A 60,948-nucleotide genomic window follows, 5' to 3' on the forward strand; every position below is an offset into this window, starting at 1 on the left:
AATTGTAACCTGCCAGGAGTTATTTTCATTACAGTGACAAGAAGAATTGTTAAATCTCTGTAGTTGTGTGGCATGACATAAAAAAAATTTAAAAAAATAAATTTTTAAAAAAGTTATTTCTTTTCTTTCCCTTCTGTGGTTAGATATGTCCAGCCTGCAACCCTCACTGTCTGGCAGTGTGTGTCTGTATTGAACTGCAGCCAGTGAGGCTTAAAGAGGGTTCACTGGTGTGGATGCGTCCTAAGCCGACAGGGTTGGATGTATACAAAAAAAAAGCTGTGCGGCTTCCGGGGTCTGCGAGGACAAAAGGAAATTTCCGCTTCACTTGCTTCATTTTTATCTTTCAGCTGTTGGTAAAGAGTGGCTCGTATTGTTGGTCCTCAGAAAAACAGCAAAGCATGCTTCATTCAGTATGGTTTGAATGAATTTTACAATACCTAACCTATAGATATAAACACAAAAATGATTGATTTAAAAAATTTCTCTACATCTCTAAGAAGAAGAAAGCATGCTGAGGGGATAATTCTGTCAAGTGTTTCAGGGTTTTCAGGTGACAATTAAAGGAACTACATTGACTTAGATTGTTTTTACAAAGAGAAGTGCATTATATAGTCAATTAATCAACTACTCAGATTGCTCTGACAGATCTGGGCTATTTTAGGGTGAAACATCCTGCAGTTTTCTATTGTCTTCATTTTTAGTGTTGACACTGCCTTTAGCCATTAACTTTCAACTCAGCCAAAGACTTTAGCCATTTATCCACTAGTTATATGTGTATCTATTACTTTTAACCAATTAGACATTATAGATAGTAGTTTAACCTATATTTTTGGATCAAATGATGCAGAAGATTTGCGTAACCGATCCTTGCTAACAACAGAGGTAAACCACTGTATGGCTGTGAATCGATCGTAGTTTATAGCCTACACTCATGAGATGTTTAGCAAACAGATAAAAACAGCCCTGCCTTGCTCTTCACAGGCAACCATTTAAAACAGGCACATGAACCAAAACAAAATATCTCACATCACCATAAGAGCTGGGTCAACAGTCAGCTGACAGCTCTGCTCTGAACACAGAAACTATACTTGTATTGGGGAAAAAAGGGTAGAGATGAAGGAAAAACCTCAGAGGGAATATTACAGTGTTTAGCGGTGAGATTTCACTGGTACATCGTGAATAACACTGTGGACACATGCCAAACTAATCACCCTAATAATGCCAAAGTTACATAAGAGTACGCTTCATTTCTCAGTCCAAGATGACATGACTTGCAAAGCACATACGAACTTAAACACAAGCTATGACAGTCCTCTGTCATGGTCTCACAGTGGGACAACTGGAAAGAATATTTTAGAGGACATAAACACCTCCTCCTCCCTGAGCAGGAATGCCTGTAGCTGTCATATAAAGACAGCTCCAAATGCCAGGCCAGGCTGGGTGCTGGGAGGAGAGAATGATGGGAAGCGTTAGATACTCGAGTGCCAGGGCGGAATCAGCTGTGATAAGATTGTAATAAAGCTGATGAATTATACATCAAATATTAGCTATAACAAACCGAATGCTTATGTTTCTGTCATCATGATGAAAAACCTCAGTGATAATCTCCTCTGGGTTTTTTTCCCAACAAGAGACATTATTTACAACCTGCTGCAGCATCTTTAGTGTTCAGCTCCCTGGGTAGCTAACTGTTGCTGACGAACAGGTGTCTCAAAGCCTTTGACAAATACTGAACCATAAGATGTTTGCCTCACACTGTGAGAGTTCACTTACAATATTTTAATTTAAAAATGTATCATTTTAATGTGTGAATGCAAAAACTGACATTATGGCAGCTATGTTAAGACTGGATTGTGGATTGTGGATCAAAGATGGTAGAAGGGACTCTCAGCTTGCCTAAAAATGACTATTGATGATGATTAACGGAAAAACAACATAAGAGTCCAGTGGAAGAGACTTGATTTCATCCCAGGATTGTTGCTCTGTAAACTTTATACGCAGCTCCAGTCAAAAACATATTTGAAAATGAAGTGCTGTTGAGCATGCGTGAGGCATGTCAAAGGAAATTTTTCTCCCTCTTTTGGTCTCCATGAACTGATGAGGACAATATCCAGCAGCTAACTGCACTCAATAGATGAAGGAACTAAACCAAACAGTATGTAATCTTTGGAAACCAATGGGACCACCAAGAGTCTGATCTCGTCAGATGACGGATAGTCCTGAAAGCAAGCTCCTAAAAGGAACTGGTGGTTGACCATTGACTTTTTTCACTGACATTTTTTAAGCTTCTGTTAATAGATTTAGCTGTTCTGACAAAGTTAAGTCTGAAGTCACAAAAAAACTTCAACTGAAGTTAATTGCAGTGATAAAGTTTGCTATTTCATGTTACACAAAGACAAAATCATTTTTAAAGTTGTACCTTCAAAATTATACATGCGGCATAATTTTACTTCATTTTAATTGTGATAACACTGCACTGCACATATTCGTCACTTATAAATTTATGGCCCTGGTTGTATTTGAATATGTAGAAAACATAAAGAACTGCTCTGGCACACACAATCCATTCAATTAATTTGTTTCTGCACGCATGTGGTCTATCAACCATCACTACTACCCCTCTACATCTGTCAGCGCCCTTTGCTGGTTTGTTTAATTGCCGTCATAGATTACCATGCCCCAAGGACTCTGCTTTCCCCTTTTCTCAAAAACAAAAACAGGTGAGCAGCACAGAAGGATCTTATTTAACAAGCAGCTGTTTCTAAGAAGTTATTTTGTATGTGACTGTGTAGGTGTGTATAAGGAACATTGGTATCATAAAGCCTTGTGTGGTTTGAAAAATTATTATTGCTTGATGACGATAAATAAATCACATTGGGTCGGTTATATTAACCCATGCCCTCTGTATGATTGCATGAGCAGACATGCCAGCAAAAATCCCAAATTCCTGATGGTGATGAACACATTTCCACAAATGTTCTTTCATATAAATACTAGTCAGGTAGGTTTACTATGAAAGTAAGGCGAGGACGATACCAAGAAATGCTTACCATGATCGCAGAAGTCTTTGAAATAACAGCATACACATATAATAATCAACTATTTAAGAATCTCTGTAATGAACAAATGCTTAAAATTCAAGAGATGAAGACAGCATATTATTTGCACGTTTGAATGATCCAGTATGCTGGTTGTAAATATGTACATTTCCAGATATGTGTGTTGTGCACCCAAACATGGGAGGACCCATACAGTGCCTGTCTTATCAAAACACACAGGGCGGATTTTACTTTCCTGTGTAACGCTTTTTATTATACCATAGAGGAGACTAAATTAAGAAAGGCAAAAATATGGACAAAATAGACCTGAGTTATAGACAATGTTTGAGTCACAAGAAATACTCCTATCAGTGTAAAATAGTGTACAAAAGAGTTTCAGGTAAAATAACATTTCCTGGAAATCCACAAGCAACAAAGGAACAATATATTTCCCATGAAGACTTTTGGTCAGATAATATGCCCAAACAATTTATTAGTTTTATTTATTGCATTTGCTAGTTTATCAAAATATGGTTCATTTTTAAAATAAGCATATTACGTTAAAACACTGAAATATATGCTGACACCTTTAATTTTTATAATAGATTTAGAAAGTTGCACTTAGAAATGTTTGGGTTGGATAACTATGGTGGCCCCGAGGTTCACAACCCAATAATCCTAAGCAAAAACCTAAATTTTCCCCTCTTTGCTTTGTTCTGTATTCCTACACTGTGAAAGCCAACAGAAACTGTTTTAATGTGTTAAAACGTATTGCATGTCACTAAAGAAAGTCTTCAAGAGACAACAACAGCCTGTCTGTCTTCTTGCGTTTATTCTCAAAAACAGGTGAGCAGCACAGAAGGATCTTATTTAACAAGCAGCTGTTTCTAAGAAGTTATTTTGTATGTGACTGTGTAGGTGTGTATAAGGAACATTGGTATCATAAAGCCTTGTGTGGTTTGAAAAATTATTATTGCTTGATGACGATAAATAAATCACATTGGGTCGGTTATATTAACCCATGCCCTCTGTATGATTGCATGAGCAGACATGCCAGCAAAAATCCCAAATTCCTGATGGTGATGAACACATTTCCACAAATGTTCTTTCATATAAATACTAGTCAGGTAGGTTTACTATGAAAGTAAGGCGAGGACGATACCAAGAAATGCTTACCATGATCGTAGAAGTCTTTGAAATAACAGCATACACATATAATAATCAACTATTTAAGAATCTCTGTAATGAACAAATGCTTAAAATTCAAGAGATGAAGACAGCATATTATTTGCACGTTTGAATGATCCAGTATGCTGGTTGTAAATATGTACATTTCCAGATATGTGTGTTGTACACCCAAACATGGGAGGACCCATACAGTGCCTGTCTTATCAAAACACACAGGGCAGATTTTACTATCCTGTGTAACGCTTTTTATTATACCATAGAGGAGACTAAATTAAGAAAGGCAAAAATATGGACAAAATAGACCTGAGTTATAGACAATGTTTGAGTCACAAGAAATACTCCTATCAGTGTAAAATAGTGTACAAAAGAGTTTCAGGTAAAATAACATTTCCTGGAAATCCACAAGCAACAAAGGAACAATATATTTCCCATGAAGACTTTTGGTCAGATAATATGCCCAAACAATTTATTAGTTTTATTTATTGCATTTGCTAGTTTATCAAAATATGGTTCATTTTTAAAATAAGCATATTACGTTAAAACACTGAAATATATGCTGACACCTTTAATTTTTATAATAGATTTAGAAAGTTGCACTTAGAAATGTTTGGGTTGGATAACTACCCAATAATCCTAAGCAAAAACCTAAATTTTCCCCTCTTTGCTTTGTTCTGTATTCCTACACTGTGAAAGCCAACAGAAACTGTTTTAATGTGTTAAAACGTATTGCATGTCACTAAAGAAAGTCTTCAAGAGACAACAACAGCCTGTCTGTCTTCTTGCGTTTATTATTTATACGCGAAAGGCCCCTTTAAATACTCCTCGGCATTGAGCTGCGCGCTCAAGGCCGGCGGGATGCAGCAGAAAATGGTAAATGGTCACTGCTTGGTCATGGATGCTGACGCTGGAGAACTTTTATATGACGTGTCGCAACATATAATGGACGCATTTATAAATAAATTTATGTCTGATATTTTTATCCCTACTCTCACTACACTCGTCGTTAAACCCATGCGAGGCAGAGCGCCTCGCCCCCTCCGTTTGCAGCTTTCAGCAAACTAGTTAGCAGCTAACCGGAAGTGTTGCAAGTGTCCTTTCAGAATAAAATTGCTACCCTACAATAAGAGAGATTTTAAGCAGCAATCTGGGCTGACCGTTATTATTCTGAAAGTCCTAATCGGTGTGAGTTTGTTCCTAAGTCACAGTCACTTAACAACAACGCTTTTTCTCCTTTCTCTACGTACTCTTCAAACTAGCCTAAACTGGATGGCCCAAAGGCGTATAAGCAACAGTGGCAATAGCGCAAACACGAACCAAAACAGTGGCATTGAGAGTAACGCAAACAAAATACAGCTAAAACCAAAAGGCGATAACATGAATCAAAGTCAAAGTGTATTGTTAAGGAAAATTGTGTGTTTTATTCATGACCACCCCCAGAGTTATTTGAATGACTGGGTCTACTTATATGTGGCATGACTAGGCCACAAAGTCACAACACCACCGCTACATGTTAAACACAACGTTACACACCAAGGTTTCCTACCTCTTCTTCGCGTTCATTCTTGAAGCACAGACACGCAGCTCTTTTCTTAAAACCCTCTCCATCGTATGTCCTCGTCTGGTTCGGTTTCAGTTTCATTGTGGATTTAATTTATTCTGCCTCCTACTAGATGAAACCGCCAAAAACAGTTTTATATCCCCCTCAGTGAGTTAATAGCAGAGCCTCCGCATCGTCGCTGGTCTCCACGTCCAAGGTCCGAGACGGTCTGTCATCCGCAGAGGGATGGGGGTCGCTGAAGCTGGAGAGACCTCGCAAGACGATGCCGATGCTCGTTAAACCACTGCGTCTAGAAGATACCTGAAGGGCTCCAGATGTTCCTCAGATCTCCTGTCGGCGTTGAGTCTGTGCAGTCCCGCAGAGGGGGAGATCTTATGAAGACAACACCTCACAGCCCTCCTCTGAATACATTGCGCATGGCCGCTGACTCAATGAACACGCAGGCTGGAGTTTTACATGTACAGCGCTGAAGCAGCGATGCGCTCATTGGCTGAGCCTGTCCGAGTGGGCGTGGCCACGCTCATGCTCAAAACAGTGATCATGAACATTTTCCAGCAGTGCACCAGGAGCTTTTTACAGGGTGACCTGTGCTAGTTCAGAATGTGTAGTCCCTGATGAGGATGAAATGTTCCAAACATGCTATTTAGCTGTTTTCAGAACATTTGTTTAAGTGATATTTTACTTATTCATTCTACTCTAAGGACTATCATTCAGCCTGCTCTCTTTTCTTATCTGAAATTTATAACATTGAAAATAAACTTCCTCTCCCTGAGCCGTCACCTTATCGTGGTGGAGGGGTTTGTGCGTCCCGAAGATCCTAGCAGCTATGTTGTCGGGGGCTTTATGCCCCTGGTAGGGTCACCCATGGCAAACAGGTGTCTAGGGGAGGGACCAGACCAAGCACGGCTCATAGACCCCTATGACGATGACAAACCTGGGCATAAATGTTCCCTTGCCCGGACGCGGGTTACCGGGACCCCCCTCTGGAGCCAGGCCTGGAGGCGGGGTATGAGAGCGAGCGTCTGGTGGCCGGGCCTTCGCCCATGGGGCCCGGTCGGGCTCAGCCCGAAAGGGTTACATGGGCCCCACCTCCCGTGGGCTCACCATCTGCGGGAGGAGCCGTAGGGGTCGGGTGCAATGTGAGCTGGGCGGCAGCAAGGGGCGGGGACCCTGGCGGTCCGATCCCCGGCTGCAGAAGCTGGCTCTAGGGACGTGGAACGTCACCTCTCTGGTGGGGAAGGAGCCTGAGCTTGTGCGCGAGGTTGAGCGGTTCCGACTAGATATAGTTGGACTCACCTCGACGCATGGCTTGGGCTCTGGAACCAGTACCCTCGAGAGGGGCTGGACCTTCTTCCACTCTGGAGTTGTTCATGGTGAGAGGCGCCGAGCAGGTGTGGGCATTCTCATCAGCCCCCAGCTTGGTGCCTGCACGTTGGGGTTTACCCCGGTGGATGAAAGGGTAGTTTCCCTCCGCCTCCGGGTGGGGGGACGGGTCCTGACTGTTGTCTGTGCTTATGCGCCGAACGGCAGTTCAGAGTACCCACCCTTTCTGGGGTCCTTGGAGGGAGTGCTGGAGGGTGCTCCTTCTGGGGACTCCATTGTTCTGCTGGGGGACTTCAATGCTCACGTGGGCAATGACAGTGAGACCTGGAGGGGAGTGATTGGGAGGCATGGTCCCCCCCCTCTGAACCCAAATGGTGTTTTGTTATTGGACTTCTGTGCTTGTCATGGATTGTCTATAACGAACACCATGTTCCAGCATAAGAGTGTCCATATGTACACCTGGCATCAGGATTCCCTGGGCCGCAGTTCAATGATCGACTTTGTAGTCGTATCGTCGGACCTGCGGCCACATGCCTTGGACACTCGGGTGAAGAGGGGGGCGGAGCTGTCAACTGATCACCACCTGGTGGTGAGTTGGCTCAGATGGTGGGGGAGGAAGCCGGTCAGAGCTGGCAGGCCCAAACGTGTTGTGAGGGTCTGCTGGGAACGTCTGGCTGAGTCCCCTGTCAGAGCGAGCTTCAACTCCCACCTTCAGCAGAGCTTCGAACATGTCCCGGGTGAGGCGGGGGACATTGAGTCCGAATGGGCTGTGTTCCGTGCCTCTATTGCTGAGGCGGCCAGCCGGAGCTGTGGCCGCAAGGTCGTTGGTGCCTGTCGTGGCGGTAATCCCAGGACTCGTTGGTGGACACCAGCAGTGAGGGATGCTGTCAAGCTGAAGAAGGAGTCCTATCGGGCCTTCTTGGCCTGTGACCTGTACCGACGGGCTAAGCGGCATGCGGCTTCGGCCGTTGCCGAGGCAAAAACTCGGGCATGGGAGGAGTTCGGCGAGGCCATGGAGAAAGACTTCCGGACGGCTTCGAGGAGATTCTGGTCCACCATCCGGTGGCTCAGGAGGGGGAAGCAGTGCTCCGTCAATACTGTGTACAGTGGAGATGGGGAGCTGCTGACCTCAACTCGGGACGTTGTGGGTCGGTGGAGGGAATACTTCGAAGACCTCCTCAATCCTACCAACACGGCTTCCCATGAGGGAGCAGAGCTGGTGGACTCAGGGGTGGACTCTCCTATCTCTGGGGCTAAAGTCGCTGAGGTGGTCAAAAAGCTCCTTGGCGGCAAGGCCCCGGGGGTGGATGAGATCCGCCCGGAGTTCCTTAAGGCTCTGGATGCTGTGGGGCTGTCCTGGCTGACACGCCTCTGCAGCATCGCATGGACATCGGGGGCAGTACCGCTGGATTGGCAGACTGGGGTGGTGGTCCCCCTTTTTAAGAAGGGGGACCGGAGGGTGTGTTCCAATTACAGGGGAATCACACTCCTCAGCCTCCCTGGTAAGGTCTATTCAGGGGTCCTGGAGAGGAGGGTCCGCCGGATAGTCGAATCCCGGATTGAGGAGGAGCAGTGTGGTTTTCGTCCTGGTCGCGGAACAGTGGACCAGGTCTATACCCTCTCTGGGGTCCTGGAGGGGGCATGGGAATTTGCCCAACCAGTCTACATGTGCTTTGTGGACCTGGAGAAGGCATTCGACCGTGTCCCCCGGGGGCTCCTGTGGGGGGTACTCCGGGAGTATGGGGTACCGGACCCCCTTGTACGAGCTGTCCGGTCCCTGTACGACAGGTGTCAGAGCTTGGTCCGCATTGCCGATAGTAAGTCGGATTCGTTTCCGGTGAGGGTTGGACTCCGCCAAGGCTGCCCTTTATCACCGATTCTGTTCATAACTTATATGGACAGAATTTCTAGGCGCAGCCGAGGGGTTGAGGGGATCTGACTTGGTGGCCTCAGGATTGGGTCCCTGCTTTTTGCGGATGACGTGGTCCTGTTGGCTTCGTCTGGTCGTGATCTCCAGCTCTCGCTTGAGCGATTCGCGGCCGAGTGTGAAGCGGCTGGGATGAGAATCAGCACCTCAAAATCTGAGACCATGGCCCTCAGCCGGAATAGGGTGGATTGCCCTCTCCGGGTCGGGAGTCAGGTCCTGCCTCAAGTGGAGGAGTTTAAATATCTCGGGGTCTTGTTCATGAGTGAGGGAAGGATGGAGCGTGAGATCGACAGACGGATCGGTGCGGCGTCTGCAGTAATGCGGGCTCTGCGCCGGTCTGTCGTGGTGAAGAAGGAGCTGAGCCAGAAGGCGAAGCTCTCGATTTATCAGTCGATCTACGTTCCTACCCTCACCTATGGTCATGAGCTGTGGGTCGTGACCGAAAGAACGAGATCTCGTATACAGGCGGCTGAAATGAGTTTCCTCCGCAGGGTGGCCGGGCTCTCCCTTAGAGATAGGGTGAGGAGCTCGGTCATCCGGGAGGGGCTCAGAGTAGAGCCGCTGCTCCTTCGCATCGAGAGGAACCAGTTGAGGTGGCTCGGGCATCTGGTCAGGATGCCTCCTGGACGCCTCCCTGGTGAGGTGTTCCAGGCACGTCCCTCGGGGAGGAGACCCCGGGGAAGACCCAGGACACGCTGGAGGGATTACATCTCTCGGCTGGCCTGGGAACGCCTCGGGATCCCCCCCGCAGAGTTGGCAAATGTGGCTGGGGAGAGGGAAGTCTGGGCTTCCCTGCTTAGGCTGCTGCCCCCGCGACCCGACCCCGGATAAGCGGCAGAAGATGGATGGATGGATGGATGGATGAAAATAAACTTACTATAATAAGCATATATGCTACACAGACTCAACTACCATTTACTTCAACATCTAAAATTGCACATAAATGCACCAGATGATCACTGTGTCCTCCAGTCTTGATGTTTTCATGCTGCATGTCTATTAAAACTAAAGTTTAATCAATATTCAGTTTGCCATGAGAGCTTTACAATCCAAGCAAACTGTATTGTACTGCAGGAAAACATTGCTAGGCATTGTAGACTTTATAGAGGTAAAGGAGACAGGAATAAAACCTAATGGTCTTGACCGGTTCAGTAATTGTGCATGCTGGCTCAATGCCACAAGTTGCAAACATAAGGATTACTGTTAAAAGTTAGGTTTAAAGCACATTGTTGTTACTGGAACAGATCAGCTCTGATGCCCCACCCAGCTTATACATACCCCAAGCACTGATAACAGCAAAGCATTCCTCCCACTTCCATCCTCTCCATCTGATCCACAATAGCAACGGCAAAAAGACCATCTCTGTATTAAACACAGCAAATCTGAAATCAAATCTTTTTAAAATCCTCAAAATATGTGTTAATCACATTGTTAATAACCAACCAAGCCTGGGGCCCTTCCTTTACTCAAACTATTAGGGTCAGGATTAGCAGTAATGCCAATAAAATCCAACAAATACAAGCCACCCTTACTCATTAATCACAATACAGTCATCATGACTGCTTTATTGCACTTTTATGGGAGTTTTTTGTCTGGAAGTTCCACTTTCCAAGTTCCACCTTTTGTTCATAAAACACAAAGTCACATTTTGTCTCATTTTATTTGCTTAGGAGGATAATTAACATGTTACATAATGTTCTTCTGTATGTTCAAAGTGACTGCTCTGACTGCTTATTTGTTGGTTGTAATTTGGTTGAATATTTTGATGGAAACTGTGCACATTATCACGTATCACATGTTGTCTATAGTGTTGGGAAATCAGAGATTCCCTGCTTTCACTGAGCTGTATGTCATTGCTGCTATTCATTTGACAAATGTAAAGGAGGAGAAAAGGGACGATCTCCTTATGCAATCCTTTTTTTTTTCAATTTGTTTGAAGTGTGTGAAAACTTAAGGGAGAGATCTGTGATGAAACAGTTTTCTCTCGGGGTTTGTCTTTGTGAGTAAGCTCCACTCTCAAATGCGTCCTCTTTACAAAAAGTCAAATATCACTGTTGTGGCAGGGTTCATAGCAAACACATACAATATAATGTCACCAGACTAAAATTCACCACCCTGTCACTCTATCAGCAGGTAGGGTTTTAAAAACTACATCTGCACTGTGAGCAGAGCTGTGACATATCACCTGATAAAACATGAAACACTTATCCTGATGTCATTTAAACAGCAGCTGATAAGCAAATTATAACATGAGTCCATGTGTTGAAGAAATAGTCATCAGGCTCAACTTTGACCTGCAGCCTGAACAGGATCCACATGCAGAAACTTTCCAGAGTTGACATCCAAAAGACAAAGATCAATTAAATGATGTTGGTCCAAATAGTTGATTTTTTTTTTATTGTCTAACTGCTTAGTTTACACTAAATAATATAGTGGTTAAATAGTGAGCTTGAAAAATTATTTTAGTGTCTCATCAACCATGTCCCAAAGGTGATCAATTGAGATCTGGTGACTCTGGAGGCCATTGGAGGAGTAGAGTTAACAAGAAAGCAGTTGGAGATGATTTGGGCTTGGGGGGGCGTGGTCCTGCTACACATCATTACACTTCCATCACCACCAGCAGCTTAAACCAATAAAGCAAAATGGATCCATGCTTTAATATCGTCTGCATCAAGTTCTGATCCTACCATTTGAATCTTGCAGATGAAATGAAGCATCATCAGATCAAGCAGCATTTTTCCAGTTTTTGGTGAATCTGCATAAATTGTAGCCTCAGTTTCCAGGTCATAGCTGATAGGAATGACACCTGATTGTTGGAGCCATGCAGAAATTAGGTTTATTTATTGTGAAAATAGTCATCTAGATGTAAACTATAATAATTAAATTGTTGTGAGTAATATATAAAATTTCTATAACTGTGGTGATTCCTTGAGGTTTCCTTTTTAAGCCATGTGCCAGACAGATTGAAGTTTTTTTCAAGTGTCTTGGCAACAGCTGTATGCATCCAAAATCAACATAAAAACTGATTTAAAGTCACTTAATGCATGAATGAATGGATTTACCATACATATCTTATGGCAAGTTAGAATCATTGTGTTTGCATCCTCAGAGTAAATCCTCATGGCACTGTATCACTGATGAGATCATCTTTTTAAGTGGAATCTGACCAAAATCTCTCTGACTTGCTGAAAATCTGTGGGAACTCACTCGTGTCACGGGATTACTCTCTACCCGATAATCTTTTTTCTTTCTAATTTCTTCCTTCATTCCACAGATATTCTTGGATAAACTATGGAGATACTTGCTCACCAGATAAACTTATCACTGTGGTCATCATTCTGATGTTACCAGCCAAATTCCTGGTCATCTGGTCACTGGAAGTCAAACAGCATCATCATTATATTTTAGTACACTGATTGCATAACTACTTATTCTTTTTTTATACATGATATAAGGTAACTAATAAAGACTTTGGTTAGATCATTTCTTGATATCATGTCTGTCATTTTTAAAAAGCACCATGTATTTTCTGTATATAGAGCCCGGTTAGGTTTTAATAGATAGAAAGGAGTCTGAAAATAAGCGCTTGAGTACAGTAAGCATAACGGCTTTCAGCAAGACAAGCTGAAATATTCATGTATTTTTAGATTGCAGCGTTGTTTGTATACCATGTGCAATAAGTCATTTCTAAAAGTCTAAAATTAGAATCTAACCTCCTGAACCCAGTCTTGCCCCTAAATATACCAACAGATGTTATGATCTCAATGGCATCAGCGACCTCAGGAAAATAAATCTGTCATCATATACTTAAAGGAGTTTATCATCATCGTTTTGCATTGCAAGGCAAAGCAATTAAGAAGTCCCCTTTTAGCTGAGGTGTGAGGTCGAATCAACGAGCTTCGGTTTCTTCTGGCTCTCGTTTAGACAGATGGAAGGACGACAGCCAGAGCTGAACGTCTGTCTGTCACTGACCTCTCTTTATCACCAGCGTCAGAGGACATCTGCTTTCTGACATCAAGGTAGATTCAAACAACAGGCAGTGCTTTAGGTAAACACCAAGTATGCACATAAGTACATGCAACACACCTTTAAATCAATGCGGCGATCTAATGCAAATAATTAGACTTCTATAGAAAACAGATAGCCATGCTCTCACACACAAAGACTAATCTCTTTGTTCAGTTGCCCGTGATCCACTCAGAGTTTGCAGCCAACTGCGATTATGTGTATAAAATCCTGAGCTGATTAGCTCACCCATAAGTCTCTTCTTTGACCTCAGGGTTGAGCTCTCAGACATGAGCCATGTGAGGGAAACACTACTACCACACAGAAACAAAATCACAGCCACAACTCAGAAAAGCCCTCAAGATAAAAGCAATAAGGCACTGATGGTTTTTCATCACACTTTAGACATCTTTGTTCCTTTGTGTCCTTAACAATCTGCGTCTTCCCCGATAAATTTATTAAAAAGTAAAGGTAGAGTAATTCTTTGCTAGTCCTGCGGAGGAGGTGAATGCTCTCATGGGACAGAAGTCATTTGGTGATGAACTGAACTTCTGACAGGCAGCCAAGGCCGCTGAGATGGATGTGAGCCGCTGTCAGTGGTTGAATATAAAGCATGTGTCACCTCTTCAAATGGATCTATGCCCTCTATAAAGATGTTTTTCATCAAGGTTGCAACAAAGAACCCAGAGAAGCCAACCCTTAATAATGTTGGCTTCAGACAAACCTTGGTGTCAGGTTATGTTAAAGGTGGAGTATGTCAGATTTTCAATATTTTCAAAATAAATTAACTAAAAAAATAACTACAATCACAATTAGACAGTTTTTTTTAAACATGTAGGTTCCAGTCTGTCCATATTTCATGTGTTGTTAAAGTACAAGTTTAATTAATGACAAAGACCCTTCTTAAAAGTTTGCCTGCCAGTAAAAAAAAAAAGAGTGCTTTTTGTCAATTGTCATTAATTAAACTTGTAATTTAATAACGCATCAAATATGGACAGACTGGAACCTACATGTTCAAAAAAACTTTCTAATTATGATTGTAGTTATTTCATTAGTTAATTTATTTTGAAAATATTGAAAATCTTACATACTCCACCTTTAATACAGATTTTACTGCAGCTGAGCGGATCCAGAACAATGACAGCACCCAAATCCAACAGAAAAAGATTAAATAAAACAAACAGTGATTCAATTTTAAGTTTGATTATTTGGATTTATTAGTTGTTTTGTTTTGGGTATTTTCATCTTCCCAGCATATTTTCTGACTCCTTAGCAGCTGCATGCTCCAAAGGGTCACCAGCTAGTTCCTAAATTAATCTGTAATACAGCAGGCGCTGGGCACAAATACGACATCTGGTTTAGTGAAAATGGGCTCCAAAGCAAAAAACAATAAGACTGACTAGAATAACTTCCCATATTTGGACAACCTTAAAAGCCTGAGGTGCCAGGTACCTAACAACTATTAATATTAAAGCTGTACAGAACACAATGGGTGTTTGTTGCTTCACATTAAAGCCCGTCATTATGACATCTGTGGATAATGTAGACTCGGTGGGAATAAACACCACTTAAGATTACTTTCTCAGAAGCTTATGTTCTTTATGGCAACAAAAAGATGATATATAGAAAACAAAGTAATATCCTTGTAAATAGTTTTGGAATGTTGTAAATAATAAATCAAAGCTTTATGGAGAAAAGAAAACTAAACTGTGGAGTGTTTTTGCCAATTCTGCCAATGAACTAATTCCTCTCCCGTCTGAGATAGAACAAAAACACACACAGTCTATAATCATGGGGAAGATTCAGCTTTAAGGAGCATCAATAAAACCAGACTGTGTGACTGAGTGTGGGAAAGTTGTCTGATATGAAACCCCACTGCAATGATGACAAGCACACACTGAAAAACTTGTGGTCCACCCAAATAAGTGGCTTCAAACTCAGAACGTGACTACAACAAGGTGTGTAACAGGTGAGGAAGAGGATATCAAACTTCCTTGCGCAATTTGAAAGATGACGGTCGACTGATAGACTGAGTCTGTGATACTTGTTGCTTCAGTAAAGCAAAGTTTCAGGAATCTTCTTAGAATTGTCTTAAAATATTAATGTGTTTATGGCTCGCTGTGCGTAGGTTGGTTTATATTAACTAAAACAAAAACAACCAGTGTATATGAATAAAACCAGGAGAACTTGTGCTTAGTGTAAAGAAAGAACAATGAGACAAAAATATTGTGGCATGATGGAGCAGCAAACAGTCGGTTATTATGGTGTTATTGTAGATTTCAGTAATGTCTGGATTTGGCATGCTGTGTTTTGTTTTGGTCTAACAAGTTTTAATGTAAGAGTATTAGATAGTTGACACTGAATGGATCCCCTCCACCCCCACCCACACACACACACAAACCCTGCCGAACTGCCCTCCACCCTGAAGCTGTACTGTAGTTCAAACATTAACATCTGCCTGTCACAACAGGCTTTATGAACACCTCGGTGCTATCAAAAGCAGAACGTCTATTCAGTCTGGTACCTCATGTCAGTACATCCTCAGCTGTCAACCAAAACAGACATCAGTCTATAAACAGGCTGGTAAAACTGACTACATGTAGTAGCCGAATGAAATACTGTAGATCTTGGTGAGCATAATAGACACATAATCTACTAAATAGTAACTTTTATCTTTAGGCCTGCTTTAGAATAACGATTTGTGTTCTTGTTCATTTCTGTCACTCTGAACTGAGACTCAGTTTGTGGAACAATGTCAACATGTCTTTATTCAGAAAAAGTCAGTGGTATAGCTAAAATATATCTGTATTTTACCCAATAAAAATGACAAGTTTCTCACTGAGGAAGCAGTAAAACAAATCATTATACTACCACCACTTTCTCATTTGGCAGACACTTGTATCCAAAGCGACTTACATGTAATAAGTGATCAATTAACCTAACATCCAATATTTTGTGGGTGGCTGGGAGGAAGCCAGAAAGAACACACACATGCAGAGGAAGAACATGCAAACGCCACATAGAAAGGCCACTGTTAAAACTTGCCCCAAATAGCCGAGGCTCAAACCAGCAACCTTTTTGCTGAAAGGGACGCAGAGCAAACCATTACACCACCGTGCTGCCCGTTTCACCTGCAGACTGAATTAGTGAAATCCACACATTAGCTATTACTTTATGCTCTTTTTGTACACAGATGCACTCAGATATTGTTCTTGCTCGCACAATAGTACACTTCTACAATACAAAATACATGGATGCCCATTCACACTTGTGGAGATACGCATAGTTTTGCCACTCAGATGTATGTACTATTGGATTATTCAATTTAGTCAATTGCCTGAGTACAATAGATTATCTTTATTTACTCTGAAAATCTGTGTAAAAGTTCTGTTTTACAAAGATGTGCAGAAAATTTGACATTTTCTATAGTGTTCATTTCATGATTTAGTCCATTTTTGCGGATCTACAAAGCCAGAAATTATTTCGTAATTCCATTACCCAAAGCATGGACATGCAATACGAATCATTCTTCTGGAGCAGTACAAATAAAACCCATAGAGTTAAAAGTCCCTAAAATAATCGGAATCTCAGATAAACCATCCTGTCCTGGTAGGAAAGATCCTTCAAAAATGACAAACAAAACTCCTTCTTACTTGTCTACAGACTCAGGGTTTTCATCTGCCAGCTACAGTAAGCACATTGCATCACAACCTGACATGACAAGTATTCACACTGCAGCAAAAATCCTCCCTGCACTGTACTGTATCTATACGTCTACAGTCATTCCCATATCCCATCCCCAGAAGTGTGGTGCTGTTTTATGAATGAGTTGTTATGCAAGAAACAGTGACCTGAATACAGACGGTGGGCAGGGAGAGCCAGAGGACTAAAAGTACTTTATGTCTGTGATTCAAGACACATAATTTATTTTCAGTGAAAAGAAATAATTATTCCTCTTTGTGTTTACTGGCAGCTGGAAAACAATTACTGTCACCATTTGGGTACTATTATAAGTACAGGGTGTTTTTCTAGCGTAGTCATGCTAAAGCTGGAAATCTACTGGTGCTGGTCAGCATGGCCAAGGTGTAATCATCACAATGACCTGTCAATAATCAGCAGTGATTATCTCTGTCAGATGGTGCAACAGTCAAAGAAAAATGTAAGGTATAGGCAATGAGAAAATGACTATTGACTGAAACTGATTTAACTGAGACAGAAAAGACGTGCTTAAAAATGTTATGTACTAATTATTTGAAGGTTTCAATTTCTGTAAGATCCATTTTTATCAAGAATGTTGCCAAATAAGTTGAGATGTGCTATTATAGAGAACAGGGATCCATGTTTTTTGCATCATATTATGTTATTGTTAACTCTTGGTATCTGCCTTTGCCAAACCCTTTACTATTAAGTAATGTGGGATTTCCCTCTCTGCCAATTAAAGAAAAAGACCTGCTGGATTTGACCAAAGTGTCTGGACCGTCATTCTGTCAGCCATCACATAAACAGCTAACTACCCACAAAGTCACAGTAATTGAGGCTGAATCCATCTTGCCATGCTCAAAGCAATCTGTTTGTTGCCAAAGCTCACAGTTTGGCGTTCTCCGTGTTCTATCCCTGCAGCTACAGTTAGATTTTTCAGAGAAATGGCACTCAACTATCTGGGCTTATGTTTGTTCTCCTTTGAGTGGTTTCCACTGAGAACTTTCCAAATATCATGCATATATAACAAACGATATGGGATGCTTAGTTTAACAGAAAGACACTCTTGCAACATTTGCAATAACACACTTATGGGATGAGAGTGGGAGTAATACGCTGGTAACATGCTGTAATGCTATCACATATATCACTATGTCAAGTCTTCTCACTAGATCTTCCATATGTCCAAACACACTGTCTTTAGTAACTTTTTAGAGTCATTTCCAGCCAGTGGACTAATAGAGATAAATATATGCTTTCAGACTTGTGTGTCATCTCAGGTAGAACTGTCCCTTACAGACACCGTTTAACAAACTAATACTAGATTATGCACATGGTGCCTGCTAAAACTCAGCACTTTCATTGTGAAAATGTTAGCATCATAAACTGCATAGAAAAGGACTAGAGCAGGACTAAACCAGGAGCAGGTATGTTAGCATGCTAGTGCTAGCTTGTGTGGCTCCAAACTTTTAAATCCAGTCACATCTCCAGGTTGAAGATGATTTACAGTGCTAACAGTCACTGTTGGTATTTGTATGACCTTAACAGCAGCTAATCATGGTTTTCCTGTTCATTTGTTCAAATTAGTTGGCTTTTACTTTTTGGCTCAGCTGCATCAAAACTTGCTTTGAATGATCTCAGCGAAAAGTAGCGTACTTAAATCTAATTATATTAAACATGCTTTAGCATAGCAAGTATACTACGTACCATGGACTTGTACTATACTAGAAAGTATAGTAACCTAACACTTCTTTGAACTGAAGTAGAACATTTTAAGTTTTAAAAAGTATACTTAGAGTATACTTTGATAAACTAGAATGTGGACTACAAGTATATAACTAGTACAGAGAAGAATGGACTTGTGGTATTCTTTATGCATACTCCAATAAACTACCATGTAGAGTAGAAGTACACCTACAGAGAATAGTGTACTTTAATTCAGTTTTATTTGTATAGAGCCATATCACAACACTGTCATCTCAAGGCACATTACAGACACATATAGGGTATACTGGCCAAGTCATAATAAGTAGCCTAGTTAAGGAAAACAAAGAGATTGCATTGAATCTTGATTTTGATTCAAGTCCTCCGCATGCAAGAGGCGACTGTGGAAAGGAAAACACCTTACGAATTTTGTAAGTCAAGGTATTTGATCATCAACTTGTGCCACAACCAAGTGGCAACTGCCGGCATGAAGTGCTGAAAGTTGCAGATCCCCCTTCACCCACTAGGACTCCAAAAGGGAGTTAGTCCCCATAGAATCCCATGTTAAAAAGATACACTTCACAGCAGAAATAAATATGTTTACAGTCTGGTTCAAAAACCATTTTAAGTTTAATGGGTGAGATTTACCTCCATGACATCTGTGGAAGGAGTGATTTTTGTTTAATAACGTATCCACGATGGGAGCCACCCAATCATAAACGTGCAAATATGCAACACACCTGACACACATCAGAATTAATCAGCAGACTTGTGCAGTTTAACATCAAACTCTGCACAAGCTTCCTAATTCCCCATTGATGAGTCAGGTGTGTTGTACCAGGGAAACTCCCAAGACTTGGAAGACTATGGTCCTCAAGCACTGCGGTTGTCCACACCTTGTCTATGGCCACAACCAACTAGCTGATGTTCCAGTATTTCTATTTGGATTTTACACATTTTTCATTAGGCCATTTTAAGTTTACAAAAGTACACTTTCAGGGATTAAACAAGTACACTCATCTATATACTGCCATTGTCCTTAGTTATATACTTCTAGTCCACATTTTAGTTTATTGAAATATGCTTATAGTATACCACAAGTAAACTCTTCTACTGGTTATATACTTCTAGTCCACATTCCAGTGTATTCATTTATACTTTAAATATACTTTTGTGCACCTAAATTGTTCCAGTTTAGTCCAAAGAAGTTTTAAGTCAGAATACTTTCTAGTACACTACGAGTAAATGGTCCACAGTATACTTGCTATACTTAAACTCAAGCATACTTCATAAAGTACACTTCAAGTTTGATACTTTTTGGGAAAGAAAGCATCAGTCAGTGACTTGATCTTATTCTGTACTTTGATCGAGATATACTAAGTATTAGTACTCTGTGTCAGATAGAAGTAAAAGTATACTAAAGTGCAAGTTTTAGTGTTAAACTACAACTGCAAGTTAAAGTATTAATGTACTTAGTATTAGACCTTGCTTGATACTTAAGTCAAGTATATTTAACTACACTATACTTGTTGTTGTTGTCCTTTTGGCTTGTCCCGTATTAACGGGTATCATCACTCAGGTGAATTGGCACATATTTTACGCCAGATGCCCTTCCTGATGAAACCCTCTGCATTTATCCGGGCTTGGGAACAGCCCCCAGGGAACAAGCCTCCTTGGAGCTGCAACACCGCAGGGAGCAGGACTCGAACCAACTACCAGGCCACAGAACAAGCAGCTCTACCACTCGAGCCACTGTCTCCCCTCAACTATACCATACTAAAATATAAAAAATATATAGTACATAAAAAGTAAACTTAAAGTATACTGCCTCAGTTTTAATATATATTATTATACTTGTAGTACACTTGAATAATCAACTTTTTGCTAAGGGTGGGGATGTGAAAGGTCTATAATACACTGCTTCAGAACAAGAACCATGTTGCTCTACTCCTCCCCACATTCTGCCCCGTTGTTCTGAACAGGGATTAAACATGCTCAGTAAACAGGGGCTGCTCTGCAGAGAGACCCACTGGAATATTTTTAGTCAGAATTTACATCATAAAAAGTTTCAAAGGTCACAGGTCAGTATGTCAGCAACATGGCAAATACCTGATAACGTGCAGGCTTCCGGTTACTGATTGTAGGTTGCTGACTATTAGCGGTTTTAAATGTTGTCCCGAACAGTGGATGAGTTTCATTTAAAGAGTAGCCAAAATTTCCACAGAAGATTTACATAATCCAATCAGAGATGTTCACAGAGGTAATCAGAGTTACTGATCCATTCTGTCAATATCAGCATCCACATGCTGGTTTTCCATTAATCTATTGTCTGTGTTAATCTAATCTTTCATTGTAAACCAACAGAAGCAAAACGTAGCTGCTTATCAGCTCACTATTTGACAGGTTATTGATTGGCATTGTCAGCACCAGCAGGACTCCCCATGATACACTAACATGGAATGTGTTATTGCAGAGTAGTGGGTTTGTTTACAAGTTTCGGTGATAGGTACTGAATGTAGGCCCCAAAAAGAGACTCAGTGAATGAAGATTGTTAATTATTTACATTTGTTCAGCGAGACCGCCATTGGGTCTCTGATGACTGTATGTGCGCAATGTTTCTGTAAGTGGGTGTGACATGATCAGCTTTCTGACACGACAATTCCCAGAGTGTCATCCATGATACAAAAAGAGCTAAGAGGTACAATATCAGGCGCCATTAACCGCAACACCATCCATCGTGAGGTATGAATCTCCCCCAGTTTTAATGGTCTTCAGGGAGCTGACTGAAAGCTCCTGAACAGGTTTTGTATCTGAGGATTTCTGTGGTAAAATGAAATGAATTAACAGCTATTGCTAAACAAAGAGGCAATGTGGCACCAGCGCACTTGTATCTGAGACATATTTGTGGGCAAAGTACCCTTCTCTTACGTCCAAGGGGCTCTGCAAGCATTTAAAGGCACACACACATGCAGAGATTTGCCCTTGTGTCCTTCTCTGCAGTGGTTGTTATATATAGAGAGGTGGAAAGATGGCCCAGGACAGTCTGTTCTCACCATGGATGAAAAACTCACAGGAGCTGAAAAGGAATCCCTGATATTACCTCACACGCTCTCACCCTCTCACACACAAGGTTGCACATATGAGGATTTTAAATTAGTGCACCTCCATATGCAATGAAGTAAAAGCAGTTGTTGGTTTTCAGATGCTTTCATCATTAATTTCTTTGTCTTAAAGAAAATAAATAAAAGAATTTAAATTCTGTTTCTGTGCTTTTGCAGAATCATTTAAATGAAATGTGTGTGAGCAACCAAATGAACGCACATGCGTGACTGAAACATGTTGACACCATGCCATAAGCAGAAAAGGGAGACAGCAGCAGCTTATGGTTTGGTACATTAAACACGCAAGTGTGTGATGGCACTTCATGCTTCGAACAGCTGGAAAAATCAGAGCCTTGCAGTCTTAGTCCAATGCGGATGTCTTGTATAACCAAAAATCCCTAAAATATTGAGATCCTGAGAAGGAGCCCAACGTCATGCCAGGTACCTGCTGCTGCTTCAAGGAGGGATTCCCTTTTAGCTTGCTGAGTTTTGTTTTCATGCATGGTAGAATAATGAGGGTGGTTATATAATATAAAGTGGGGGGAGTCGAGGTGAGAAGGTTTTGACTGCAGTCCCTCTGTACTTCATCTGCAGTGGGACAGAGAGAAGGAGGAGGTGAGGAAAGGAGGAGGAAAGGGGGTGAGAATGAAGAAGGGAGGTAAACAGGGACGTAAAGAAGGAAGGGATAAAAGGGAGAGATGGGAAAAGTAGAAAGAAAAGAAAGTAAGGGAAGAGAAGGGGAAGGAAAAGTGATATGTTTAATAACAAGTAATAAGACTAAAAAAAAAAAAAAGAGGGAGGATAACGTTTCACATCTGCCCCAGATCCCACAACTACTGCTGCGTTTTAAATGAGTATTTCTGACACATGTAATTCAAAACAGGATGTCTGTCTTCACCTGTCTTCTCAACATCACCAGCATGTGACGGGGAGGTTTTCACCTGCAGTCAGCAGTCACAGCAAGAGATGATCCGGTGTGTGAGAGGAGCGGGGGGCTATGTTTAGGATGCAGGCTCCCTGACCTCTGTGGCAGCGATCACAGTGTGGCTGGAGGTCCGTATTGTTCGATGCTTACATGGATAATTCACATGCCATACTCAGCCTCTGCACCATGAGATCTGTGTTGATTTATGATCCTTTTCAGTGCTGCTGTCATCACGTGTGTCCAATATTTCAAGTGTACCAGCATGGACAGCCTCTGTGCTACAGTAGTAAAATGCAGCTATAAACACAGGTTGTTTGAGAGCTATTTAACCATAAACACCTCGGCTCACAATGGGAAACTTTTGAAGCAAATAAAACTATTTTTAGCCCCAATTTGTTTAAAAAAAAAAAAAAAAAGGGACAATATTTGCCACTGAATTAGTCTATAGCCACTAATGTTGTGTCTGAGTTGTCAATAACAATGTATAAAACAATATATTTGTATTATTTTTGGTTTTTATATTTAAATATCTTCCCATGGCGGTCCCAGCATGTGTCAATGACAATAGATGACCTTAAATCACTTTGTTGCTCTGAGGACAACCTGCACAGCAACAAGGCCTTTCAGGAGACAACAGCCACTCAGACGGGTTAATGTTTTGTCAGATATTGCAGATAGTGAGGGGGAATCATTTCTTGCACTTCCACTCCCAGAAAGGCTTCATACCAGCCTGAATGACTCACCGTTGCCATATAAGCTGAGCCAGGATTGTAAAACATTGTGAAACCTTTTTCTTTATTTTTAAATTTTTGCACGAAGAGGAAACATAATCACAGGCCACCAGGACAGGCGCCTCCAGTAGGAAGGAAAGAGACATCTGTGGACAAAGTCGTGATATTGTCCAGTTGAGACCTTTAGAGAAAACACAAGAATTTAAGCAAGAGTGTAGACAAGATGGTACCAAACATTAATTGATGCGACATTTAATGAAGAAGACATATCTGTGCCTGCAAGCTCTCTGACAGGACCAGTTATTTTTATGAGGTGCGTTTGCTTGTAGCACCACCTTGTGAATGCAGCAGGTGTTAGCATGGAAGGGCTGCAACACTCAGCATACTGGTTGTTTATGTCTGTAAACAAAGTAAAGCAGGAAAATAAAAACCAGTTTAACTGATAAGCTGAATTGAAATGTGAGACATCGCTGAGCAACATTTTAAGACAGCAGGTAGAAGTGAATGGTGGTATGAAAATCTTTAATAATGTCAGTTTTAAAAGTGTCTGTACTGAATAAAGTGTCACTAATAATTAGTGGAGGGACAAGTGGATCTGATCCTTTTTAATAATAATAAAAAAAAAGATTTACATGAATTTTATTTAAATTATTCTTGGTAAAAATGTCTGGAAGTGAATGAATTTACTTTTTTAATAATTGACTTAGACCTGAAGGTTTCTGTGATAGTGTGACTTTTATTCTGGCTTCATGATGATGAACCAAGCAGGACAAAACCCAAGGAAACTAGTATTTGACTGTTCCTCTTTCCTTAATCATTAAAATTAATGACACTCAAATGAAATATGTATTAATTTGCTTGTAGATTGTATTCTCTTAAAAACGTGTTGCTCCTTAAACATGTCATATTGATCAGTTAGGATCAAACATAAAAAGCTTTCATTCATGGTAAAAACTAAACCAGCAGCAAATTTAAAAAGATTCCTTTTTATGAGGTGAATTAACAGAGATAAATAAAGGTTTCTATAGCAATCACCTAAAACGAGACTTCTGGCCACAAGCTGACTAAAGTAATTTACTTAGATTTATTTATACTAAACTTAGACGTGCCCCTGCGATGTGCACAGTAACTGGGTTGCACTCGTAAAAGGGACATTTTTAAGTTGTGAAATCTAACAACAAAATTAGACTTTTTCACAGAAACCAAAAACTCAATCCAGGCATTTTGTTGTTTTTGAGTTTTGTATTCATTTGTGTGCAGTTAAATTGAAAAGGCCACAATTAGATGCTCGTCATCCTTGCTAGATATTTTGATTTTTAACTCAACCTGACTTGGCTTTTATACATATATTTCTTATGCTCAGTACTTGTTACCTTTCAATTTAAGAACTAAAGAACTCTGCTTTGGACTTATCCAGTCTATGGTGATGTTAATAGTCTCATTGCAGTGTTCTGCCTCTGTATGGCTTGTCTATTTCATATCAGATGTTTATGTATCAATGTGCAAATGTCAGCAAGATGGTCAGAGGAGAGATGTTGCTGGGAACTCTCTTTAAAGGTGATCATAGGTCACAAAGTCTGGACCTGAGGAGCCAGCTTCTGTACAAATGTTTAGTTCCCACTGTCAGAACTGCGTAACCACACATTTTCCCATTTGGATGTCGCTTACATGTCAATTTTCCTTTTACCTTTGAAGTTTCAAGATACAAGCCAAATCTTGTTGCCCTATGCTGTCCTTGGACATTTTCATCAGGAATCACAACATGCGAGTGTCCCTCAGCTGTACATGGCTTACCTTATTACAAAACACTCAGTATGTCATCCAGGAAAAGCAGATCTGCTGCTGCAACCTTCTCAATATAAACCTCAGAGTACAAATTGTAATGAGTTGTAAACAGCTGGATGCAATTTGTCGCGCGGCGCAGTGTGTGAAATTGATCTCAGCTGCAACCTTCACCTTTTAGAAACACATCCACACACCATAAAACAGAGGAGACTCCTCTTACTTACTCAACTCAGTTTATTTACAGAGTGTTTGGAGAGCCATGTATGCAAATGCACCGATTTATTTTCTTTTCAACACACTGGAAAATGATTGATCAGCTTGATTCTGCAGTGTTTTGATCCTTTAGAAATCTAGGGACTATTTCCTGGTTTAGATTCTCAGGGAAACAATAACTTAGCCAGGTTTTAAGCCATGCTCCATCTTCCATACTTGAGTAAATGTGGCAGATTAAATGTTATTTCTAAATGTGGACACGACGCAAACAGATCTAAGCAACACCGAGCCAGCGATAAGCCAAGGAGCAAGAAAAGAGGGCTCAACAAAATAGGTCCTACACATGACTGGGGAGTCCTCCCTCTAATTCTGAAGCAGATTTAACTTAAGCACAAATTAACCATTTTATTGTTTAAAAAGGAAAGTTTCAGGGGTTTTTTCTAAGTTTTTCTCCACATATTTAAAGTTGCTCCCTAGAATTTGACACAAGTTTCCCTTGAGTCAATACAAAATCCATTAAGGCCCACTAACATCTTAAACTTTGAATACGTTTTATTATGTAACATCACTTTTTTTTTTTTTTTTTTATCCTGCTACCACAATGAACTAATTTCCCCCTCTGGAATCAATTAAATGCACTTGCATAATCATCACATCAGTGTCAGAAGAAAAGAGAAAAAATTATTTTTGACCACCTCAGGAGAAAAAAAAAAACATAACCGATGACAAAACCAAAACTTTCCCTAAAGAAAGAAAAAAAAAGAGAGCACCCTAAGCACCCCAACACTAAACACTCATGAAACGAGCTGTCCTGATATCAGTTTGATCCTGCTACTTATTTTTTTATTCCTCCTTTTAAAATTATGTAAACTGACAATAAAATAAAATGGCAACATAAATAACATGGACGTACAGATAAAAAATTAACAGTTGGACTTCCCTCACTCTTAAAAATAACTCATGTTCAACACATCCGAATCATCTGCTACAACACCGATAAGAGTTCCTTGTGAACACAAAGCGTGTGTGTTCATCTACATTTCTGGATGTGTTAGGAATGGTTTTTTTTTAAAGCAGGTGGAAGTCCCTCGCAAAACTGTCCAACCGACTCACTGAGCAGCCGACGGAAATGAAACCAAGATTACATCCAGTTCTATGAAGCCTAACCTTACACATTGGCAAATTTTATACCATCAAGATCCCGCATGGCATTCAGACAGCAGAGTACAAGTTATACAAACAGCTTGCTTGATAGTCTTTCATAACATAAAAACAATGTTCAGATTTCAATGAACACAATGAATTTTCAATGTTACCCATGGCTGTGAATTTATTTGTATTTGCTTTTTAGCAAATGGGCCAGATATCCAAGACATGATGAAACTTAATTTATAGCAAAGTGACCACATTCTTATGATTTAAAAAAAAAAAAAAAAAGGCTATTTCTGCCCTCTGCTGTTTTACTCAGCTCATCCAGTCCGGGATTACCTTTTATGTGTTGAAGAAGGGGGATTAAGGCGGAGTTTCCTGTTTGGATTAATTTAGGTCTACTTTGATCCAATTTTATCAAGCGATAAAAACTGCAGTATTCTATGTTGAGTGCCACATGAGCACCTGGGATGATGCTGAATGTAGCTTCAGCAGCTGGCTGTTATACGCACAAAGGAAATCCAACTATTCTGTTGAGTGTGCGCAGCCTTTTTCTTTAAAAATGTTATGCTCTGACAAGCTAAATAATCCTCTTTGCTTTAGATTCTGTCTCAGAAGCACTTGAAGAGGAGAGCTGTAGACTGCATGTGTTGAAATAACACACTAAGCCATCTCCCACAAAAAGACAGATGTGTTGACAAATAATGCATGTGTAAAAAGGACAGCTTTAATGAATGAATATTCTGCAAACGTACCAGTATGTGCCTAGCTCAGGACAACATATTGCATGGGAGTTGTAAGACTGTGGTGGGAAGGGTGTCGTTCTCTGTCCATGCATTTAAATAGCAACACAGGAAGAAAAGGGGAACAAAAAAAAAAGAAAAAAAAGAAAAAAAGAATAAGGTAACACACAACGCATTTTAGAGAGGAAAATAAGTCAAATCTTGTCTTTTTTTTTTAAACAGATTTGGACTTTGAACCTTTTTTTTTTTTTTTTAAACTCTTTTTGTGTCCGTTAAATTCAATGTTGACAGAATAGGAGTACATTTTGTAGATCACATTCAGACGCCTCTTCTTGCTTCCTCTATACTTCAGTGTTGCTCGCGTAGAGCCTGGTCCATGTTCGGGCTGAGGAGAGGACAGAGACAGGATGACTGCTCGGTGTGTGGATTGTGCAAGAAGGCAAAAAAAGTGTCGAGTGGTGTCGAGTAAAGATAATCAAAAACACTCAGAAAACGGCATTCCAGGCTAACGAGTTCTTTATATGTTGCTGGTTTACTGCTCTAGTATGAATGAACTTGACATTTTGGCACTTCCCCTGTCACCCTTTTTTTTTTTTTAAATGCTTGTACAAGATATTTCTTAACATTGTATCACCTTCATGTTTTGCTTTATTCACAACTATCAGTGTTACATTATGATGATAGTTGTTACTGTATGTCTTTGTTGTTTTTGTGTCACTTGTTTTTGGTTTTTTTTTTTTGAATGAGGGGTGGGGGGGGTTATGTTCTAGTCTGCCTTTATGAAAGTTACTGGTACAGTACCAATATAGGTTTCATATTCTCCTGCCTTAATTGTGTACTGCTTTGAAAATCAACAAATAAAGTTGGGGGGAAAAAAACACTCAGAAAACAATATGCAGCCTAAAGCACATAATGCTCTGTTTTCTAATGGACATCACATTAATTTGGTCGAACTGGCTGCAGTTACTTTTGGACCTCGACCATATTATGACTGAGGAAATGATTTATTAATATGAGGGTTTTGTTTGAAACAAAGTACCTCAGGTTAGTTCAAATGTTGTTTTTTTCTTTTTAATTCAATCCAACGGGGGCTTTTTTTTTGGCATGAGAATATGCAAAGGTTCTGGGAAAAAGTAGCTCAAATCTACACTGTGCAAGATGGTGTACTGATCTGGTAAGAGCATATTGAAATGTGAGGAACAGATGTGTGTGTCTGACAGAGACGAGTGAAGGGCCTTAATAAAATCCTGCATATATGCAGTGGAAGATTTCACTATTTGGATGGTAAAAACTAAAAATAAGAAAGTGGGTTGTTAAAGTATGTTTGTGCAGCTATTAATGTACCAGGCCATGAATGACGGAAGCCTGTTAAATACGCCATCGAGGCCGCAAGAACAAAGCGTTTATAATTAATAAACCTCTAACTACTTGTAAGCTTTAATTCTGCCCCTGCAAAATTGATTAGTTAATTCTAAATGTTGAGGTAAGCTGTATCGGGTAGTAAAGTCTCAATCAGTTGGCAGGTTGTGGGTTTGGAAACAGGAAAATCATGCCAATCTTGAACAGCAACAGACACTTTTTTTTCTTCTTCATAAATATCTGTGTCTGACCAGTGCTGAACTGATTTAGACTGTTTGCTGGCACAATTCCTGTTGAGAAACAACAGCAAATCAACAATCACTATAACAGCTGCCAGCTTTTTGCCTCCATGACAGAATAAGAAAGAAAGAAAGAAAGAAAAAAAAAAAAAAAAAGACGTCACTGAGAATAGTCCATTTATAGACACAGACACTCCCCTGCAATAATCATTAGTCACTCGTCGCGAACAAGGAATATGAACTGACAGGAATAAAATGAACTTTTTCCTTGTTCTTGTGGCCTACAGAACAGAAACAAAGTTCTCCCTTCTCAGCAAGTATAACAGGCTTCAAACTTGGTTTAAAACTGTCCAAAGCATTATTGGTTGGTGAAGATCCTGAATGACTGAGATCCTGTGAACATTTGTTGAAAACAGATCAAGAAAATCAGTGGTGAAAGGAACATTATTCAAGCTTCATGATGAGATAAATTTAAATTTGCCAGGGTACATAAGGAATGAACTTAAACAGTAAAAAGGTAATGTTGTCATGTAGTGCTTTAAGTGGATCCAACAAGATATTTCTGTCTGATTAATTTTCTATTTTATTCTATAAAACATTATAAAAACAGATTACAGAGAATTTACCTTCACTTTCACAGATGAAAAGAAGCAGAAATTGGTCATATTAGGAAAGCTGAACTGTAACTTTCAAGGTTGCCTAAAGATAAACTAAACTGTTAATCAAACAGGAAGCAGGGCTGCCATACCAAAATGCTTTTCACAGTGTGGTGAATGGTGGCACATATAAACAAGTTGTGGTTAGATATTTAGAAATTCACACTTTAACACTTTGTACTTTTAAGATCAGTCAAAGCAAAGCAAAAGCTGCTCGTGAAATAAGCCTGACAGTTTGAAGTATTTTTGTTGCCTGTGCACTGAGCATACAAGCTTTAACGTCCTTAAAAAAGGTAATTGAGAAAAAACTCTATATGCAATGGATTCTTGTTTTACAACTTAATAAACTATTTTTTTTTCCCAAGGTAATGCAAGATCAGTTGTAACCACATGTCCAGGTAGCTGAGTCATTAGTTCAGTTCCTGCTGTTTCTCAGTTTCTTTGGTCTTTTCATTATTTGCCTGCATTTAAATTTCTACCTCCATCACTCCAAGTTGCTGAGGATTTGTTTGCTGTTATTTCTTTCCAACCACAATGGTTACAGAGACAGCAGCAGCAACCCTTCTGGATCATTTGGGATGTGGGAGGAATTTCAGAAGTCTGAAAATGAGCAAATGTTTGCTGCCATCTGTCAAAGCATTTTAATCATTTTGGAAATCTGTGACAACCTGTGCCAGTGTGCTGCGCTCAATCAATGATGCTGAAATGATTAACCAAAATCTTCTCCTCACCTGTCTCGATGGCATGGCTTTCATTTTTCTTCCACTGCTCTGCAACATCATTTGCCAGGGGATCATCTGGGTTGGGAGCACTTAATAATGCCTGGATAGATAGCAACACTGTGCGGATCTGCAGGGCTGGAGACCACTTGTCTGTTAAAAGTCAGGACAAAATGAAAAACGGGAAGCAAATATCAGTTTAGAAGGTCAAACATGAAAAAGAGGTTAAATAAACTGTGTTAGCCAACCAGCTACAAGATGAGAGAATCATCACATTTAATACAATGTTTTATCAGCATACCTGCTATTCTTTTACTAAGCAAAAACAAACTTAACTTCAAAACCTGGCGTAATGGTTGCAATAGCTTTTACAAACTGATTTGTTTTTGTTTTTTCTCTTCAACTTTGAACAGTTGTGTTTTGTACATTTTTCATCACAGTTTAATTTGCTTAAGCAATTTCTGGCCGTGACCATAGGAAGTTAACCAGTGATGCTATGCTAGTGTTTCATTTTTCTATATGTTTTGGCTACAAACTGGCCTGCTTAGCTTTCAAGCTGCTGCTGGTGGTCAGCGAATTTCTATCAAATTTTCTATCAAAAGGCACCATTTTCTCCCAAGTTTTTGATCAATTGGAAACTGCTTAAGCATTTGGTAAAGCAAAAAATAAAAAAATAATTTGAACTTTAAAGAAAAAATCTGCTTATGGGGGCAAATATATAAATATCAGCCATCCAAACACTCGACAATCACATGGGTGCAGTTCCACGGTGAAATCCATCAAGCATGGGGGAAAAAAGCAGATTCAAACAAAATTAATCTAATTAAATGACAGCTGCGTAGTCTTACCTTTCAAAATATCTAAACATATTCTACCCAGCTTGTCAACATTGGGGTGATAGATTTTGGTCATGAATCGCACTTTGGGAGCTGCCATGGGATACTCTTCTGGAAGAAATAGTTCAAGTTTAAATGTGCCTCCTTCAAAGGGAGAGTCTTGAGGCCCTGCAATGACCACATGGAAGTAGCGTGCATTCCCTTCATCAGGTGTAGCCGTGATCCCTGGAACAGGCTCTGCCATCAACCGCTGTGTCTCCTGAGTGTAGTCAGAACAAGAAAATACATAACACCGCTGTTGACATTTTTAAACTCAAAACAGAGCAGCAGGAAGAAGTGTGGGAGCATTACTAGATAACAGACGTTCAGACACATAAAGTATGAGGGTGAACAATTTTGTCCTTGTTAGTCACACATACATACACACTTTCACCTACATACTGAAAACAATGACCTGTTTAATACAGATCATGAAAGGTGGCTGAGGGCTGTAGCGCTTATAACAGATTTACAACAACCCACAACATTTAGCTTATTTCTAATAGAAAAAGGTGATTTAGGATGTCGGTGCTGCTTGTAAAATTATTTTAAAGTACCATCCGAACTGCCCAGCTCATGGAAAAAATTTTAAAAATTGATCATATTGTTTGGGAAAACGTGCTGTAGATCGTGAAATATTATTTGATAAAAAAATATACTAATGTATAAAATCAAAGACTGAAACTGACAGGCTACAAGTAGCCTGAGATAAATTGAAACTGAAGGGTGTTCAGAAAGCTGAGTGCCTTTGACCATCCTCCTTTTCCAATCACCTCCAAGTTGCCCAGCTTTCCTGTTTAAATTGGCTGCATCCCAAAACTACCTTGCAGCAGTGAAGAAGTTTTTTCCTCTGCAAACAAATTCATGACAGGATCGCAACAACATGCTCATCAAAACAAAGTTGACTAAAAGTCAACAGCTAAACAGGTTGTGATGCACCACACATGATGACTGGCATACCCAGTTTAATGCACCAGGTTTTAAAGGGTTAATTAACTACAAGACAGCTGGGGCCAAACTGTAATAACTAAAGAGTGATGTAAAGATTAAATTTCTGTTGATTTCAAGTAGGTGCACTAAGGCGAACAGACAAAAATGTAATGATTATGCAAAACAACTACTGTCAATTCAAATAATTGCAACAACGTATTCACACAACAAATGCTACAAACCACTTCTGTAGTTTAATTAAGTGATGCAGCATGACATAAAAACAGCATTAATTAATTTCCTGTCAATACTCAAAATAAGATTTATTTCTCTCCATTTATAGAATCTACTTGACTGGAAAAAGGTCTATTGGAATGTATAGTTTAACCTTAATTTAAAAAGTTATGTTTCAATGCAAATAAATAATTAAACACGACACTAAGAGGATCGTGACAATGGAAGCCAAAACAAGGAAGTGAAATATTTCTGAATAAGCAGGTGCAGAGTTTACTGAACATCTGCATTTCCACGGAAGGGCTCAACACAGGCTACGATTTAAAAAATAAATAAATAAATAAATAAATAAATATATATATATATATATATATATATATATATATATATATATATATATATATATATATATATATATATATAAATTTCGTCTGAATAGAAAGAAGCTCTAGAATTTTCCGGATCTCAATATAGATAATGCTTTTACTTTGAGAACATTGAGATACAGGCTGTAAAAACCTGTTAAACCTGGAGCTGGATGTGGCGGAAACGGCTGATCGCGCCCACTGCCGGGCCTGGCCCAGAAAGGCTGATGGTGCGGCGGAGGAAGGAAACCGCTGCGCAATAGGCTTCACAATGCGGTCTTTTTTTTTTTTTTTTTTTACCGTTTTGTCTCACTAAAAAGAAGCCATGCTAATGCCACCGGCTCGTTGGAAGCATCCATATGTTTCAAGACCATCTGGCCAGCTTTTGACCAAAGCGCCCGACATGTGAACGGAGCAGCATAGCTACAACCGCTAGCCTAGCACAAATAGCCGATCCATTCATATGGCGACTAGGACAAACTGGAAGAATTAGCTGATTCATGCCTCTTCTCCATAAAAGATTTTTAAAATATTGTTCTGAAAAATATTAAGTAAGTCAAAAAACAAAAAATCTTCAACGAGATTTGAACCACAGACAGAGCAGAAGGGAGTAAACGGAAGTGGCAAACAAAACACTTGCAGACGAGCCATAACTAGCTGGATAGCAGCTAACGCTAAGCTACACGCAAGATGGTAGCATTTATAGATCCACATTGTCACCCAACTAACTCTGTAATACCCACATGTTTGCTAATTTAGATATTATTATACTGTTCAGTGTCAGGTGTACCTTTATAATCCTACGAGGCAAACCGGCCATCTTGTGTTAGCAATTATATTTTTAGCCGCTGACTCGCCTTCTCCTCGGGTTGGATTGACTGAAGTGCCGGGGCGGGGCCTGATAACTCGCTCTTCCGGTGGCGTCAGATGACGTGAGGAAGTAGAGTGGCGTCATGTGTGTACGTGAAAATATTGATACATGACTATTTTGGCAATATTATACTCGTCATCAATCAAAAATGTCTTATAATAATATTATGAAGGCTGTGAAAACTGAACGAGATTCTTATAATTTCCTAATTACATCGTAGCCTACAATAATCGAGGATAATGAAAATGAAAAAATACTTTATTAATCCCCAAAGGGAAATTCAATATTGTAGCAGATAATGAAAATGAAAAAATACTTTATTAATCCCCAAAGGGAAATTCAATATTGTAGCAGATAATTAACTTGAGGAGGTCTTGTTCCGGAGGCTGCAGGCAGGAGTGATCTTTTGTATCTTTCAGTCTTACATCAGACCTGAAGAAGCCTCTAACTGAACACACTTTGTTGTTTCTTCACTGTATTGTGGAGAGGGTGTGAAGAATCCACCATCATCTTCTTCAGCTTGTGCAGCATTCTTCTTTGGACAATCAGCTCCAGCGGCTCCAGAGTCACTCCAAGCACAGGACCAGCTTTCTTGATCAGTTTGTTGATTCTCTTCAAGTCTGGTTTTGATGCTACTACCCCAGCAGATGGCTGCAAAGCTGACTGTACTCTTCACGTCATCTAAATAAAATTAAAACCTATGAAAGAAGCATTGAATTAAAGGACCTGTAAAACTAATGATGATGTGTATACTTTTACTATTTAAACAACACAATTTTTCAACAGATGCTTCTTTTTCATGTTGTATATTTTCACAAAATGTTCATGAAGTGTAAAAACTGCACTTCACGCTACATTAAAATTGTGCATTAAGGCCAATTTTGGAGTGGAAATACTCATTTCAAACTATTTTTTTAAAGAAAAGTTGACAGTAGTGAATATACCACAACAAAAATGTAAATGTCTTAATAATTTGTAATGAATTAGGCATTGTCTCGGTCTGATGTCAAAATGTGAAAAGAATGATGAACAAGATTAAAGAAAAAGTTGTCATGAAACAAGAACATTTTGTGATTGATTCAGGTTTTAGACACTTACGCTTTTTGTGATTAGTCACTTTGTTCGTGGACAGCACTTTATGCAAGATGCAAAACTTAAGAACTGTGCATTCAAAAGATTTTAGGTTAGTTTAGGTTACTTCATCTGTGTAGGTTATTACTGCATTTTAAGAATATTCTGATGTCAAAATCAAATATGAACTTTTCTGGAGCAGTGTATGCCATCAGCAAATTGATCATAAAAAGATATAAGTGATTAAGATGGGATTACATTTCTCTTGTTAAACAGCAGTACTTCAATAAAGAGGATGTTGTAATAACAAGAATTGTCCAGTCTTAGCCTCCAAAGAGATAATGCCCAAAAACATGTTTGTACCGTGTTTTTCTGAAGCTATAGCTCTTTTTTTCTGTTGATGTAAATTTCAATACATGTTTATTTAGACTTAGACTTAGACAGACTTTATTCATCCACAAGGGAAATTCTGTTGTCACAGTAGCTCAGAACAGCAATAGAGGAAGAAATAGACCAGCAATAGTAGGTAAGAAAAAAAAAAAGTAAATAATAATAATAAAATAGAATAGGTACTATCCATAAAGCAATCTGGAATATGTACACTTTTACAAAGATAAAAGATAAATAAAACTATCTAAAGTAAAATTGGCAATATAGAATATGGAAATTTAGAAATTTACAATATATACAACATGTGACTAAATGCAGTGCCAGTTTACACAGGGGCTTTGAAATGAATGTTAGTTATCTGTCACAAAGTGGGGAGTTATTGTACATCTGTATAGAGAATGGTAAGAATGTGTTCTTCTAGCGCTCACTGTGACAGTGCAGTTGTAAAAGTCTATTGGAGAAGGAGCTCCTTTGCCCCTCTACAGTCCGGTGGAGTGGATGAGCAGGATTGTCCATAATAGAGAGCAGTTTGTCCAGAGTCCCCCTGTCCCTCACTGTCACAAATGTCTCCAGTTGACAGCCAACCACCTGTCCAGCTTTGCGGATCAGTTTGTCAATCCGAGAGATGTCCCTTTTGGATGTACTGCTGCCCCAGCAGGCCACAGCGAAGTACAGGGCGCTACCACAGACTGGTAAAAGATCTCCAGCAGTTTACTGCACACATTGAAAGACCTGAGCTTCCTCAGGAAGTACAGTCTGCTCATGCCCTTCTTGTAAACAGCATTACAGTTGTCCCTCCAGTCTAGTCTGCTGTTCACATGGACTCCGAGATATTTGTAGCAGTCCACTATCTCCACCTCTGAGCCCTGGATGGTGATGGGCTCCACTGGTGTCCTCTTTCTCCTGAAGTCGATGACCAGCTCCTTTGTCTTGTCCACATTCAGGAGCAGATGGTTAGCCTGGGACCACTTCACAAAGTCTGCAATCAGTGTCCTGTACTCCATCTCCTGTCCATCCCCGATACACCCCACCACCGCAGAGTCATCAGAGAACTTCTGCAGGTGGCAGGACCCGGAGCTGTACCGGAAATCCGAGGTGTACAGAGTGAACAGGAAAGGAGACAGGACAGTGCCCTGCAGAGCTCCTACATTACTGACCACAGTATCAGACAGGGTGTTCCCCAGCCGCACATACTGAGGCCTGCCAGACAGGTAGTCAGCAATCAAGGAGACAGTGGAGGAGCTGACACCCATCCCGAGCAGCTTGTCACTCATCAAAACAGGCTGAATAGTGTTAAAGGCACTCGAGAAATCAAAAAACATGATTCTCACCGAGCCTTTAACACTATCCAGGTGTGAGTGAGCACGCTGCAGAAGATGGATGACAGCATCACCCACACTAAGTTGAGCCTGATATGCAAACTGTAAAGGGTCCAGGGCAGATGACACGAGGGGTCTCAGCTGGGCCAGGACGAGTCTCTCAAACACCTTCATCACGTGAGATGTCAGTGCAACCGGTCTGGAGTCATTGAGGCCAGATGGGACGGGCCTCTTTGGTACCGGTACTATACAGGAGGTCTTCCATAGCACCGGTATCTTCTCCAGCTTCAGACTCAGGTTGAAGATGAGGTGCAGGACTCCAGTCAGCTGAGCAGCACAAGTCTTCAGGACCCATGGGTTGACTTGGTCCGGTCCAGGAGACTTGTTCTGACGAACCTTTTCCAGCTGCTTCCTCACCTGGCCGGCTGTCAATGTCAGAGGGGACGTTTCCTCTGTGGGGGTGGGGGCAGGTAGGGGGGTAGAGGTGTTGAGCTGCGACAGGGGGGCAGGTAGGGGGGCAGGGGTGTTGAGCTGGGACAAGGGGGCTGAAGGTGTGGGTTGTTGATTGTCTGTCTGAGTGCTCTGTGGGGAGGTGTGTGTAGACGGTCCAGGAAGTGTGAGTACAGGAGGGGGCAACAGGAGGTGAGAGGCTAAATCTGTTGAAATGCAGATTGAGTCGTTCAGCCATGTCCTCTCCACCATCCTGTTGTTTGGCTTTGGTGTTGAAGCCAGTGATGGACTTTACACCCCTCCAAACCTCTGGTGTTGTTCTGTTGGAGCTTGGCCTCCAGCTTCCTCCCATAAGCGCTCCTACACTCCCTTAGTCTGACCTTGATCTGTCCCTGTATCTCTTTCAACTTGTCCTTATCACCAGACGCAAAAGCCCTCTTCTTCTGATTAAGAAGACCCTTCAGCTGACTGGTGATCCAGGGCTTGTTGTTCGGATAACAGCTGACAGTCTGAGTAGGCACAGCTACATCCTCACAGAAGTTGATGTAGTCCGTGATGCAGTCCGTTAAACTGTTGATGTCCTCCCCATGGTCCTGACAGAGTACATCCCAGTCTGTAGTGCCAAAGCAGTCCTGCAGCGCCTCAGTGGCCCCCTGGCTCCACTTCCTCACAGTTCTAGTGGAAACAGGAAGCCTCTTCACAACAGGGACATACTCCGGTGACATCCAGATAAGGTTATGATCCGATCTATTTGCAGGCTGTTTTGTGAATTTGTAGTTTCACATTATAACTAATAACACTGTTGCTGGAAAAACAACACATTTTTTTCATTTATTTTTTTATTTTACATGACAGTAACAAGACAAACAGGATTTGACAGGAACTCAGACATTCAGCTATCTGTCTTTTGGAGGGTTGGTCTTGATGCGCCTCCTGCGATACCTGTTTACAGAGAAAAAAAAAACTGTCTTAGTGCTTTTACACAACTTCACTTTTATACAACAAACTACATAAGAACCTCCACAATCCTCATCCAAGTTGAAAACAGATGAAGTACTGAAACATCAGCACTGTAAAGTCAGCTAACATAAACCTCTAGTTTATCATTGACTAAATTATATGCCAGCTAAAATTATGATACAGCCCACATGGCTCCAACCTTTTATTCTACAGTTTGACCAACATCTCCAGACATAATAAACCAGTATGAATGTAGTTAGATACATATATATATATATATATATATATATATATATATATACATATATAAAAAACAAAACAAAACAAAAAAACAGACAAAGCATTGTACTTAAAAGTCAGCCTTTTCCCAGATGGCACATGTGTGTTATTTGTGTACTTACTGTCCTATTGGATAAAATCTGTGTTTTGTGGTGAAAAACATCTTGCTCAGTTCCTCTACACTGGGTCCTTCTTTGCCTTTTAAAACCTCCTTGTTGAGGTGGGCCTTTAAAACTTGATCATGGGTCTCTGCTGGTGTTGTCAAGGTATCTGGCCGTTCAATAGGCTGCAATGATTTACAGACATAATAAGGTTTCACCCAACAAAATTACAAAATTTAATTTTCTTTATCAATTAAATCAGTTTAAAAACAAACAATACACTTCCTCCAAATGCATGTCATGAAATCTAAATAGTCTAGTTTAAAAAATAAGCACATGAATTGCAGAAACCAGAAAATGTACTTGATATTTTCCAGCATTTATTGCTCTCTTTCGTCTAAAAAAAGTTGCTTATATAAAGATTCATTAGATAATCTGACAACAATATTTATGCAGTTGCAGTCCATCCTCTTACCTGAGTGAGTTCATAAGGAACATCGACAGCAGGATGATAACACACAATGGTTTTCTCATCTGAAGTCACGCCAATTTCCACCGTGCTATAGTGAAGAGATAGAAACATTGATTTTCTAGATTTCTGTTCTGCGATTCCAATAAAGTAAGCTACATAAAGCAGCACTGGATACTAGGGCTGTGACGATATGCTTTTGTCCCGATTAGATTCGATTCCGATTTTTTGGGTGCCGATTCGATTTAAATTGCAATTCTCACAATCTTTTGATATTGCTGATTTTTGCCAATTATAAACAAATAAATATATAAAACTTATTTTTTTGCTTGTCATTTTCTTGATTTCAATTAGGAAAAAACAATAAAGGTAGCCAGACCATCATTCTGCTGCTATAATGCCCAAGTAGACAAGTAAAAAGATAAATAAAAACAATTTAAAAAAAAAACAAAAAAAAAAAACAATAAAAATGAACAAAAAAAGACTTTATTATGAATTACTTTTATTTGTTTGAAAGCAAAAAAAAAAAAAAAAAAAAAAAAACAAACCCAGATATTTGAACTTTTTATTCGATTTTCCCACCCTTACTGGATACCCCTCAGACTGGAACACAATATTGCAGTAACCCTACTGCTCAACACCTGACTAAATGTACAGGCTAAATTTAAGCTGACCTAAGATGACACTTGTACCATACTGACTTATAAATAAATATATACTCCCACATTTCCATTAAATAGTATAAACCCCAGGGCTTGTAAAATGTGGATTTTGCAGTCCCATCTGCATAACCTGCAACTCTGAATCTGCCTCAAAAATATGATTTTTCCCTTTAATTACATAGGTTTCATCTAAGTTTTTCTTTGTTTTGGATTACTTTTTTTTTAAAATTATTATTATATCGATGTTAATTTTAACAGTTAATTATTATATTACCAGTTAGGACCCATAATTGAAGGCGCATCACCAGTAGACTTCTGTCGAAGTGGCAACAAACAAACTGCAACAGAACAGAAATGACAAGAAACCGAGTAAATGCTTAATTGATAATAAATGTTCTTTTAAAGACATTGCTTTTCTAAAAAGACAAAAACTATAAGCAAATTATTTCCAAAAGGTTCAACTTTTCCAACTATTTCTCTCATTTTGCTCGTTGGGGAAGAGCCGCGGGAGAAATGTTTTCGAGATGCCACCATTCCTGACAAGCAGTTAACTAAATATTAAATTCTGTATACTGAACATATTTTTCGGAACGAGAAGTGATGACAACACTATCGATGATCAGAGCTGCTGTTTACCTGCTGAGCAGACTGTCAAGGTTAGCATCCCTTAGCTTACCACGGTATTGTCGGTTATGACCAGTCAACTCAATCATGTTAAAGTTACAGTTTAATGCAAAAATAATTGATTTTGTCCAAATACTTACTTTGCGTGTACCGATGTGTAGTTCCTATATAAAATTGCGTGAACAAACCGCTTAGTCTGCTTAGGTGACCTGACGCCATGCTGAGTTTAGTGTGTGCATCAGTATAATACTTCCGTCTTTGCGCTCTAACCAAAACTGCCGAGTTCCACTTCATGTGCGAGATTCACAAGACAAGTAGTTAAAGTTTGAAAGAAAAAAAAAAAATAAAAAAAAAAATATATATATATATATATATATATATATGTTTATATATATATATATATATATATATATATATATATATATATATATATATATATATATATATCTGCGATGGACTGGCGAGCTGTCCAGGGTGGACCCTGCCTGATAAAACATAATTACTTTTTTCATATATTTTCCCCTGGAAATGGTAAACAAACAAAACGTTTTGAAAATGTTTAGCTGTATAGAGTGAAATCTCAAACTATAACAACGCATTTGCTTTAAAACATTAAACATAAAATCTAAACTAAGAGCAGCGTCACCTTTGTGGCACTTACATTTAATGCACTTCAATTAAAATAATTTTCTTTCAGTAGTTGAGTGTATAATGAAGAAAGAAGTGTCTAATATGATCAAACAGCATCAATCTATGAAATAAATATCAAAACCGGAAAAAGTTTAATTTTTATGTTGTAATACCCTTACATAATATGCATATAACATGAATCACAGGGATTAAATATCAGGTTTTAGTTATGTTGTCACATTAATTTGAGTAACATTTTATATCTGTAATGCACAAAGAAAAGAAAACAGATACAACTCTCAATAAACTAAATTAATATTTTGGCACAGTGATACAAATATTTGAACAATGGTTTGCACTTAAGTCAAAAATTAATTCAGAAAAATTGACACTAGATACAATTTCTTTCTTTTTCTTAACATGTCTTTAATGTTCATGTTTTTTATGTCGGTTAAAGTTCATCAAGTCTTTTCAGACTTGTTTTTCAAACATTTTGGCCAGCTTGACACCACATTTAAAGCACCCTTATTTAATCCAGTCTTTCTCCTGTGAACCAGTGTTACACAGCGAGGCACAGCAGGGAGTTTCCACTGTCGTTCATGTTTAGAAGCGGCTGCTTCTCCTAGAGCATCACTAGGAGACCTCCATGTCTGATGTGGCTGCAGAACTGGATGCTTGTGGTCCGGTATTTATCACCAAGCGCTCTCGGCTGCTGAACACCTCAGCAACTAAAACAGTCAGAATGACATATGAGCACAATTACCTTCATTTGTAAATGTCTGTTTCTATTATTTCTAAACCACAGAAAAAAATATTTGCTAAACTATGTCATACTAGTTGAAATAATCTTATATATGGAATTTAAAAAATACTTGAAAATAATTAAACTTTTAATCTAACAAAATCATAGCTTTGTATGAATTGTACCTGCTGCAACATCACTTATATCCCAAACCCGCAAGCCTTCTCTCTGACCTCCAAAGGCATAGACGAAGGGTAGATCAGGGCAACATGAAGCACAGAACAGCACTCCCTGTTCACAGGTGGGAAAACAAGTTAAAATAAATACATAATACACCCCCATAACAAACTATAAACCCTCATTAATAAAAGTCAACATGCTGTATTTGTAACTTCTTACCATTTTCATATCTCGAGAATGCACCAGGCTGGGTTTGTTGCCTAAAATGTCCCAAATCTTAACATGTTTGTCAGCTGATGAGGTAACAAGGCATCCTTTAATCTGACTGCTAAGGTCCAAGCCTGCAGGAATTAAACAGAACAAACATGATGTCTCTTACAATCTGACTTTACCCCACCATCCTCAGTGTATGAGTTCACTCATACAGCACAGTGTCAACACACCTGCATAGGTGCAGCATACAGAATAAATCAGTCTTTGTTTAAAATAAAATATTCTGATGATGAATCTGAAAAAGCCTTCTACAAACCAGAAACTTCCTCATCATGTGCCCGCAGGGTAAACACTGGTTTATCTGATCGTGCATCCAGACAGTAGACAAAACCATCCTCTGTGCTGGCCTGAAACACAGATACACATAATCGAGTTAACTATGGAGCCTGTAAAAGGAAAAGGAGAGATATGGTGATCATTATTGCTATTTTTTGACATTACAATCTATGGCCCCCCATGTTGGGTATGCTTTGATGCTTTTCATCTAACATTTACTTTGTGCAACTTCAAACAACAACTAGCCCTTTAAGTGCCATTAAATGTCTTCTATTTAAACCTAACCCAAAATCCAAATGTGATCATGAGGACATTTTGGGCTTGTTAAAGAGTTTTTAGGCACTAACCAGGAAGTTGCAGGGTGAAAAGTGGTTCCAAACCAGACGCTCCACTTGGCCACTGAACCGCCAGGTACGATGACTACTGTCCGGACTACGACAATCATAAAGGACAGCTGTCCTGGAAACAGAAAATATTATGAGCCTATTTTAACATAAAACTGTTCAAATGTACTAGCTCCGATAAAAGATAATACATACTTATCGTATGATCCTGATATCAAAGTCTGTGCCTCAAAAGGATGGAATGCTAATGTCTGGACCTGAAAGGCAAATTTATTTAATTTTTGTCAAAGCTTCAGAGGCAAAAACCAAGATTTTTAATTCTCATGCCAATACCTTATCGGTGTGCCTTTGCAGAGTTGTGGCTGGTTTGCCCTGAGACATATCCCACAAAATTACAGTGTTGTCTGCAGATCCACTGGCTAAAACGTTCCTGAAAATAAAAATCAAAGTGCTTTTCTGTTATGTGTACAAAAACAAAGCTGGGTTCAACTCAAATTACAGACTCAAATGTTCACATATTCATATAGTCAAACATATTGTGATTAAAAAACTGACCGGACCAATTTGTTCCAGGATAAATCCAGCACTGCATCTGTATGCCCCTCAACAGGCTCTGCTGCTGCACCCTGTCAGCAATAAAAACAGACAGCAACATGTTCATGACTTCTAAGAGTAGGAAATACAGACAAAAGGAAGTTCACACATTTAGCAATGTTGCAAATGAGAACAATTAAAAGAAATCTTTAGATTTATGAAAATGTTATTTTCACAATTTTACCTTCTTGCTCTTCTTCTTCTTCTTGGAGGCTTTTTTGCTTCCCAGAGAGAAGACTGGTTCTAAACAATCCACCACATCCAGATCCCATACATCTATCTGAGGTGTCATGTTGCCCACAGCGACATAGTTAGCTGTCATTGGAACACAAAGAGGACACTATTGGCAGTTTTTTCAAGACAGATTTACAGAACAGAGACCTTTTCAGTATATTATGACCAGGTAAACAGCGAGGCTTCTGTACCTGGTCCTTCTGCAGGGTTTGGGTCAAAGTTTAGCCATTCCACGCACAGTGGATAAGCTGGGAGCAGAACATCATGGTGAACGTAGAGAGAGTCTTCTTCAGAGTTGTAAACTGTAACACAAGGAATCGACTAGTTAATTTCTTTCTTAATAAATTTCAAATAATTTTGTAAAGAGTCATAGTCAATTTTATTTTAATATATTTTAACATTGTGCACAGTTAGCATGAGCTATTTCATGTTTTTAAATGTTTTATCTGCCTATCATGAGACATTTAGTAAGTTGAACCTTTTTTGTTTAGTATTGTAAGAAAGAGCAAGAAATTAAAGAAAGACAATTGTTCACTGTTATCTGGTCATCATGTTATAAATAAAGATATTCACCATGGACCTCCAAACTGCAGCAGTCCTTCTCTGCTTTGCCTGCCAGGATGAAATTGTCAGTAGGTTTGATTTGAAAGTCTTCCCGCTCGTATTGGTCCTGGGGAAGGAACCAGTCCAGGATTACATAGATCCAAATGACTTCTCTCAATAGCATTTTATTTAAATATATTTTGCTGTGGGATACAGTTTTTGTGTGTCTTCACAGAAATTACGCTATAAATGTTCACATAACTGTTTAGGACACTCACTGTGTCTTTGAGGGTGATGTAAGGATCCTCTTCATTAGAGCTGAACACAGTGAGACCTGCCAGACTGTCACCAAGATTTGCTGTGGCTGAATTGTGATCAGACAAATGCAGCATAAAGAGTCAGTTTTTAATAGTCTCTCTAAATCGAAACTAAAAAGATAACATGCAAACATCTCTCACCGGTATCCTCTTCATCGTATCTATCCAGGCCATACTCTGCAAGCTCTTCATCTTCCTCCACTCCTTCATCATTCTCATCATTCTCGTCCTTAGGAACTTCAGCAGCCTCAGCTGTTGCATCACTAGGGTTCTGTTCAGGAGGCATACCCTCATCTTCCTCTTCTTCCTCCTCAGCAGCCAAGTCTCTAAGTAGTTCATGAATGCCTATTTACTTTTAGTCAAAGGTATTAATAAATGTACATCTTATATTTGGACAGTGTGTCAAAACTGATGTGTAACTATGTGTGTGTGTTTTTTTTAATAGTAACATACCCCAACTCTTCTTTTGCTTCAGTGATGATGCGCTGGAGCTCCTCTTGGCTCAGTTCAACCTGAAGGAATAAAATAGTTAAACCTATGAATATTAATGACCAGAGTTATGTTTTATTTCTCGAGGAATTCGTATGCCGATGCCCTGCATCAAATTTAAACCGACTTATTAATCTATCATTCAGTTAATTTCATTTTAATCAAACACTAAAAATACTAGTATAATTTCGTAGAGTTTTAGGCTTTACAAGCTAATGCTTTTTTTAAAAAAAACTTTTAACATTGTCTAACATTACAGAAACTAAGAACCGTGGCTACACGATGTTCTAATGAATTTAGGACAGCTATATTAGAAAACACTTACTAATGCGACCCATGGATGTTCGGAAATGAATTTAGGACAGCTATATTAGTGAACAGTTAAATGAAAAGCTATGTTGACAGATTAGCTGCCGGTAGGCTAACATGAGCTAGCTGGTTACAATACTTACCTTGTCCGGGGTTTCCTTGGCAACACCACGTTTCACCCACCCGACGCACGTAATCTGGGAGCTCATTCTTCAAAAGCTGTGTTGTTTATTAATCAATAATACTAAAATTTGATAATTTTTTACTTTTTAAACTGCCACAACTCTGGCATGCACACTGTGGGCGTACATGTGAGCGAGGGGTCCTACGTCGCATGTAAACGTCGTTGCAGACTGCCTGATCAAAATTCCATCATTACAACACTGGTATGTTCACGCATATGGTATGGTGAGCTGAAAGCATCCTCAACACTCGCTAAAAGCATAAAATACATTTTATTCCTGGTCTTTCTAGGAACATAAATAAGTGATTGTATCACAATTCAAGGTACTTTGTGTTAAGAAATGGTTGTTCGCAACTCAGTTTAGCCTTATAAAAGTGGTCAAAAGATGTAGATGCGCACTCATTTCTGCAGAATCAACAAAAACGAGGACAGACGATGAAATCAAAAGAAATAAATTGAAATAAATTAAATAAAAATAAACTGAGTATTTATGTTCTTTGATTTGATGAGATGTGTTTTACTGGTGCTTTAAATGAGTGTTGTGTCCTACATAAATTAGTCTAATAAAAATAAAATGATGAAGCGATTTTATTCTTTATACAATTTACTTCTAAACAACACGATAAATTTGAAAGTTTTGTACATAAAAGCAATGTAAAGTCAATATAATCTAAATTACAATACAAATAGGAATCAGATCTGCTAAATGATACTGTTTGCATACATAGTGGATGTAGAACAGTAGCTACAAACAAACCAATAATACAGTTTTTTTTCAAATGACAAAATTACACAGAAAACAAGGAACTGAAATGTTTGTAATTTCATAAAAGATTATAAAGTTAGTGGTTAAGGCAGAGGACTTTGTTACTTGAAGCTGTTAAGTGCAGCAACATTCTGCTTTACACAGCTACAGTCCTTACTGTACACAAGAATAACTGAATATTTGGCAAAAAAAAACAAAAAAAACATTAACAATGTACTTACATTAGCAAACCTGCATGAATAAATATGCATGCACAACAAAAAATACTTTTTCTTTCTTTTTTTCTTACTCCTATGGGTTATTTTCCAAACAGCTCTGAAGATGAATTTTCCTGTGAGCAGATTTGATTAGACGAGAAGAGCATGAACAATGTGCACCTTACCAGCTGGGGACTTAACTGTGTAATAAAGTGAGCTTTTCAACAGTTCACCTCACCTTTTATAAACAACAAAACACTTTAACATAAGTGCATTGTCTTCTAAAGTAGTACTGCTTCCATGTGACAACCAATACTGACCTGTAATTCATTGCTGCATATATTAAAGCAATCCCTCAGCCAGCAGAACAACATGATGAAACTTTGCTTTAATACAAAAAAGTAAAAAATTTAAAGAGGCAGTAAAAATATTGATCATTTTAATGAAAAAGGAGAAACACATGCTTAATCTTATGCAGCTAAAAGAATGTCTTTTCAATGAAGAAAGTCTCCAACGTGGGCTGTGAGTAGTTTGATTTTGCAAGTAAAGTGATTAATTCAAGTTAATTTCTATCAGATAATAATACCGTTAATTGCTATTTGGGGCTGCACGGTGGCATAGTGGTTCTCCCCGTGTATGCATGGGTTATTCAGGGTACTCCGGCTTCCTCCCACCGTCCAAAGACATGCATGTTAGGTTAACTGGTTACTTTAAATTGCCCATAGGAGTGAGTGTGAGTGTGAGTGTGAGTGGTTGTTTGTCTCTTGGTGTTGGTCGTGTGATGGACTGGCGAGCTGTCCAAGGTGTACCCTGCCTTTCACCCAAAGACTGCTGGGATAGGCTCCAGCTTCCCCGCGACCTTTATTTGGACTAAGTGGTTAGGATGATGAATGAATGAATGAATCGCTATTTGTTGTTAAGATGGTGACAGAGTGGTTTTCACAACATTTTAACCTTTAAGTTCAATGCAAATAAATAAGTAAAATGGAGCAAGTTCCCTAATTTTCAGTGATAAAAAAAAAATCACCTTCAGAGGTGATAAAAGGAAGATTTCTTGATCTGATATCTCTGATAACAGCCAAAGACCACGATGAAGTCAAAGTTAAGAACATAGTGGTTATAGAGAAGGCACAGGTTAACTTATTTTACAGATTAAGTGCTGATATGTAAACTCATATTTGTCAATACCTTTAAAAAAAAAAAAAGCATAGTGATATGCAATACAGAGACAGAAAACTGCTTTCTAGTGATGAGTTTTCTTTCAAAAATCGTTTTCCATCGCCCCATTTTTAAATCTTTTCTTCTGTATGACTTAAATTCTCATCTGAATTTGGATTCAAACGTCTGGTCACCAGCTTCAGACTGGTCTCATGAAGGAGAACCTGGGTTAAGTACTTCTCTCGCTTGATTTGTTCTTTGACAGCATACGGGACATCTGGTATCGCGTAGGACACGATGAACTTTGTGAAGTAAACAATGTGCTGTGTCAATAAAGAAAAAGATAGATGTTAATATTAACTGGTTTAAAGGCTGTATTACTCACATATTTTACTGACAGAATGACTTCCTAGTTATTTGTTGTGGTTGTACTCACCTCAACAACAATTATAAAAGCCATTTTGGCAGCGATCACATGCCAGTAGTGCATGTTGTGCTCGTACTGCCTCCGGTGCCCCGCAGGAAACCGATAGTCTCGATATCTAAACGAGAAAAAAAAAAACCCATTTCTTTAGAATTAAACTTCCAGCTATGCATTTATTTTTGACAGCAGTCAGTTGTAAAATATTTTATGTGCTATCTCACGTGACAATAAATTAGAGATAATACACAACAGCCACCAAAAGCTCAATTTCAAGTTTTGCAGCACAGCTTCATTTAGTAAATTTTACTGATGCACAAAAATTGGAAGATGCTAAACTTAAAGTCAAAATAGGGCTGTAATTTCAAAACATGCAATATATGATATTGATCAATATCTCCTTAAAACATTGACCGGTGGCTCTGATTGCGGCTGTGCATGCTCATATTCTTTGGCTGACCTGATTTAAAACATTTTCTATAAGAAAAAAGTCGGGTGTCGTCAGTTTTTATGACATAACGTACAATAATCCAAAACAGTCTGACTAAACTCAAGTCAACGTAAACAATTCTTAGCCCACTTCTTGTTTGTTAAAGAGTATGAAGAGTCATATTTGGGAAATAGATATAGATAAAACAGCTGAAAGTCAAATTTGGCATACAAAGACTAATTCTCTGCAGGAGAACTTACCCTGACAACCTTCTGCAAAGAAACTTCATGTCTGCAGTGATGCTGAGTATTTTGAACTGCATCAAATTAAACTTTTTGCTGCTTGCTTTCTTTCCTCACGACTACTGCATAACAAACGGTCTTTAATTTTTTAAAAGAGTGTTTAGATATTTGCTAAAAAAAAAGAAGTTGTTCTGAAGAGTCACAGAGACTGAGTACATCCCATTAAACCTTGTGATGTTTTGAGATGGTATGTAAAGAACTGGTGTTACATCATTTATTGGTGGAGCTACTTTTCTGCACAGCTGTGCTATAAAGATAGGGCTTTTTTTTTTCTTTTTTTCTTTTTTGTGCAAACCACAAAAATATGCTCACTGGTAGAGAATGAGCACAATTGATTTAATACAAATATTGATAGAAGTGCTAAATATATAGAAACCAGAATTCAGGAAGCATCCCAGGTCGTTTTATCATGTAAGAAATGAAACATCTTTACTTTTTCAGTTCAATGCACCATATCCATCCATTTTCTATACCGCTTGTAACGATTCAGGGCTACAGGGAAGATAAATTCTCTCCCAGCACTTATCAGGTGAGAGGAAGGGTAAAGCCTGGACAGGTTACAGGACCAACACAGCATAGTGCTAACCATCACCATGCAGCCCATGCACCATATCATTTCCCCTAATACCCATAAAATATGGACATTTTCAGCTACACCTCTATTAGTGACAAGCAGTAATGAGATGCATCTCAGGACTATTTCAAAGCAGACTTTTCCCCTTATAATTCTGGCTTAAATCAGCTTCAGTGCACACTATATGCGCATTAAACCTCTCCTGTTTCATGTTGGTTTTTACCAAACAGCAGCAAATTTACCATAGATTTAAGCTTGTCTATAACATGTATGCTCTATATACAGAGCACTTATCATTTTACAAATCTAGAGTAAGACCAGTTTAAAAATCCCTGAACCCATGAAGTTATCATGCATCTTGATCTTTATGACAAGAAATTTCACTTTTCAGGAGCAGCTCTCTCTACCTGCAGGTGGTGACGTAATTGAGCCTAGTGAGGTTCTTCAGATCCTCGGGTAAATCCTTGGTGTGGAATATTGACAGGGAATTGTTGATGTAACCCTGCATGGTGTGCTCATTGTTATCACTGTACACTGAGAAGGACCAGTAGTAGACCAACCGAGGAATCATGTCAGATGTGAATGCGATAATCATGGCCTGTCGAGACACAAGAAAACCTCCTTAGTGCTCTGCAAGCAGGAAGCTGGTTAAAGCTGTTAATTAGTAGAAAATGTCTGAATTAGTCTTCTATTCTCACTTTGTACAACTTAGAAATAGTGCTCACAATGGTCTACTTTAAAACATCCACTACTCAGTACTTCATTCAACTTTCAATATCACAGAGGTGAAAAAATGTAAAGAAAATTAAATGTTTATATCAAACAGATGAACTTTTGCACTGAGCAGCACTATAGCTCCATCAACACTTGGCACACAGCTGAAATCCACCTTATGCACTTGTTTTTCCTTTTTCATTTAATTTAAGCTTGATTTTAATCATCTCAATCTCTTCTTCAGACCGACTGGCCATTTCCTGCTTTAAAAATGCTGCAGCTTGTTGTTTGCATTTGTTTCTGCACCCTTCCTGTGGTATGCCAGAGTTGCACTTCGAGGTTGTCTCATTTATAAAGTTTGTGCTCGAGTCAGCAAAGTAGTCATTCTTATAATTGTTAGATTAGCAGAGCAGCACGTGCAATACCTTTAGCTTATAAAGTATTTGTCTGTTTGTGAAAGAAGAGGCTGTATGTTTGTCTGTCTGCAGAATGTTGTTGTGTCAAAGAAAGTTTGACATATTAGTTAATATTTTCTAATGTTTTACATAGAAAGCTAAATATTAAAGTTTCACTGGAGTATAAAACACCAAGAACAAAAGAGAACATAATGCTTTACTAATGTTAGCTTTACTGCGGTTGTAGCTCAATAAAAACTCTGACCAGCAACATACATTGGTTGCAACAGCCAATATGGCAACGCCTTGAAGAATGGTCAGCCAGGCTCCTATGTCCTGGGCCTTCTCTGGAACAATGCGTCGGCACTGTGTGGTGATTTTCCACGCGTCAACCCGAATCTCCAACACATTGTTGAACAGAGCCAAAACCGGAGCCAGAGGGAAAGAAGCCACAAACAGGGTCACAAAGCCAAACTGGATGACTGTAAGGAATAAAGCAGACATAGGCTATTACATTAGCCAGGACTAGATTACAGCTGGTCTCAGATTTTCATTTTTATCAAGTTGAGTTAGCATAACTAGCTTCTGCATTGTATATTAATAGTTTAAATTAATCCACTGCTTACAATGAATGAATGAAGCTCAAGTTGCACAATGGGCAGAAATGTAACAAACAATATCGTAAGCAAAGGCTTACGTCCATCTTACCCATCTCAAGGTATTCATAGAACAATCCCAGTTTTGAAATGGGCTGGAGCTGGTAATCTTGCTCCCAGCGAGGCTTCACCGTCTCTTTGGGTGTACTGGCGCAGTGTCGGACAATCAGGTTCTTCAACCACCTGTAGCGATGTGGAGGCGTCGAAATGCAGAAATAATTTTGCCATTTTTAGCTGAGTGTCTTTAACCCCATTTTTACATTTAATAAGAAAAGAATTCTTAAATTCAGCCTTCTTACGGTAGCAAGACTTCCTGGATGTTGTTCCAGATGGCTTTTCCCCCCATGATGACGGATAGCTGAGTGGTCAACTCAATCAGACAACCACCAGGATCACACTGCAGAAGATATACAAGAGTCAGCAAAGCAAACTTCATTATAACAACCAGGCTGGAAGGACTCCAATACCTCCTCGTTCCGGTATTCTCCAAGCAAATAAACAGGTTTCCCAGGATGGCCAACAGCCTTTCCTTTCACAAAGGCAATGTAGAAACAAGAGGAGTAATAGTTGACAAACTGAAAAAAAAACATCTTCAGCGTCAAGCTGTTCTCGTACTCTGTCCTGGTTCGAGGAAGCTCTGTGAATGTGTCAGAGATGAAAGGTTTACAGATTAAAACACGGCCCTCCGTTAAGAACAGGGAAAATTAGAGGTATCGTTTCAGCTCACCGAAGTCTGTGATCCAGATAGCAACTCGTTCGTACAGGACATTTAAAATCATAATGACAACAAAACTGATGATGGAGGCTGTGATTGAGGTGGCCATCTGAGGTGTCACAAACTCCTTTATTGGCTCCAAATTCTTCAGATTATGTTTTCTGTATTCTCTTGAGAAGGTCACAAAGACAGCCAGACGGTACACAATGATGGCCACAATAGAAGCCAAGATCAACATAACCTGAAAGACGAGAGGGAAGTGAAAACATAATTGCAGTATTTTTAGGGTAATTTTTCCCTTTCTACAAGACATGCATAAAAATTCATTCATTCACATTAACAATGTTTTAATTATTGCACATAAATCATTTCAATCTGGAGCCTGCATATCTGTAGGATACAGCTACAGGGGTGAGTCGTTTTCCACCAGGTAAATCTCAGCTAAAACTGAAAACATTTAAGTACATTACCCAGAACAAGACAGTACTGATTCCTATGGACAGTCGAAAACATTGTCCGCATGCACCAAATGGCACCTTTTCTTTCACCTAAAATATAAACAAAACTTTCGATTTAGTGAATGTTGACAGCAACAGGCAGAATGAGAAAAAGTATTTAACATTAAAGACTGAACCAATTTTCACTAAACAATAGCCGGAAAAAAAAGGTTTTCTGCATATTTTACCCCGGTGACTGGGTTTAACCTCTCGTGAATGGCTTTAGCTTCATATTCAGGACGAGGGGGCTCTTCCTGCTCCAGGAATTCCACTGTGTCCCATTCGTACTCCAACTCTGCTTCATAGCGCTTCCAAAACTCCAGGAACACAGTGACTACAGGAAAAGCACAGGAGCAGTAAAAATACCGGCTGTTAAATCACAAGTCAAATGAAGGCATAATAAAAACTGTTTACTATCAACAGTCACTTCCTACTGTCCACTTTTAACGGGGAGTAAACCAACTAAAACTTGAGGAAAGTGAGAATATTAAGCATGCGTTCTGTGTCTGATGGCTGTAGAAATGACATATGGCTGAAAGAGTATCTAACTCACCCCAGACTGACATGAAAACGGCAAACACCAGAGTTCCAAAGTTGTCAAATATGCAAAGTTTCTAAGAAACAAAGAGATTAAAAAAAAACAAAACATAAAACGACTGCCGCTGAATAAAAGAACTGAAAGCGCATGCAAATAAACAAAGCTGTTGCCAGGGAGGCAAATGAGGAAGTGCCTCTTCAAATGGAACATGATTACATTTACTGACTTAACAGTAAAAAAAAACAAAACTTAATCCTAATAATATCTTATTAAAAATTAAGACATCTACTGTTTACATAATCTTTTGGGGGAAGGAAAAATACATCAAAGCTTATTGTTGAATTAAAAGAAGTCTTACTTTTGAAGTTTCACAGGTGCTGTTCAATCTCCAGAATTTACAGAGGTCGCATTGTGGACACATCACAATCTGCCCTCCGATCTCAGGGTCACACACCTCTTTGCTGTAGCATTTTTAAAGCACAACAAACATTATCCAAAAGGGTATGCTAACAAAGAAGCTAAAACTAACAGCGACATAAAGCATACTCATATTCAGTTTAAATAAAACCAGAAAAACATTGTGTTACATGCAATATAATGCCAAAAGTATTCACTTATCTGCCTTTACAAGCATGTGAATTTAAGTGACATATATATGGTTTAATATTATGTCAGTCCACCCTTTCAAGTTATCACAGCTTCAGGTTTTCTGGGAAAACTTTCCACAAGGTTTAGGAGGGTGTTTATGGGAATTTTTGACCATTCTTCCAGAAGCACATTTGTGAGGTCGTATACTGATGTTAAACAAGACCTGGCTCTCCACTCTAATTCACCCCAAAGGGGTTTTATCCTGTTGAAGTCAGGACCCTGTGCAGGTCGGTCAAGGACTTACACACCAATCTGGCTCATCCATGTCTTTATGGAGCTTGCTTTGTGTCCTAGTGTGCAGTCATGTTGGAACAGGAAGGAACCGTCCCCAAGCTGTTCCCATAAAGTTAGGAACATGGAATTATCTAAAATCTCTTAGTATACTGAAGCAATCACACTTCCTTTCACTGGACCTAAGGGGCCAAGCTCAGCTCCTAAAGAACAACCCCACACCATCATCCTCCCTCCATTCTTTCACAAATGTTTGTAGAGGAAGCCTAGGTGCTTGAGTTTATACACCTGTGGCCTTTGAAATGTTCAGAACACCTGAATTCAATAATATGGATGGGTGAATGAATATTTTTGGCAATGCAGTGCATACTCCATTCGTGTGCAGTACCTCCAAGTGCTTGTTTCTTGGGTATTGAATCCATAAATGAAACAACCCAGTCCAACAATGGCAGCCAGAGCCAGCATGTAGGTGTAGAAACCCAGCCAGGCAAAGTAAATGCCAATTTTCTCTCCATAGTACTTTCTGTAGGAATGAAATGAGGATCTTTGCAACACTTGAAGACACAGGAAGTTACATAATATGTATATAATAAGTGACAGAAGATTTTTTTGGAGGAATCAATAAATCCGTTTGCATACCTTATAAGGTCGAGTGGCTGCATCTTGTAGAAGGCTTTGGGATGAGCCCACTCTTGATAGAGCAGATATCTCTCACTGGGACAGCCCTCTTCTTTGGACTTGGCTTTAAACCTGCACTTTAACAGCAAAAAAAAAAAAACAAGAAACATTTATTTTACCAAGTATTTAAAAACTCATGGCCGCATTGCACAATGGGAGTTGGAGAAAACAGAAAACTTACATCATGAAGGGGATACGCAGCCTTGTATACTTCACTATCCAGCAGCTTGGTGATGCCAAACTTCTTGGTGCTCTCTTTTATCTCGTAGGGGGCTCTGCACAAGACGTAATATGCCTGACAAAGGGAGTGTTCAAGTTGTCATCGCTGAACACCAACGTACTTTCAACACAGCATATTTTCTGACACTCCAAAAGGGATTATGCTTTAGCTGTTTGTAGCAACACTGATCTGTAGATTAACTCCATTCCATATGAGAAGAACCTGCTGGTTGCCTGTGCAGCAAGCTGCAACTTGCCATTCTGCTCCTCATGGATGGAGTGAAGAAAAGATCTTTGTCCTTGATATAGAAGTACTCCAGACGGTCTTTCTCAAAGGGTGCAGTGAAGTACTCTGCCTCCTTTTTGATTAGGTTTTCGTCGGGATAAAAGTGTTTGGTGAAGCAGGAGAGGTAACGCCACATGGACCGGTGGGAGGACAGGTTGTTGGGCTGGATGGGAATCTTGATGTGCAGGACCTCGGCGTAGGTGCACAGCACATCCCACGGCATGTGAACTTTCACAAATATTAGTTTTTCGCTCACTACCTGCGGAACATGGCGAGAGCTTAGTTTCACGCTGAAGAGACAGGAAGAGGAATACAAGTTTAAAAAAAAATCAGCTTACAGATGGCGTGGCTTCAAGCTCCAAGCCCATCTTCATCAAGCTGGCCTCGAAAAACTCTCGTCGCTTCTACAAAGAAAAACAGAAGAGTTTTCCAGCTCTTCTTTTACAATTATTAATTTAATTATTCAAACAAGTGCAAACTTACTTGATGTTTTAACCTCATCTTTTTATGTATGAAATGTTTTTAGAACTTTTTTGGAAAAATTTTAAAACATATCCGAATGAATCCTTCTGGTGGATATTTCCATTCTAATGTCAGATTAATTATTTGCAATGTAAATAATTCCCTTAAATACTACCGGCAAGATTCCTGATGATAGTATGCTATTAAATATTGTATGATGGTGGACTAAAAGGCTCTAAAGGACAATGAATCATTATGAAACTGACATGAATCATTAGACAATAGAAAGAGCAGTGCAGCAGAGTGCCTGTTTTTATTAATCAGATTTCCTGTCATCTCAGACTATTCACACTTCATAAGAATCAAAACTTTGTTTAGTCCTTGTACATGTTTCTGCTCAAACCTGCAACTCCATTGTTATGGCTAGCTTCATTTCAGCCAAACCTGTTTCCCTGCAACTCCATTGTTATGGCTAGCTTCATTTCAGCCAAACCTGTTTCCATGGAGATGTCTCAGGTACAAACAGAAACCACTAAAACAGCATAAAAGTAAAATAAAATTTGTATTGCTGAAGTAATCTGGCCAACATCTCACTTTAAGCATGCCTATCGATCTGCTAGCAGAAAAAAAGTTGTTACGTCAAGTTTTATTTTAAGAAATAAAAAAAAGGGAGTGTCTGGCGGCACTTCAGCACAGCTCAGCCCTCAGTGGTTTTTGGTTTGGGTGATAACAAATGAGGACTTGCTTCAGTTGTGGTGAATTACCTGTAAAGAGACATGAACTTCAACTATGTCTCAAACTGGCTTATCTGCTTTCACAGTCATGGGTTGTGCTGCAATATGTGTTTTCAGTATACAGTAAAGGAAAACTTTAGGACAAAAATAAAGGGGGAAAAAAACAGCAGTCTGTTCATCTTTAGAAAACCTCTAAAGCCGAGCAGATGCAGGACAACAAGCATAAGAGGAATGCCGGACGTTGAGGGAACCAATTCATTTACAATGCATGTCTTTAGTCTTTGTAGATTACAGTCTGCATTTCAAAACTCCTGAAGAATTTGAATTGCAACACGATAAATATCAGCTATGAACAGATCCACGGCTTTCCCAGCTATCAGATTACACAATCAGAACTGCAACCCTGTTGTGAAAGACTCTGTGGACAACAGACACACCTGGGTACACCAGCCCACATCTCCCTATCCTGTTTTTCTTCACACACCTAATGTTACATATTTCATATTGGTCCAAAAAGTACTTGAAGAAGACTTTATTTCAGAGCTGATCTGATTATAATTTGCTTGGCAAAGCTTTGGTGGGCTAAGTGAAGACGTAAGGATCCCCATCTCTCTGCAAATAAAGCAAGCAGTAGAACTGAACACTTAAATCTTCTATGCGGGCAAAAGTAAATAAGTCAAAGACTGTCATCCTGGTGCAAATAAAACACCTTTTACAAATAAGCAAGAGTCAATATAGTTACAAAGACAAGTCCATATATTCTCCTAAAAGTACTCATAAATAACTTGACTTGTTTCTAATTCATGGATCAGTTAATTTTAGTGAGTGAACATGACATTAAGCCAACGTTTCCATCGAAAATCAGCTATAAACTACACTCAAAGTTATTGTTTTTTTTTTTTTTTAGCTTGTTTTGAATATAATGTAATTAGTTAAATAAAGGATCACCACCAGTACTTGAATATAACTACAGATATAACTATTACACATTAGATTGGACCAACCAAGTCATTTTGAAAAGAAAGAAAGTTACCTTGTTCTTCTGGATTGTCTGCTTCGTCTCAAACTCCACATCTTCATACACCAAGATGAAATCTATTCGCCTCACACCATCATTGAAGAATAATGAGTCTTCTTTGTTGTTAAACTCTACCTGAGGGTAAAAACATGGACCGTCAGGCAGTTTTACATCCTGAAACTCAATCTGCGCTTCCTCCATAATATCATACATGTTGAAGAAGCCAAAGAGTTAAAGGCCTCTGTTTACAGCCTGCTAAATGCCGTCTTCCTTTGCTGGCTAATTTCATCTGTGATGTGGGACACAAGTGGAAAATGAGAAGAGTCAACAAATCACGATGAAGCCCGCCCTTCGTCTGCTTCCCTCCCAACTCTCTACACAACACTTGTGACAACACAAAGCATTAATAAAGCTAATATTAATAGCTGTCTTAAGAACTGCACCTTGTTTGCTGTCTGCTAAGAAATTATTCTTTCACATTTTGCCAAAAATGTTTATAATAATGACTACAAATGTGTATATGCTACACACGATCACATCCAACTGATATCAAAGGATCGTGGGGACTCACCACAGGTGCTTTGGATATGTTTGCTCCTTCATTTATAGAATGATAAGTTGGTAAAAGCTCCTCAGGATACACTGTGAAAGAGAAAGAAAAACATCAGATACATAGCAAGTATTAAGTGTGAGTTATAGATGCACACTGAAGTTGAAATGACCCCGGTTCACATTCGGTATGAACACGTGTCACAAGTAGCAGCGTGAAGCGCCGACGTCAACATAGTGAGGATAGACAGAGGATGAAAAACATAAAGTTTGTAAGCAATTAAGTTAACTGTGGATAAAAATGTAGATGCAAATGTTCCTCTGTGTGGAGAATATTTGTATTTAAAGGCAAGAAAAGTCAAAATTACAACAAGACCAGAGCTTATAAATTAAGCATCATAGTGTGTTGCTCCTGCACGAGACGAAAATCTATTCTTTTTACCTTTATTCACCATGTTATTTTTGTTTGTTCTCTGACGGGCCTTTGTACAAGCTTGTTCGCAGAGCTGTCTTTGAAACTGACATTAACTATACGAAGTGTTTGAGGTTCTGCCTCAGTGATGCTTAACGAAGCAGCGCAGCCTGTTATTCATTTCCCTGCTGCATCTCTGCTCTGGTTGAACCTTTTTAACCTCAGTTCCCCATGAAGTTCTACAACTCATCGGAAAAAGAAATTGGAGAAACTCACATTTATTGTTATATTTCTCTAAATAATCAACATACACATTCAACATACACTGACCACATCAAAACAAACGAGGACAGAATAAAAGAAAATATAAGGCCATTGTGTATTCAGTCATAAACTTGAGGGCGTCTGGTCCACCAACTATGTTTTATGCCTTTTCTTCTCATTTTGTTTTGCAAACAGATGACTAAACATCCCATATGGAAAGTCTTGTAATCTTGCCAAGTAAAGTGGAAGTCTAACTAAGGACAGATGTTTTCAAAACAGCGGCCATAGTAACATGGTGGGAAACTCATGTAAGACTAACAGTTAAAAAAAGGCGGGGATCACTGTTTGACATCTGTTTTTCTTCATATTTTGTACTCCTCTGCCCCTTCGGCAAACCATTAAGTCTGATACTTTCGATTAAAAATGTGGAAACTACTTTAACCCTTTATGGCGTAAGTGATTATTTTTTATCACTTTGTTTTCTTTCATATTCAGCATGAAATTATTTTTTCTGAGTTTCTGGTGATTCTGCTGCAGTTCTGTCTTAGAATGAGCTTGCAAACTGGTGTTTGGGTTGATTTATTGACACATTTGAACATTCATTTCATTAAGCGTAACTCAAAAAGCTTTCAAAACTTAGCAAATGATATTTTATGAGTACAATGTAATTTTGAGGGCTTGGTTATATAATGAGAAAGCGGTTTCATCTGCTGATTTGATGGGTTCGGAAATATGGGTGAACATATTCTGAGGGAAAACAGAGGTGCTTCCATGTCCTGTGTTAAACATCAGCTTAAAAACTCCCAAAACTGTAAAGACAATGTTATAAATGTCACATACAGCCAAAAAGGCCAGTATAACTCTACAATATGAAGCTGAATCAAGTGAATGACTGAATCAAAGTGATACGTGGCTCAGTGTAGTTGGCAAAAACAGGACTGCAAAATCAAAATGGTCATTTAATAATTCATCACAACATAAACTTCTGTCAATCCGAGTCCATTCTGACACACCCTGATTAATCTAATATTACCTTCTGTAGCTTTTTATACATCAGGAAATTATTTGTGTGAGTGAGCAGAGTATAAGCAAGCAGCTCAGACAAGAGGAAAACTCTCCAATCTCCACAGACAGTCTGACATATTGTACTCAAAGTCCCAGCACTGTCTATTTTCACATCTGTTTCAGAGACAAGTTAGAGTGAACTCACAGCTTCCGCATGTACATTCAGGAATCTTGACAATCCACATAACAGCAAGGTGTTGACAGTCACATCCAGCACGTTTATTGTCCCCTCTCAGAGGAAGAACATTTTGTCACGTTTCCTCGGTAGTACAGATGCAACAGTGTTTGTTTGTGGTTGTTTGGTTGGGTGAATAGATGGTTCGTTGGGTGGATAGATGGTTCGTTGGGTGGATGGATGGATGGATGGATGGATGAATGGATTGATGGATGGATGGATGGATTAATGGATTGATGGATGGATGGATGGATAGATGGATGGATGAATGGATTGATGGATGGATGGATGGATTAATTGATGATGGATGGATGGATGGATGGATGGATAGATGGATAGATGGATGGATGGATGGATTAATTGATGATGGATGGATGGATGGATGGATGGATGGATTAATGGATGATGGATGGATGGATTAATTGATGATGGATGGATGGTTGGATGGATGGATGAATGGATACTGCCTAAGCTTGAAGGAAACATGAGGACCACACACACACCCATTGCTAAAAAGCTGATCTTAAAAATGCAGTTTAGGTAAGTGAAATAGGAGCACATAAAATAAGTTTATAAAACTCATGCCGTCAGAGTTAAACTCAAACTATAATGGGGGATGAGTAGTTTAAGAATCTGATAGACAATGTCACAACAGCAAGAAAGTCCAACAAGCCCTCAGAGGAAGACACAAAGATCATACATTTCGCGATCGAGCAAAAGACTAGTTCAACTCACCGAATTCGTCCACTATCATGCCCAGCTTGGCATCACCCAACTCTTCAGTGTCTGAGACGGAGTCCATCTCGAGAATGTCGCTCATGTTCCTTATCGCGAGGTTCAGTCACATTAACAAACACAAAAACTTCCTCACATGGACAGACCAACAACGTGTAGTACGCTACAATAGATGTAAAGTGCAGCTTTGTCCCATACACATCCTTGAATTGTTTCTGAGTAGTTTGTAAGTGACAAAATGTGGACAAGTTGAGGTATGAGAAAATGGAAATCGGGCGGGGTGAGAGAAGAGGCGGAGGAACAGAAAGATTCCGCTGAATTTGACAAGTACAGTCACGCCTACTACTGCAGCTACAGCTGCATCCATCAACTGCGTCAGACAACAAAAATGACTGGAGACAGCATGCAATGCACAACATGTTGTAAAGTGAACCTTTAACCAAAGTTAAATTTCGTCTTTTTGGTTTACAGCAGATACCAAACTAAAAACATAACATTTTCATGTCAAAGGGGAAGCTGGGTTATACTTTCTTTATGTATTTCCTTTTAACAGTTGTACATTTCAATGTGATAATGGTCTCTGGTGAAACCTCAAATGTTCACTCTGCGAAAACCACCTTTTAAAAGCATTATGTGTGCAAATGCTGTAACCAGGGGCGCTGCCAGGAATTTTTGGCCCGATGAAAGACTGTGACACAGACCCCACCACTTGATCACAAATTTTAGATTTTTGTCTTTGCTTCAACTGCTTCAAGCTGATAAAAAAAAAGAAGCTTTTCATGGGAATAATAAAGATCTAGGGCTGTGTTTAACCCTTTATGGGGCAACTGACTATTTTTGATCATTTCGTTTTCTTTCATATTCAGCATAAAACATTTTTGTTAATGTAACAACAGAATGGAGGTCTTGGTTTATACCAGAAGGATAATTTTAGGTTAAAATTTCTAATTTGAAGTTATTTCTTTGAATGCCCTACAAAAGGTTAAATCACAGTGCATACATCTAACTAGGTTATTTTTATATAAAGGATTTATCAGTTTATAGTACTGCTAGATTTTATTAAAACCTTTGAAAATGGTATTCATTATTTTTAATAAAGGTTTAATGATTTTCTTATATAGTTTGTAAATCTTATTGGGCTCCTATCAAGTCATGGGGCCCTTATAATCTTCCTAACTGTTTTTTATTTAAAACATTCTTAAATATATATATATATATATATATATATATATATATATATATATATATATATATATATATATATATATATATATATATATATATATATATAATATTGTATACATATTTAATATATTTCAATAAATGTAAGTG

The 60,948-nt window shown here is 39.1% G+C and overlaps 5 protein-coding genes across 5 annotated transcripts in view; all 5 read right to left on the reverse strand.

Moving 5' to 3' along the window:
- nudt4b (nudix (nucleoside diphosphate linked moiety X)-type motif 4b) overlaps positions 1-6,180 on the reverse strand; it is a 12,140-nt gene extending 5,960 nt beyond the window's left edge. Inside the window, exon 1 of the mRNA XM_079263289.1 lies at positions 5,770-6,180. Coding sequence (XP_079119415.1) covers positions 5,770-5,865 — 96 coding nt within the window. The 5' untranslated portion in view covers positions 5,866-6,180. The remainder of the gene's footprint in view (positions 1-5,769) is intronic.
- A 19,053-nt stretch (positions 6,181-25,233) lies between these two features.
- ube2nb (ubiquitin-conjugating enzyme E2Nb) lies at positions 25,234-33,360 on the reverse strand. The gene is made up of 4 exons (XM_079262800.1): positions 33,257-33,360; positions 30,911-31,157; positions 30,075-30,215; positions 25,234-27,474 (listed from the first exon to the last, which is right to left on the reverse strand). The coding sequence occupies exons 1-4, from the start codon at positions 33,284-33,286 to the stop codon at positions 27,431-27,433; spliced, it is 462 nt and encodes a 153-aa protein (XP_079118926.1). The 5' UTR covers positions 33,287-33,360; the 3' UTR covers positions 25,234-27,430.
- A 4,035-nt stretch (positions 33,361-37,395) lies between these two features.
- mrpl42 (mitochondrial ribosomal protein L42) lies at positions 37,396-39,906 on the reverse strand. The gene is made up of 5 exons (XM_079262890.1): positions 39,803-39,906; positions 39,313-39,376; positions 38,383-38,467; positions 37,929-38,092; positions 37,396-37,509 (listed from the first exon to the last, which is right to left on the reverse strand). Exons 1-5 carry the CDS (start codon positions 39,879-39,881, stop codon positions 37,464-37,466), a joined length of 438 nt encoding a protein of 145 aa, XP_079119016.1. The 5' UTR covers positions 39,882-39,906; the 3' UTR covers positions 37,396-37,463.
- Positions 39,907-40,439: 533 nt separating this feature from the next.
- Positions 40,440-44,911, reverse strand: pwp1 (PWP1 homolog, endonuclein). Its single transcript, XM_079263591.1, has 15 exons — positions 44,737-44,911; positions 44,249-44,307; positions 43,937-44,121; positions 43,757-43,842; positions 43,509-43,605; positions 43,127-43,237; positions 42,886-43,016; positions 42,663-42,733; positions 42,441-42,537; positions 42,303-42,364; positions 42,111-42,222; positions 41,744-41,834; positions 41,434-41,555; positions 41,220-41,325; positions 40,440-41,020 (listed from the first exon to the last, which is right to left on the reverse strand). Exons 1-15 carry the CDS (start codon positions 44,800-44,802, stop codon positions 40,926-40,928), a joined length of 1,491 nt encoding a protein of 496 aa, XP_079119717.1. The 5' UTR covers positions 44,803-44,911; the 3' UTR covers positions 40,440-40,925.
- A 571-nt stretch (positions 44,912-45,482) lies between these two features.
- On the reverse strand, positions 45,483-59,804 carry ano6 (anoctamin 6). Its single transcript, XM_079263258.1, has 20 exons — positions 59,617-59,804; positions 56,988-57,058; positions 56,432-56,551; positions 54,541-54,606; positions 54,174-54,461; positions 53,879-53,992; positions 53,659-53,774; positions 53,408-53,542; positions 52,499-52,601; positions 52,156-52,216; positions 51,791-51,936; positions 51,576-51,653; positions 51,118-51,346; positions 50,858-51,027; positions 50,690-50,787; positions 50,443-50,573; positions 50,011-50,216; positions 49,033-49,223; positions 47,335-47,440; positions 45,483-47,221 (listed from the first exon to the last, which is right to left on the reverse strand). Exons 1-20 carry the CDS (start codon positions 59,699-59,701, stop codon positions 47,030-47,032), a joined length of 2,706 nt encoding a protein of 901 aa, XP_079119384.1. The 5' UTR covers positions 59,702-59,804; the 3' UTR covers positions 45,483-47,029.
- Positions 59,805-60,948: the final 1,144 nt, after the last annotated feature.

Source organism: Telmatherina bonti (assembly GCF_933228915.1).
Source record: "Telmatherina bonti genome assembly, chromosome: 23".
NCBI lineage: Eukaryota > Metazoa > Chordata > Actinopteri > Atheriniformes > Telmatherinidae > Telmatherina > Telmatherina bonti.

Excerpts from the sequence above, each read along its gene's own strand:
- mrpl42 (XM_079262890.1), bottom strand. The coding sequence starts at position 39,881 with ATGGCGTCAGGTCACCTAAGCAGACTAAGCGGTTTGTTCACGCAATTT. Across the intron at positions 39,377-39,802 it reads TACACATCGGTACACGCAAA|TTTGTTTGTTGCCACTTCGA; the intron begins GTAAGTATTTGG and ends GTTCTGTTGCAG. Across the intron at positions 37,510-37,928 it reads AGATTTTATCCAATAGGACA|GTATCGCAGGAGGCGCATCA; the intron begins GTAAGTACACAA and ends CTCTGTAAACAG.
- ano6 (XM_079263258.1), bottom strand. The coding sequence starts at position 59,701 with ATGAGCGACATTCTCGAGATGGACTCCGTCTCAGACACTGAAGAGTTG. Across the intron at positions 51,028-51,117 it reads TATCTGGATCACAGACTTCG|AGCTTCCTCGAACCAGGACA; the intron begins GTGAGCTGAAAC and ends ACACATTCACAG. Across the intron at positions 50,574-50,689 it reads ATCCAGGAAGTCTTGCTACC|GTGGTTGAAGAACCTGATTG; the intron begins GTAAGAAGGCTG and ends ACATCGCTACAG.
- ube2nb (XM_079262800.1), bottom strand. The coding sequence starts at position 33,286 with ATGGCCGGTTTGCCTCGTAGGATTATAAAG. Across the intron at positions 31,158-33,256 it reads TGCCTCGTAGGATTATAAAG|GAGACACAGCGGTTGATGGC; the intron begins GTACACCTGACA and ends GACTACACTCAG. Across the intron at positions 30,216-30,910 it reads ATGTTTAGATATTTTGAAAG|ACAAGTGGTCTCCAGCCCTG; the intron begins GTAAGACTACGC and ends GACTTTTAACAG.
- pwp1 (XM_079263591.1), bottom strand. The coding sequence starts at position 44,802 with ATGAGCTCCCAGATTACGTGCGTCGGGTGGGTGAAACGTGGTGTTGCC. Across the intron at positions 43,017-43,126 it reads AAACCCTGCAGAAGGACCAG|CTAACTATGTCGCTGTGGGC; the intron begins GTACAGAAGCCT and ends TTCCAATGACAG. Across the intron at positions 42,223-42,302 it reads ATATCAGGATCATACGATAA|GACAGCTGTCCTTTATGATT; the intron begins GTATGTATTATC and ends TTCTGTTTCCAG.